This window comes from Oncorhynchus clarkii, chromosome 29 (assembly GCF_045791955.1).
Source record: "Oncorhynchus clarkii lewisi isolate Uvic-CL-2024 chromosome 29, UVic_Ocla_1.0, whole genome shotgun sequence".
NCBI classification, from domain to species: Eukaryota; Metazoa; Chordata; class Actinopteri; order Salmoniformes; family Salmonidae; genus Oncorhynchus; species Oncorhynchus clarkii.
The window spans coordinates 28,137,257-28,209,345 of record NC_092175.1 but is presented as its reverse complement, the minus strand read 5'-3'; the positions used below and the strand labels follow the sequence as shown (position 1 = coordinate 28,209,345).

Here is a 72,089-nt window from a genome sequence, read left to right as displayed (position 1 = left end):
CATCATGACTGGCTGTGATCATGGCAAATTAAAAGGTCATTCAAAAAAATACTATAATGCGCATTATTTTTGGGTGCAAGCGCAAAATTGAGACCCCCTGAATGTCACGTTATAATTCACACTCTGACAAAGATGTTTGTGGATATATACTGTACGATGTTGATTGTAATTCTTGTTAACCTCTGTGACCTCTTGATGGCTGCCCTGAGGGAAGACCCTGCGTAGCACAACAGATGTCTGATCAGGGGATGCATGCTGGTCTTGGTTGCATGTATGACGATGCAATTTCCCTCTCCTACACGATCATAACCTGAAGGCACAGGGAGGTTTTCTACTGTAGCACCGTCAACCATCAAATTAACAACGTGAACGATGTTCATTCTACGGAGAACCGATCTTACCCCCACCTTCCCCTACCGACCATCACCTAATTGTCCCATAAAGGTTTCCATACATAAAACACACTCATACATCATCATGACAGTACGAGCCGCTGTATGGTCTTTACAACCTACAGACTAATAGGAGGAGCCTTGGGTCCCCTTGTTTCTCTGGACCTTATGATAATGGCTAGTGGTTATCACATCATACACTCTTAGAAACAAAGGGGCTATCTAGATTCTTAAAGGGTTCTTCCCCTAGGACCCTTTACACAGAGGGTTCTACATGGAACCAAAAAAGGTGTTCCTATGGGGACAGCCGAAGAACCCTTTTGGAACCCTTTTCTCTAATAGTGTGGCCTACTGTACCTGCCAAACAATGTCACAGAGCATCTCTCTCATTTGATGCAATGCTCTGTTTACAGCACCTCCACGATAAGCCACAATAGCAACCTAATCTTGTAACACAGGGCAGCAATGAGCGATCTCATCAATTAGAAATTCCCACATGAGGATGGGATCCCAAAAGGAACTCTAGCGAATGATTAACCCATTGTGACCTGCCTGCAGCTCTGTAATTACGCCTTCCTAGAGTTCTCTCCTAATGTGTGTCGGAGGCAGATGCTGAAATCCATCCCTTCCTAATTAACCTTGGCTGACACGGCTCAGAAACAGATGTAAAGGACGCGCTGGCCTGGGCTCAAGTCATGAATCGACTGATCCGCAGTGAAATTGTGACATTTCTTTGCTGTTTGCAATCAATATTTGATACTTTCTTTCTAAAGAAAGAGAGATGAACAATATTTATGATAGCGACATATTTTGTGTAATTTATCTGTGTGCTTGCGTGGATGCATGTCTGTGTTCATGTACACCATGTATTCTCACCTCCTCATCTTGACATAGCAGGCTTTATTGACACAAAGAATCAGGTGGAAGGTTAGGAATGTGGTGGAATGTTAGGAATGTGGTGGAATGTGGTGGAATGTTAGGAATGTGGTGGAATGTTAGGAATGTGGTGGAATGTGGTGGAATGTTAGGAATGTGGTTGAATGTTAGCAAACTGGAGGAAGGCTAGGAATGTGGTGGAATTTTTAATTTTTTAATTTGATTTCTCCTTTATTTAACCAGGTAGGCCAGTTGAGAACAAGTTCTCATTTACAACTGCGACCTGGCCAAGATAAAGCAAAGCAGTGTGACAAAAACAACAACACAAAGTTACACATGGAATAAACAAACGTACAGTCAATAACACAATAGAAAAATCTATGTACAGTGTGTGCAAATGTAGAAGAGTTGGGAGGTAAGGCAATAAATAGGCCATAGAGGTGAAATAATTACAATTTAGCATTAACACTGGAGTGATATATGTGCAGATGATGATGTGCAAGTAGAGATACTAGGGTGCAAAAGAGCAAGAGGATAAGTAACAATATGGGGATGAGGTTGTTGGGTGTGCTATTTACAGATTGGCTGTGTACAGGTACCACAGTGATTGGTAAGCTGCCCTGACAGCTGATGCTTGAAGTTAGTGAGGGAGATATGAGTCTCCAGCTTTTTGCAATTTGTTCCAGTCATTGGCAGCAGAGAACTGGAAGGAAAGGCAGCCAAAGGAAGTGTTGGCTTTGGGGATGACCATTGAAATATACCTGCTGGACCGCGTGCTATGGTGACCAGTGAGCTGAGATAAGGTGGGTCCTTTACCTACCAAAGACTTATAGATGACCTGGAGCCAGTGGGTTTGGCAATGACTATGTAGTGAGGGCCAGCCAACGAGAGCATACAGGTCGAGTGGTGGGTAGTATATGGATATTTGGTGACAAAACAGATGGCACTGTGATAGACTACATCCAGTTTGCTGAGTAGAGTGTTGGAGGCTATTTTGTAAATTACATCGCCAAAGTCAAGGATCGGTAGGATAGTCAGTTTGGCAGCTTGAGTGAAGAAGGCTTTGTTGCGAAATAGGAAGCTGATTCTATATTTAATATTGGATTGGACACCTAGGTATTTGGACCAGACACCTAGGTATTTGTAGTTGTCCACATATTATAAGTCAGAACCGTCCAGAGTAGTTATGCTAGTTGGGCGGGAGGGTGCGGGCAGCAATCGACTGAAGAGCATGCATTTAGTTTTACTAGCATTTAAAAGCAGTTGGAGGCCACAGAAGGAGTGTTGTATGGCATTGAAGCTTGTTTGTAGGTTTGTTAGCACAGTGTCCAAAGAAGGGCCAGATGTATACAGAATGGTGTCATCTGCGTAGAGGTGGATCAGAGAATCACCAGCAGCAAGAGCGACATCATTGATACATACAGCGAAAAGAGTTGGCCCAAGAATTGAACCCTGTGGCACCCCCATAGAGACTGCCAGAGGTCCGGACAACAGGCCATACGATTTATCACACTAAACTCTATGTGAGAAGTAGTTGGTGAAACAGGCGAGGCAGTCATTTGAGAAGCTAAGGCTATTAAGTCTGCCGATAAGAATGCGGTGATTGACAGAGTCGAAAGCCTTGGCCAGGTCAATGAAGACGGCTGCACAGTGCTGTCTTTTATCAATGGCGGTTATGATATCCTTTAGTACCTTGAGCGTGGCTGAGGTGCACCCATGACCAGCTCGGAAACCAGATTGTGTAGTGGAGAAGGTACAGTGGGATTCGAAATGGTCGGTGATCTGTTTGCTAACTTGGCTTTCGAAGATTTTAGAAAGGCAGGGCAGAATGGATATACAGTGGGGCAAAAAAGTATTTAGTCAGCCACCAATTGTGCGAGTTCTCCCACTTAAAAATATGAGAGAGGCCTGTAATTTTCATCATAGGTACACTTCAACTATGACAGACAAGATGAGAAAAACATTTCAGAAAATCACATTGTAGGATTTTTAATGAATTTATTTGCAAATTATGGTGGAAAATAAGTATTTGGTCACCTACAAACAAGCAAGATTTCTGGCTCTCACAGATTTGTAACTTATTCTTTAAGAGGCTCCTCTGTCCTCCACTCGTTACCTGTATTAATGGCACCTGTTTGAACTTGTTATCAGTATAAAAGACACCTGTCCACAACCTCAAACAGTCACACTCCAAACTCCACTATGGCCAAGACCAAAGAGCTGTCAAAGGACACCAGAAACAAAATTGAGTGAATCTGCAATAGGTAAGCAGATTGGTTTGAAGAAATCAACTGTGGGAGCAATTATTAGGAAATGGAAGACATACAAGACCACTGATAATCTCCCTCGATCTGGGGCGCCACCCATGATCTCACCCTGTGGGGTCAAAATGATCACAAGAATGGTGAGCAAAAATCCCAGAACCACACGGGGGGACCTAGTGAATGACCTGCAGAGAGCTGGGACCAAAGTAACAAAGCCTACCATCAGTAACACACTACGCCGCCAGGGACTCAAATCCTGCAGAGCCAGACGTGTCCCCCTGCTTAAGCCAGTACATGTCCAGGCCCGTCTGAAGTTTGCTAGAGAGCATTTGGATGATCCAGAAGAAGATTGGGAGAATGTCATATGGTCAGATGAAACCAAAATATAACTTTTTGGTAAAAACTCAACTTGTCGTGTTTGGAGGACAAAGAATGAGGTTAACCTAAGCATTGAGTGACGATGAGAGAGGTTTTGTCTCTAGAGGCACCATTTAAGCCAGGTGAGGTCACTGAGTGTGTGGGGGTGGAACAAAAGGGCTAGCTAAGAAATATTGAGCATGGCTGGAGGCTCTACAGTGATATAAGACAATAATCCCCACCCAATTAGCAATAGACAAGGCACATTGACATTAGGGAGAGGCATGTGTAACCGAGTGATCATAGAGTCCAGTGAGTAGCTAGGCGAGCTGGAGACACGGCTATTCAGACAGCTAGCGGGCCGGGGCTAGCAGGCTAGCAGATGGGCTTCCGGGGACATCGCAACGGAAGAGCCTGTTGAAACCACCTCGTACGGCTATGTCAGCAGACCAGTCGTGATGGATCGGCGGGGCTCCGTGTCGGCAGTAAAGGGTCCAGGCCAATTGGCAAAAGAGGTATTGTAGCCCAAGAATTGGCTGATGGACCTCTTCGGCTAGCCAGGAGATGGGCCTAGCTCCGGGACAGAGACGTTAACCAGGAGCAGCCACTCAGATAGCAGCTAGTTAGCTGCGATGATCCGGTGTAATGGTCCAGAGCTTGCGGTAGGAATCCGGAGACGTGGTAGAGAAAAAGCAGTCTGATATGCTCTGGGTTGATATGGGGCGGCAGGGTAGCCTAGTGGTTAGAGCGTTGGACTAGTAACCGGAAGGTTGCAAGTTCAAACCCCCAAGCTGACAAGGTACAAATCTGTCGTTCTGCCCTTGAACAGGCAGTTAACCCACTGTTCCTAGGCCGTCATTGAAAATAAGAATTTGTTCTTAACTGACTTGCCTGGTTAAATAAAGGTTAAAAAAAAAAATAAAAAAAAAAAAATAAAAAAAAATAAATCACGCTGTGCAGACTGGCAGGAATTGACCAGGCTGAGGCTGGCTGATGTCCGAGTTAATGGTGATGACCGCTAGCAGTAGCTAACTGACTACTAGCTAGTAGCTAGTTAGCTGGCTAGCTTCTGATGGGGGTTCCGGTTCTAAACTATAAAAAATAGCAGATCCCTACCACATTGGTTGAGGCGGGTTGCAGGAGAGTATGTTCAGTCCGTAGATGGAAATTGAGATTAAAATATAAAAAGTATATACGAAATATATACAAAGAAAACGATATATACACGGGACGGGACAAGACAAAACTGCTACGCCACAGTTAGGAATGTGGTGGAAGGTCAGGAAAGTGGAGGAAGGTTAGGAATGTGGAGGAAGGTTAGGAATGTGGTGGAATGTTAGGAATGTTAGCAAAGGGGAGGAAGGTTAGGAATGTGGTGGAATGTCAGGAAAGTGGAGGAATGTCAGGAATGTGGTGGAATGTTTGGAAAGTGGAGGAATGTTAGGAATGTGGTGGAATGTTAGGAAAGTGGTGGAATGTTAGGAATGTGGTGGAATGTTAGGAAAGTGGAGGAATGTTAGGAATGTGGTGGAATGTTAGGAAAGTGGGGGAATGTTAGGAATGTGGTGGAATGTTAGGAAAGTTGAGGAAGGTTAGGAATGTGGTAGAAGGTTAGGAAAGTGGGGGAATGTTAGGAATGTGGAGGAAGGTTAGGAATGTGGTGGAATGTTAGGAATGTTAGCAAAGGGGAGGAAGGTTAGGAATGTGGTGGAATGTTAGGAAAGTGGAGGAATGTCAGGAATGTGGTGGAATGTTTGGAAAGTGGAGGAATGTTAGGAATGTGGTGGAATGTTAGGAAAGTGGTGGAATGTTAGGAATGTGGTGGAATGTTAGGAAAGTGGAGGAATGTTAGGAATGTGGTGGAATGTTAGGAAAGTGGGGGAATGTGGTGGAATGTTAGGAAAGTTGAGGAAGGTTAGGAATGTGGTGGAAGGTTAGGAAAGTGGGGGAATGTTAGGAATGTGGAGGAATGTCAGGAATGTGGTGGAATGTTAGGAAAGTTGAGGAAGGTTAGGAATGTGGTGGAAGGTTAGGCATGTGGTGGAAGGTTAGGAAAGTTGAGGAAGGTTAGGAATGTGGTGGAAGGTTAGGCATGTGGTGTAATGTTAGGAAAGTGGGGGAATGTCAGGAATGTGGTGGAATGTTAGGAAAGTGGAGGAATGTTAGGAATATGGTGGAATGTTATGAACGTGGTTAGGCCACAGAGGGAATTCCGTGGGTCAGGGTTAGAATAGGGGATAGCAAGGTGCGGACCCTACCCCAACCCCTTCAGTCCTCACTTATGGACAGAAAGCCCTGTCTCATGGAGTTCTGCAATTCACCAGAGGGATGGGTTTTTACACAGAACACACTGTGCTCTGTCCCCTCACCCACAAACCCATGCTTTGCCAGACAGTACCAGTCCCTATGGACCTAAAAAAGCTTTTAAATTAATTTCAAAATATTCATGAATCCAAATACATTTATATTGCTGTAAGTACTATACCAACGTTGAATGCTGTAAAAACTTTAGGGCCAGATTTGCAGATTGAAGCATAAAAGTCCATTTGGGAAGCACTAGATATGATTAACATGCCTTTGGCATGTACCAGGTTAGATGGTTATGTGCAGGTCTGATTCCTGTCTCTCATCTCCATTGTACAGTCCTCATGTTTCTTTGTATTTACTTGATGTGATCTATGGCACAGGAAACTCACATTCAAGACTTTCAAAATCCACTCAGGACTGTCAACTCTGGACTCTTTTTATTCAGATGATATTTATGTAGCCACTATTGTTTATTTATAATGGAACCCTTAGGAGTATCCATCAAAGTAAAGAATAACAAAAAAATGTGTCTGTGTGTGTGTGTGTGTGTGTGTGTGTGTGTGTGTGTGTGTGTGTGTGTGTGTGTGTGTGTGTGTGTGCATGCATGCATGTGTGTGTGTGTGCCCGTGCGTGTGTGCATGCATGAGTGTGAAAGAGAAGGAGGGAGAGAGGGGGGGGTGAACGTCATCACAGCCCTCCATCTCTCCGCCCCTCTTCACTCACTCTGACCGCCAGGCACATTCCCTAACGTCTCCCTCATAGCCCATGAATTCATTTATCTATCAAGTATTCTGTTATTATTGGCCATGTGTATGAACGCTGTAATTCCACAGCCTATAGTATGCCCACAGAATATAGAAGAAAGCATTATGTCCCACCTACTTCTCCACTGCCTGGACCTCGTATTGTGAATGCACTTTGGGTATCTCCATGGTTATCCCCACATACAGCTCCAGTTGCAGTCGCACACCTCTGAATCTGAAAGAGACAGAAATGGAGAGGGGGGAGGAGGGGGGAGGTAGTCACTCATGTGGCTGATGCTTCTTTCTTCTTCTGAAATGCAGTTATGTCTGCTGGAAAGCCTATGCTCACTGAATTTTAAAATACCTCCAGCACCATTGTTTTTTTCCTCCTGTGTGTACCGAATACAAGCTGCAAGCAGTCAGCAGCTGTTTCCATGGCAATATCTATCTGTGAGAGGAATTCATTAACCCTTTCTTGCAAGAATACAGTTAGGCAAACAATAGGCAGGGAAGGTTCTATTTACAGAAGCCTTCTGACGTTTTATATATTCTAGGACATTTGATACATTCTAGTACATTTGATACATTCTAGTACATTTGATACATTCTAGTACATTTGATACATGCTTAATTTTTGGACATGACACATTGCTGACTTCCTTTGATTTCATCAATTTACATTATATTAGCATATAAACACCTTGATGAATTTGTTCAAAATCAAGCTTGAGCTGGAATGAGAGTATGATAACTATCTTTAGTCTAAATGTGATTGAAAATAAATCCATTAGAATTGTCTTTATTTAACATGGCTGATCCATCCCTTGTGAAATGTGTATCAAGACCAACAGTGTGTTAAACATGCCAGCTGTGAACAGAGGGTTAAGAGGATGTCCAGATGTAGCTCATTGCCCCTTTAAGTCAGGTTCACATCACAGTTAGAGCTCAGCATGTATACTAAACAAAGGGCTGGCTGAAATTCAGCTTGTCAACGAGAGCGAGAGGAGAGAGACTGAGAGAGAGAGAGGAGAAAGATTGAGAGAGAGAGGAAAGAGACAGAGAGAGAACTGAGAGAGAGGAGAGGGAGAGAGACTGAGAGAGAGAGAGAGAGAGAGAGGAGAGAGACTGAAAGATAGAGGGAGAAAGAGAGAGGAGAGAGACTGAGAGATAGAGGAAGATAGAGAGAGAGACTTAGCAAGAGAGAGGGAGAGAGACTGAGAGAGAGGGGAGAGAGACTGAGAGTAAAGCCCTTAAATTGAATTGAATTGAGAAAAGAGAGAAACAGAGAGAGAGGGGAGTGAGACAGAGAGAGAGGGGAGAGAGACTGAGAGAGAGAGGATAGAGACAGAGAAAGAGAGGAGAGAGAGGGAGAGAGACTGAGAGGGAGAGAGACTGGGAGAAAGACTGAGAGAGAGAGGAGAGGGACTGAGAGGAGAGAGACCGAGAGAGAGGAGAGAGACTGAGAGGAGCGAGAGAGAAAGAGGAGAGACTGAGAGAGAGAGGGATAGACTGAGAGAGAAGAGAGAAAGGGAGAGAGACAGAGAGAGAGACAGAGAGAGAGGGAGAGAGGAGAGAGACAGAGAGAGTAAAGCCCTTAAACTGAAGTGAATTGAGAGAAGAGAGAAGCAGAGAGAGAGAGAGAGAGAGAGAGAGAGAGAGAGAGAGAGGGAGAGAAAAATGTTTCCACATAAATCACAGGCACCCACACAGATAGGTATGTACCCCCACACACACACACACACCTGTCACTTCACTGATGATTGTGCAGCAGTCCCCTGCCTGTTCATCTGGGTCAATAGCCAGTCAGGTGTGTGTTTGTGGGTACACATGAGATTTGGCGTTTGAGCCTGTTTGCATGTGTGTGAAGTAACTTAACATTACTTGAGTTTGTACTTATACCATTGTGCAAAAAATGTGCTCTATCGACACCACGTTGGATTCTCTGAACATGGTTAAATAATGATGGACCATTGCAAAGATTTTCCTTCTGTTTGCCCTTTACAAACACTTAATTATTTATGTATTTTGAGTTAATAGGTGGCAGGTCTGTATAATGAAAGGTTAATAAATTGATAGGGAACGAGTTGAGTAAAGGGAAGACCCCACAGACATACCATTCTGCACGTTTGCATTGTCTTACTCATTCTCTGTCACTAACAAGAATCAAGTGTTAGGCTGTCCCAGCTCATTTCTGGAGTAGGTCACATGTCACGTGATGCTGTGAGATGTGCAGTGTCCTGGCACAGAGGACAGCTGAGTGTTTGAGGCCAGGTAGTGAGATGATTGAAGGGAGCTGGGCCTGTGGTCAGGCAGGTATGGGGAAGTACAGGTGGACTAAATGGTGTCTGGAGGGAGCTGGGCCTGTGGTCAGGCAGGTATGGGGAAGTACAGGTGGACTAAATGGTGTCTGGAGGGAGCTGGGCCTGTGGTCAGGCAGGTATGGGGAAGTACAGGTGGACTAAATGGTGTCTGGAGGGAGCTGGGCCTGTGGTCAGGCAGGTATGGGGAAGTACAGGTGGACTAAATGGTGTCTGGAGGGAGCTGGGCCTGTGGTCAGGCAGGTATGGGGAAGTACAGGTGGACTAAATGGTGTCTGGAGGGAGCTGGGCCTGTGGTCTGGCAGGTATGGGGAAGTACAGGTGGACTAAATGGTGTCTGGAGGGAGCTGGGCCTGTGGTCTGGCAGGTATGGGGAAGTACAGGTGGACTAAATGGTGTCTGGAGGGAGCTGGGCCTGTGGTCTGGCAGGTATGGGGAAGTACAGGTGGACTAAATGGTGTCTGGAGGGAGCTGGGCCTGTGGTCTGGCAGGTATGGGGAAGTACAGGTGGACTAAATGGTGTCTGGAGGGAGCTGGGCCTGTGGTCAGGCAGGTATGGGGAAGTACAGGTGGACTAAATGGTGTCTGGAGGGAGCTGGGCCTGTGGTCAGGCAGGTATGGGGAAGTACAGGTGGACTAAATGGTGTCTGGAGGGAGCTGGGCCTGTGGTCAGGCAGGTATGGGGAAGTACAGGTGGACTAAATGGTGTCTGGAGGGAGCTGGGCATGTGGGTCAGGCAGATATGGTACAGGTAGACTAAATGGTGTCTGGAGGGAGCTGGGCATGTATGGGAGTTATTGATCACATCACAATAATAACATTCAGGGTTGCTGAGTATGGCTGGGATGGACGCACAGAGAGATTTTGGCGTTTAACTGCCATTTCCTGCAATTTTGAGAACAAAATTGCCTTATATGATAACAAGTAAACTAAAAAAATTGGTGTAGAGTGAGTAGTGCCAACACCAGCATCAGCACATACTATAGGTATTCTGTGTGCCTGACATATACTGTATGTTTCTTCAGTGACAACGTTGCAATGTATTGGCCTCATTGCTGTTCCAGTATTTGTAAGGACGAAATGTTACACAATCAAAAAATATATAAAAATATCATTTTTAATGACTGCATGTTTTTTGTGCTCCCATTTGAAAATAGTTAGATGGCATGGTAGTTGAATAAATTATTAGATAGCATGGTAGTTGAATAAATTATTAGATAGCATGGTAGTTGAATAAATTATTAGATAGCATGGTAGTTGAATAAATTATTAGATAGCATGGTAGTTGAATAAATTAATTAGATAGCATGGTAGTTGAATAAATTATTAGATAGCATGGTAGTTGAATAAATTATTAGATAGCATGGTAGTTGAATAAATTATTAGATAGCATGGTAGTTGAATACATTTTTAGATAGCATGGTAGTTGAATAAATTATTAGATAGCATGGTAGTTGAATAAATTAATTAGATAGCATGGTAGTTTAATAAATTAATTAGATAGCATGGTAGTTGAATAAACGAAGGAGTGAGATAGCATGGTAGTTGAATAAACTAAGGAGTGAGATAGCATGGTAGTTGAACAAATTCATTAGATAGCATGGTAGTTGAATAAATTAATTAGATAGCATGGTAGTTGAATAAATTAATTAGATAGAATAGTAGTTGAATAGACTAATGAGTGAGATAGCATGGTAGTTGAATAAAGTAATTAGATATCATGGTAGTTGAATACATTAATTAGATAGCATGGTAGTTGAATAAACGAAGGAGTGAGATAGCATGGTAGTTGAATAAACTAAGGAGTGAGATTGCATGGTAGTTGAACAAATTCATTAGATAGCATGGTAGTTGAATAAATTAATTAGATAGCATGGTAGTTGAATAAATTAATTAGATAACATGGTAGTTGAATAAATTAATTAGATAGCATGGTAGTTGAATAAACTAATGAGTGCGATAGCATTTTTTTAACCTTTATTTAACCAGGCAAGTCAGTTAAGAACAAATTCTTATTTTCAATGACGGCCTAGGAACAGTGGGTTAACTGCCTGTTCAGGGGCAGAACGACAGATTTGTACCTTGTCAGCTCGGGGGTTTGAGCTTGCAACCTTCCGGTTACTAGTCCAACACTCTAACCAGGAACAAACGAATGAGTTAGTTACCATGGTAGTTGCACAAACAAATGTGGTGAGATCTGAAGGCCTCATAACGCAAGATTGGCTGCACCGAGCGTTTTTATTTGTTGTTCTCCCTGGCAATTTCGTTCATTACCCTTTCTGCTCACTTTTTGAAAACTTGCTCATCCATTTGGTTCCGATTTACTGTATTTTACTTTCATCTGCCTCTTAACACACTCACACTCACTCTCTCTCTCTCTCTCTCTCTCTCTCTCTCTCTCTCTTCTCTCTCTCTAACATTAGCCTAACATAGTGACAGTAACAGCGTACCGACTATAACTATATGTGGCCTAAATGTTTGTCAACGCAGCTTTTAATGGCAGTGGATCTACGTGGATGGGAACCCCCAATCGAGTGACATTGTTTGGCTCACTAAGACTATTCACAGTACTGTACATGACACTTGATGTCCAAGTAGCATCTCATAGCATGTATTAAATAACACTGTTCAAATACACTGTGGAAATGTGTCACTGTGGTCATTTATTTTGAATTGTAATGTTATTATTCAGACTCAGTCCTCAAAAGGTTTTTCATTTTGCAGCAGTCAAAGTGCATACAGACAAGATCAAGTCGAAAGTCATTTCTCTCTATCATTTTGCTTCAGTTCCTCTTTATTCACACTAAACATTTTGCCGTACCGTTGCATTTATAGCACTCAAACTAATGACCTGATTCTAAACCTCTTCAAAGCAGATTTTAAGGTCACAGCTACAATGAAGTCCCCTTTAGAGCAGACCCCTATGGGGGGATTCAGCTGGCTGTGGCTGTCACAGGGTTGGCCTACAGTACACCACATTGTTTATTATTGGCCTTTACGATGTCTGTTCTGTCTAAATAAAGTGAACTGAACCTCTCATGTCCCATCAGGCCTTGCAACAGGGACCAGGGAGAGACTAGCGGGGTCAGTGAGTGCATGTGGAAACTCATCAGTGAGATAATACCCTGAGCAGAAAGCCCAGAGCATACATCAATTATACAACCATTGATTTTCACATTACTCTCTTTCTTCCGCCCAGGCGCTAGTTGTCAGGTGTGACTTGAGAAAAATCTGTGTTTTTCAATCCCTGTTTCAATCCCTGTTGCTCCATAGAGGTCTACTGGAACTCTTTGTTCCTTATGGAGGAGAGAAAACTGTAAGACAAATGACAGTCTAACCCTGGAGAGATGGACTAGAGCCCTTTTACACAACAATGTGACCTTGCCTATTCCTCTATCGCGCCAATGTAACCCTGCCTATTCCTCTATCGGGCCAATGTCACCCTGACTATCACTCTATCAGGTCAATGTAACCCTACCTATTCCTCTATTGGGCCAATGTCACCCTGCCTATCCAACTATCAGGCCAATGTCACCCTGACTATCACTCTACCAGGTCAATGTCACCCTGCCTATCACTCTATGTATCTCTCTATCAGGTCAATGTCACCCTGCCTATCACTCTATGTATCCCTCTATTGGGCCAATGTCACCCTGCCTATTCCACTATCGGGCCAATGTCACCCTGCCTATCGCTCTATCAGGTCGATGTCACCCTGACTATCACTCTATGTATCCCTCTATTGGGCCAATGTCACCCTGCCTATTCCGCTATCGGATTGGGCCAATGTCACCCTGCCTATTCCGCTATCGGGCCAATGTCACCCTGCCTATCGCTCTATCAGGTCGATGTCACCCTGACTATCACTCTATCAGGTCAATGTCACCCTGCCTATCCCTCTATGTATCCCTCTATCAGGTCAATGTCACCCTGCCTATCACTCTATCAGGTCAATGTCACCCTGACTATCACTCTATCAGGTCAATGTCACCCTGACTATCCCTCTATCAGGCCAATGTGACCCTGCCAAAACAGATGTATCACAGGAATCATTGAGTAGCTTGAAAGAGAAGATGAACACAAGTTAATCTGTGCTGTTTGTTGGAAAGAGAAGAAAATGATAGCGTTTTAGCTAATCAAAGTCTGTAGAAATGTCCCCTATTTTTTATCAAGCATGATCAAGGGACCTCTGTAAGGAATGAGATGTAGTAGCATGTAGATGTTGCCTAGTTTGAAGGCACAGTGCAGTCTAAATTTGGTTTTGCCTGTGTTATATATCATACTGTACAGTGTTATTTCCTCATAGTTGCTGGTTAAAAATACAATTTAGTTTACACAGGATCTTCTAATCAGCAGGTTTTGTATGGGTGGTGTTTTGGCTTGCCAGGTTTTGGCTTGCCAGGTTTTGGCTTGCCAGGTTTTGGCTTGCCAGGTTTTGGCTTGCCAGGTGACATACCACCAGGCGGTATAAGTTAATAGACCAATAACAAAGAGATAACGTCTCGTTTTTAGGTTACTATCCCTCCTGTTATTCCCCTCCAATTAGATTTCTCACTCAGACCACACCCAGACAGAGTCCTAGCAAAATTCTTAATGAGAAATTGTTTTTACTAGAAAGTTATTTTTCTTGCAATTTGACCATTTTAATGTAAAACTATTAGAAACTATTTGATATTAACATGAAAATGGCTGCATTGGGCCTTTAAAAAATGATGGAGGAATTGTATTCCCTATTCTTTACAATTCAAAAGCTTAACGTTGGAAAGCAATTGGGATGACACAGGCTAGAAAACAGATCAAAGTTCATGGGAAGCCTTCCCCTTCGTTCTTCTTGCTTCTTCCTTCCTGATTAGGCGTTCCTATATATACAGTGGGGCAAAAAAGTATTTAGTCAGCCACGAATTGTGCAAGTTCTCCCACTTAAAAAGATGAGAGAGGCCTGCAATTTTCATCATTTTCATCATTCATCATCACTTCAACAGAAAATCACATTGTAGGATTTTTAATGAATTTATTTGCAAATTATGGTGGAAAATAAGTATTTGGTCAATAACAAAAGTTGATCTCAATACTTTGTTATATACCCTTTGTTGTCAATGACAGAGGTCAAACGTTTTCTGTAAGTCTTCACAAGGTTTTCACACACTGTTGGTGGTATTTTGGCCCATTCCTCCATGCAGATCTCCTCTAGAGCAGTGATGTTTTGAGGCTGTTGCTGGGCAACACGGACTTTCAACTCCCTCCAAAGATTTTCTATGGGGTTGAGATCTGGAGACTGGCTAGGCCACTCCAGGACCTTGAAATGCTTCTTACGAAGCCACTCCTTTGTTGCCCGGGCGGTGTGTTTGGGATCATTGTCATGCTGAAAGACCCAGCCACGTTACATCTTCAATGCCCTTGCTGATGGAAGGAGGTTTTCACTCAAAATCTCACAATACATGGCCCCATTCATTCTTTCCTTTACACGGATCAGTCGTCCTGGTCCCTTTGCAGAAAAACAGCCCCAAAGCATGATGTTTCCACCCCCATGCTTCACAGTAGGTATGGTGTTCTTTGGATGCAACTCAGCATTCTTTGTCCTCCAAACACGGCGAGTTGAGTTTTTACCAAAAAGTTATATTTTGGTTTCATCTGACCATATAACATTCTCCCAATCTTCTTCTGGATCATCCAAATGCTCTCTAGCAAACTTCAGACGGGCCTGGACATGTACTGGCTTAAGCAGGGGGACACATGAGATCTTGCGTGGAGCCCCAGATCGAGGGAGATTATCAGTGGTCTTGTATGTCTTCCATTTCCTAATAATTGCTCCCACAGTTGATTTCTTCAAACCAAGCTGCTTACCTATTGCAGATTCAGTCTTCCCAGCCTGGTGCAGGTCTACAATTTTGTTTCTGGTGTCCTTTGACAGCTCTTTGGTCTTGGCCATAGTGGAGTTTGGAGTGTGACTGAAATCTTGCTTATTTGTAGGTGACCAAATACTTATTTTCCACCATAATTTGCAAATAAATTCATTAAAAGTCCTACAATGTGATTTTCTGGATTTTTTTTCTTCTCATTTCGTCTGTCATAGTTAAAGTGTACCTATGATGAAAGTTACAGGCCTCTCTCATCTTTTTAAGTGGGAGAACTTGCACAATTGGTGGCTGACTAAATACTTTTTTGCCCCACTGTATTTCCAGGGATTCTTGGCTGGGCTTAGACGTCGCTGTCCATTATCTTTTGGTGCTGAACTTCGGGAGTCCCATTGTGGCGCTGTCCATGGTGCTGAATCTCTGATCGCCGCCATAAATTGTTTGTTCCCTTCAGCACCATCAGACCTTTTTTCTCTTGTGACAAAGTCACCACCGCTAACCCCACAGAAACATTGCAATTTAACAGTTTATAGATGAACACACCATAGTAAAGGAGATGTTGAGAGAGAAGTGCAACATGGTTTTATGTATGTCATTATGCCTAGGCTACATTTAAAGTGCAATTAGCAAAACACAGAGAGAGGAATATTACGTTCATTCCTCTCTCCACAGGTAGTAAAGCAGAAAACCACACATAATCTACCTACAGTAGTTAGGTGATTCCACAGCTTCAATATTTCATTAAGATGCTGTTTGTGTTGTTTTGGTGTGATTTGAATGTTTGGAACAGATGAATAACAAGAGAAAAAGAGAGAGCAAGTACCTGGAAGGCCGCAATGCATTAAGAATGTGATACTATTTATATCGGAGGACTGGGGTGACCCAGTAACTCACATGCCTTATGCAACATGTGAGAGAAGGAGAAAACGAGCAGAGAGCATACATATCTCGAGGCTTGAATGGCCCTACCAGGTGCTGTGGTCAGGTGACCCCGGAGCCCAGGGTTCCAGCCTGCATGGATGTGCTTGCGGGAAAAGACAAGTGGACAGAAGCGTTGATTTTGTGTCCCCCAAAGACGTTGCCCAGGGGGATCCGTCTGCCACATTGTGTGAGATGCTCTCTCGCTCTTTCCACATACTAGCGCTCCAGCGATGCTGACCCTCAACCTTCCTCTGCCACAGCACACAACCCAGCCTGCTGAAGACCTGTTAAGGGTTGTCTGAAAGGACGTAAAAGGAAAATCAATTTAAATAGTTATTTTCCACCTTTTCATTTTTTGTGTTGGTTCAGGAACAATATCATTTTCAATGAACTAATCATCGCCTTGCAAGATATCATGGAATAGTGTGTAACGAAGTGACAAGAACCATATACCAGCACATACAGTAGTAAGAAACTCATAGGCCTAAATGTAATAAAACACTTAATGTTTGAGATTCAACAACCAAAATGTGTGATGTTTACAAAGTGAAAGTGTGTTGCCAACAATGCATTTCAGTGATGCATTTCTAAACAGCAGGCCTGGCTTTGTTCATTGGGTCAGGAAAAATAAGTACCTTGCCTTCTTTCGCTCTCTCTCTCTCTTTTTTCTTCAAGAGTGCCTCTTAAGTTGATATTTTTACAATCATATAGGAAAATTAATTAGTTAAATGGAATTATAAACAATATACATATTCAACATCTTGGTCTCTTCAAGACTGTATAGCTGAATTAAATTGTTCATGCAACAAATATAATTAACTTTTAAAATGTAAATGTAGAGGCTGAAATGAAAAGTTACTGAAATGTTTCCAGATGTATTGCCATGGATTAAGGCGGCCTACGTGTATAAAGGCTTGCTGTTAATTAAGATCTGCGTCAGCTATTGACACATCTGACAATACGCAGTTCACCACAGGAGGCTGCTGAGGGGAGGACGGCTCATAATAATGTCCGGAACGGAAGGAATGGAATGGCATCAAACCACGTGTTTGATGTATTTGATACCCTTCCACCCATTCTGCTCCAGTCATTAGCACGAGCTCGTTCTCCCCAATGAAGGTGCCACCAGCCTCCTGTGCTGTCCACTAATATTATTTAGTTGTTTTAACATTTGTACTTGATCATCACCAATCAAGTTGATGATGCCGAGAAAGCCCAATAGTTGCTGGTTTGACCTCAACATCCATCCATCACCACTGACAGAGTGTCTCGCTAGCACAGATCTTCAATACGAACTCTTGTCCTACTTGGTGTGCACATAAGTTTGTTCTATTATTTTTGTTCTATTTCAAAGCTCCCCCCATGTATTACACCATGTTACTGTCATGATGATGAGGTGAGATGGGGAGTTACAAACTGTTTGGTAGCCATAACAGGGGAGGCCAACTAGTTTCATTATTGTGCAATCAAATAACACGTTTGTCTCTGTTAAAACACTGACAAAACACAAAAGTGTGGTGAGGTTTGAAAACAAGCTGAGACAGAAAGGTGACTGAAACTGTAGCCATCGCAGCGACTTTAGTCATCTCTGAAATGCAGGGGAGGCCAAATAGGTGAATTACTGAGCAGAGGGAAAACAAGTTTGTCTCTGTTAAAACACTGACAAAGAGAACAAGATGTAATTAAATGAAAATATCATTCACAAGGTATTCCTGACCCATCACATCACTGCACCCTAATTGTTAGTTCAGAAATATGTTAACATTTGGAAGTATGGTTCACACAGGGGCCTATACATCAGTCAAAGTCACCCTCTCTGTCCCAGAGACCACACGGTAGTGGCAGAGGTCCTTTAAATGAGCCTTTGCACATAGCCTTCAAAACACCACAACTGCATCAGTGGTTGCTGGGTTGCTTAGCAACTGGACAGCACATACGATCCCTGCAGAAAGCCTACTCTTCTGTATAAAATACACATTGTCTGATTGTAGCATGTGATGTGCATACGAGTAATGATATGATTATCATTCAAATAAATACTTTATACAATTGTTTCATGCTATTAAAAGTATTGATGCTCAAGGGGCTGCACGAGTGTGTATGTGTGTGTGTTTCCTTCAGTGAGTAGCCTATGAGTGTTGCTGTGTGTTCAAATATGTGGTAAAGTGGTATAAATGCATGAAAACGCATCGGACACACTCGCAGCATTCTAATGGGTTGCAGGGGGAATATAATCATATGGGCATCATATCTCTTCATTCATTGGCGATTCAGTGGGTAGGCTGCTGCTGAAATTTCTCCTTCGATTTCAGATTTGTTTTATTTCATTAAACATGAGGATTTTATACAATGCACTAGGAAGAACTTATTTCCCACGAAATAGTGTAGGCTACAAGGGAATTTCAACACTTGTTTTCACCAACAATGCTCTTGTGGGTGTTTCTCGATCTGTGTCATTATTTGCTCAGCGCTTCGAGGAGAAGATGAGCGAAACATGTTAAGGTATTCAATCGAGAGATAAGGTTGGAGAACGGAGATGACTGGGCTTTTCAATAGGTTATCCTATTTGACATTAAATCCGATGTTGTGATACATGCATTGGCCGATATATATGACGGGTCATCCATATTTCTCTGGATCTAATTTTTTTCACCAGAGGGGTGATATAGCCTGCTCTGACGTCTGCATTAGATATTGCCCAGTGCATTTGTTTCTTCTTCAGTGACTTTGAGTTGAGAGAAGCAACTCTACATCATCATCAACAAAAAGGGAATGAAGATTTCATTTGTCATTTTTTTACCCTCCGCTGCCCCTCACCCCCCAACGTTTACAGCTAAAACAAATCCTTAAACACATCATAGCCTACATTGTGGAACAATCTATAGAGCCGGAGCAACGCTGGGACCATGTTTATTCCGCTGGTTTGGACTGGGAAATTGCAACTGCCAATTTAATCAACAAGGCGCTGCTGTAATTTATAAATCGTCTCTCATTTTTGCCGGACTTTTTACTTTTTAAGGAAGACGATTTGTTATCACTTTTTGAAAGTCTTCTGTAGGCAGTTTTGAGCAAGATGTCGGATCTTCTGGTGTTGGTTGAGGGGGTCTGTGACCTGCACGGATTTCCATAGCTTGGGAAAACAGCTGGGACCAATTACGAGGTTTAAACACACGCATGTTTTTTTATAAAGCCATTACATGACCAAATGTATCATATATATTTTTTCAGCAATTTATTTGAATTGCTTTTTTAAAACTTTATTTTCACAATTTTCTTTGGACCACAGGCGGTTGGATTATTGAAACTATATAAGGATTTGTGGAAATGTTGGGTCCTCAAGAAGATAAATTATGTGGAATTTTCTCTGCTTTGGCGGCTCTGTCCTTCGTTTGCTTTGCTCAAAGGTAAGAGAGCATTCTAAGATGTATTTCCATAAGAGCAAAGCCTTATCATAAAGCTGTTTTAGGCACCGACATTAAGGCGACATTACTCATATTGCACTTATACGAAATCCTTTTCTGCGGCGCACGCGCTTGTGTGTGGGAGCAAGAGGTGCGCGTGCATGCTGTCTATTGTAAAATGCACTCCTTGATCCAAATTGTAAATAGCGGCTAATTGGCTGGGGCGAGTATCAATCCTATTAAATAGATAGTCATACTGAACATACCCGATAATTAGGCAGTATTACGGCTGGATCTATTAAATTAGCCATATCATTGATCAATCAGCATGACTAGCTGTGGATGTTGCCAGAGGAATGTAAGCCACGTCCTTACCTTCATTTAAGACATGAATATTAACTATAGACTGTATAGGCCTACTACCGATTCATAATTGATCAGCAGGAGAAAATCAAACCAAAACGCCTGTCACTCTTTTAAAGTAGGTCATCATTACTCCAACACATAAGGTGTTTTTAAATGAGATGAAACCTTTTAAATTCAATATTCACACTACTCTTCAGTCCTATTGCGTATTTTGAGCACCTGTAACCGCCCTATGGGAGATGGTGAAGTAGGCTTAGCTATAGATGGACGATTTCTTGACCAATATAGGCTTTGTCATGTTCAGTGTAAATGGATACATACATGTAGGCCGATAAAAATAAGGTCTATATTCACCACGTTACCATGGTATATTCCCAGCTGGGCTACAATGCATTATTTTTTTAAAGAGACTGATAACATTCTCCCGCTAATCAAGTAGAGTGGGCCCCAAACTGGGTCTTCCATTTTGCCATTTCGATTTCATAGAGGCCTTTCATGACAGGAAATATACGGGAAGTTCGCATTAATTACACTTCACACGCGCATACAAGCATCGACAAATCTGCTCTTTGATTTCATACTTGTTATTGCCTCATGAATCATGTGGTTAATTACATTGTTATTCAGTGCTAACAACTAACATATCAGGCCTTTCGTTTAATTAGAGCTATTATCTCAAAATACTTCTGTTTTCTCATGGTCCTACTGACACTGACATGCATTTAGATAGGATAGAGGTGAATAAGAGTGGAATCTTTAGCATGCTAGGTGTCACCTAATTCAGATCCCTTCAAGACAACAGGCTTACCAATTAGAAATGTTGAAATCATCTTTTAGGTTTGGTATTGAATATTGAGCACGTTGAAGGCTGCAAGTGTATTTTGAAACTGGCTAACTGAGCTTCAAGTTGAATTTCCACTCAAGGCTCCTGACAGGGTCTTAAAACTGTGATGTCTTTCCTCAGCACCTCCACTGGACAAACTGGAATATCTGTGGCCAAGGCCACAGTGGACAAGTTGCTGAAGGGGTATGACATCCGTCTAAGGCCTGATTTTGGAGGTATGTGCGATATACTGTACCTGCGCTGTGCTTGAAACTGAAACCCCACTCCCCCATCATCAACAATGTAGGCTATTGGTCATTATTTTCCTGAATCCAGTTGAAATGTTAGCCTTTGGAACAGCAAAGGCAGATGCTTTGAGGTGACTGCAACCATCTCATTGCTATGCATCTATTCATCACCACATGTGGAAGATGGATACTTCTCTAGAAGTGGGGCACACGCATAGAGAACCAGTCTAACACTATGTTTCTTGGCATGGAGCTATATTGAAGGATTGTGAACCAAGGGTTGCCCATGTACACAAAGTCTTTGGAATAGAAAATGACAACAAACTTCAGAAAGAGGCTTTGATGCAGCTTGTGCCAAGAGCAATTAATAGTAGGGTCTAGTATACTGTTATAACCATAGAGAACAACATAATGGGTTGAAACACTAGTCTCTCTCTCTCTCTCTCTCTCTCTCTCTCTCTCTCTCTCTCTCTCTCTCTCTCTCTCTCTCACACACTCTCACTCTCTCGCTCCCTCTCTTACTCGCTCGCTCCCACTGTCTCTCTCTCTCTCATTCTCTTTCACTCTCTCTCTCTCTCTCTCTCTCTCTCTCTCTCTCTCTCTCTCTCTCTCTCTCTCTCTCTCTCTCTCTCTCTCTCTCTCTCATTTACCCTGCTGGTCATTAGTGGGAGCAGAACCTTTGAATGATGCTTTGCTTAATGGTCTACACTTGAGATCACCATAAAAACAGTGCAGGAAGCTTTTTTCTCATCCAGCTCTGTCCCTGCTTTGCAGCCCTAGTCAGTTCCTATTGCTCCTCCACACTGCAGCACACTAAGTTGTTAGTCTGAGTGTCCCGGGCAGGCAGTGGCAGCGCCTCTTCCTCCAGCCACGGCTGCCTCAGGCCAGGGAGCTGTAGTCCATCACATCCTGATAACTCCATCATCAGTCAGCCACTTCTCTCCTGACACAACTGCTGATCAACTTCAGCTCCGGAGAGCCAAAATAACTTGGCCTGCCTTTTAACTGGTGCCCCATGCTGGAGTCTGACAGTGTGGCTATTGTGCTGTAAGTCTGAACCAGAATAGAGAACTCCCAATCCGAACCAGAACAGAGAACTCCCAGTCCGAACCAGAACAGAGAACTCCCAGCCCAAACCAGAATAGAGAACTCCCAGTCCGAACCAGAATAGAGAACTCCCAGTCCGAACCAGAACAGAGAACTCCCAGCCCAAACCAGAATAGAGGAAATTGGTTTAGAACACTATCCTTGTTGAAGATAGAGCCTGTAGTTTAAACGGTTGCCCAGGGTGCTGCCGTGGGAACCAGTTGATGTGTGGTGGCCTTAACTCTGGTAGCTCCGCATGAAAAGCCCAGGCGGCACTCACTCCACACAGCCCCCTGTCCTCTCTCCTCTTCATTGATCTCTGAGCCAAACTGGAATTCAACTGACAGAGCCCTAAAATGGTCAACACAACCCAACGCCAGGCTTTCACACACTATCCCCCCACCACCACCCCACAACCACCTCCCTCCACTACTCAGGGGGATCATATCAATGGGATTTCATTCTCTGTGCTTTTGTTTAAGGACAAACTAGTAAACCTTTACGTTGTAGCTTGAATGACAACTGAAGGGGTGAAGGGCTACTGTGACTTTTCTCTACCCGTATCTGGGTCCAATTTTGCAGTTTATTTACATACTGGCCAGAGTACGATTAGCAAGGTAAGCAAAATGGTGAGACCACAGTATGCTAAGATAGTATTATGACACAGCCTAGAAGGTCGTCATTGTAAATAAGAATTTGTTCTTAACCGACTTGCCTAGTTTAATAAATAAAACAATTGTACTCCTTTAATTTTTTGTGTAGATGATTGGCTTTGGCTCTTACTTCTCAACAAATAGCCCATGGATGTCGTGTACTGTCTGACTGAGAAAGAGCCTTTGCTAAGCAGAATGCAAACCACTCTGGTGCTCTATTGAATCTGATTATGCATTGAGGTAAGACAGACTAACAGCACAGGAAAATAATACATCAAAGTGCTTGATGATGATGATGATGATGATGATGATGGCCATGGTGATAAGGTCAGTGGTTGGTTTATAGATGGCATTCAATTCATTGTATTGCTATATTTCTATAAGTTTTTCTTGATTTGGCTTTGACTAATATTGCTTGACAATAGGAATAAATATTTAGAGAAGGAAATGAAATAAAGTGACAGAGAGAGAGTTTATGATGGTAATAATCTCTTGTCTCTGTCCCTTCTTAGAGTAGAAAGTGAAGTGCATTTTAGAAATGTTGTTCATTTGTGTTGTTTCAAGCCTCTTCATTGCCTTTTTAAAATGCTACCAAGTCCATGGGCTATTTGTTTTCACTCAACCGTAAATGCTGTTGTGTAGTCAATATGCAAATGTAGGCCATTGTCAACTGCTGTTTTACATTTAGACTAGAATCTCTTAAATCATAAAGTACACTGCCATCTCTAATTGAACACATGTTTTTATTCACTTATGGACAGATATTGTATGGATTTATATAAAATTCCCACCATAAAAATGAAATGGAATCAGCTATTGTCTCAGCGATGCTGCCACTAAAGTGATTACCTTCTATAAAGGCTTGATTTACAACCTCTATTATCATGTCAGCTTTCAACAACCTTGATTTTTATGAGATTGTGGTTTCTCATTTGGAGCCAGGCCTTTCAACAAAGACAGCCCCATGTGACCCCACACACGGGCGGACTCATGATGACAGAGACCATTTAAGGTCATCTCATACAAAACATATCCCAAAGTTTAATTAGTAAAACTGAAAAGGGAAGCAGTTGCCTGGATACCCAACATGTCACACCCAAGGCCAGGATATACGAAGTGGGATTTTCACCCCTTTAGTTTTGTGGTTTGAAAATAGGGTCTGTGAGAAAGGTGTGTGGTTTCCACAGTGACTAATGTGTTGCACTTTAAAATGTTTTAATTTCAACGATGTGAGGACACGTCACCATCCCTCTGTCACTGTAGGGAAGTCACAGCGCTGGGAGCATGTGGACAGTACTAAAGCCCCTCCCACATAAATGCAGGCACGCTCTCTCTCTCTCTCTCTCTCTCTCTCTCTCTTTCTCTCTCCCCTCTCTCTCTCTCTTTTCTCTCTTTTTCTCTCTCTCTCTCCCCTTTTCTCTCTCTCTCCCTCTCTCTCTCTCCCTTTTTTTTCTCTCTCTCTCCCTATCTCTCTCTCTCTCCCTTTTTTTTTCTCTCTCTCTCTCTCTCTCTCTCTCTCTCTCTTCTCTCTCTCTCTCTCTCTTTCTCTCAATCTCTATCCCTTTTTCTCTCTCACTTTCCCTCTCTCTCTCTCTCTCTTTTTCTCTCTTTCTCCCTTTCTCTCTCTCTCTCTCTCTCTCTCTCTCTCTCTCTCTCTCTCTCTCTCTCTCTCTCTCTCTCTCTCACACACACACACACAGAACTAACAGTCTAATTCTAACCCTTTTCATCCCCATCTTAGTCACCATACCATCTCGTTCCCTCTCTCACATAAATACATGCATGCATACACACTCCCTCATACACAATCCTGACCACTCTCTCCGTCACACACACGTCACTCATGCAGGGAAGCACACACATGCATACACATATGCACACATGCACACAGACACATACAGACACACGCATATACACACACGCACACACGCACACTCACGTACACACACACAAGCAAGCTCTGACTGAATGAGAGGCTGCCTATCACTTTGCATCAGAGGATAATTTTGTACGGGGATCTCCTTCCTAGTCGGCTACCACCAAGATTAGAATCTAAAGTGTACATCCCAGATGGCTATATCTCACTTTTCAGTCCACCTTAATCAGGGGGATAGAATGCTACTGTAGCTGCTGAAGTACAGTACATGTTGTCTTTTGGTGGTTTTAAAATATGTTATGATAAGACACGCAATGCAATGACTTCTGACAAACCATTGGGCCTGTAGTCTTTTTTAAATGTTGTGATCTTCATTGAGGACAGGACAAAAAAATAAAACAATCATTCAAAATCCATCCAAATTCGAAGCTTGACATTGTCTCATAGTCAATAATAACATGATGACCACTTATTAGTTCATTACAATCATTTTGTCTTAAAAAAATTCCAAACAAGGTTGTCCAGTCTGCCAAACCATCATGTGATCACAGTGGTCAGGTGGTGATATCAGGAAATAAGTGCTGAATAATTAAGGCGATGGTTAAATAGGGAGAGCCCATAGAAATGACACCATGAACTGAAAACCGCTAATTACATTATCTTTGAGCTGCTCACCATTGGGAGTTTTAAGTGGCCTCAACGGACTGTGTGAAATCTAATAAAAACCAGTGGTCTGTAAATGTACCAGTAAGTGTTTTTCTCTCTGTTAGCTACATCCTCTACCATTTGAGCGCCATTGGCAGTTACTTTTAAAAGCTTTGTCGAGTCATTTATAGGCATTTTTGTATCTCACTCTGTTTACATGTCCATCTTCAATATCATTATATGTAGACAGCCTTCTGTGTAACTGTGTATAGGAATGGATATGGTATTTCTCTACCGTAGCATGTTTTGTCAACTTGATTCTGCTGCAGGGTTTAGCTGGAGGTTGTTGAACAGCTTAGTCTGTTGTAGTAATATGTGTGTTTATAGAAATGTGTTGTCGTACTATACTTCATGCTTCCATATACTGTAGATAACTGTGTACTATTATCTCAAGGTTGAATGAAGAACTTAAACAAGGTGGGCCATACGCATTTGATTTATGTGTCCATTTCCATTGCAGGACCTATATATAAGTGGAATGGACCTGCGTGTCTCAGACAAATGGCAGCCTGAGGGGAGCGGAACTCATTAGAGATGTGACTTAACAGCCCTAGCCACAGACAGGGGCGGCCAGGCCACAGAACAACACTGACCCAGGGCTTCTGGGTCCTCCTGGTCCCTTCCCACCATGCATCTGTAACACATATGAGACACCTTTATAAAGCATGAGTCATTTATTAGGCATTATAAAGCACATGGATGTATTCGTATTTTATTCATATGTATTGTGCATTATACATGCCAAATGCAACCTATATAGCATTTATATTATAACATTTAACAAAATGGAGGGTATTGTGTAATGCTGTCATAGTCAGGGAGATGACTGCTACAATGAGACCTGTTTTGTAGTATGAGGGCATCACACATTGTTCTCTATCCTCTGGTGATTGTTGTTTCATGGGTTGACTAAACCACAATACCTGTTCTCCCAATACTGTACTTCCAAGAAGTCATTTTCTTTATCACTTTGCTAAATGCTAGTTGACCTCTCAGTGAATACTTGATTTTGTTAAAGACCATGCTGCTATGCTGCCACACATGGCATTTATGGGTTGCTTTGAGATAAATTCTCTCTCTCATGTTGTGTTATCTCTTTCTGTTGCGAATCTCTGTTTAGACTGCTAGTTTGTTCTCTACAGCTGTGTAATGATGCTGTTGGATGTCCTGGCTGCTGCTCTCTCCTGTCTGTGGGCCGTGTTGGTGCTTGGCTGTGGATGGGGGACGGGGAGACCGGAGCATGGCTTTGCCTCTGCCTGTGTCTCTCTTGTCTCTCTTACCGTCATTGATTTTGGTAGGTGTGCAGTGTTCTGGATCTTACAGATGGGAATTCAGTGTAATGATCTCTCACAAGAGTTGCAAAACAAAAAGCGAAGCCCCGGCCGAGTCAGTGCCAAGCGGCGAGAGTGCCCAGCTTAGCAGTCCCCTTCGTCCCACACCCCTCCCCCAAGAGAACGTACTTTAAATCTAGCTGTCATCACCGCTCGTCTAGGCTTCCACCGCTAACAAAGCTTGAAATGGAGGTGACATATCACTGGTGCTGTGAACATGCCCCTCTCACCCCTGGGCCCAGAGCTAGGCATCCCTGTGTGTGTGTGTGTGTTTGTGTGTGTGTGTGTGTGTGTGTGTGTGTGTGTGTGTGTGTGTGTGTGTGTGTGTGTGTGTGTGTGTGTGTGTGTGTGTGTGTGTGTGTGTGTGTGTGTGTGTGTGTGTGTGTGTGTGTGTGTGTGTTTGTGTGTGTGTGTGTGTGCCTTCATATATGAGAGCAGACATTGGAATGAAAGTTATATAAAATGGAGTAGCAAAATAATGACAATATGGCATGAAAGACTCTGATATTTAGTGGAAGTTCAGTACAGGCCCAAGGGGGTTACTATGTCGTATTTGTCAGCATGCCCATCCTTAGTTTCCGTCCCTACAACTGAAAGGTTGTGGGGATAACACGCTCTCTTCCTGTGTAGGTGCCTCTGTTGCCCGGCTGGCCTTCCTGTGGAGCCAGATTCACAAGCTGCCATGTAACAAACCTTCTTTGATGACTCCCCTAAGCATGTACTGGGGCTTGATCTCAGTCTACTGTAAAGCTCCTGTCCTGGGGGTGGTCTCAGTCTACTGTAAAGCTCCTGTACTGGGGGTTGGTCTAAGTCTACTGTAAGCTTCTGTCCTGGGGGGTGGTCGCAGTCTACTGTAAAGCTTCTGTCCTGGGGGTTGGTCCCAGTCTACTGTAAAGCTCCTGTCCTGGGGGTTGGTCTCAGTCTACTGTAAAGCTCCTGGACATTAGTGTTATTGGTTCCAGTCCAAGGACCAGTTCCAGGATCCTGTACAGTGTGGAGCGCAGTGAGGGCCTCCAGCCATGTGGAGTAGGAGTCTGAGACGCATCATTCAGCCATAACTATAAGCACCTGTGCTCCCACTATGGGTGACCCAGGCACACACTCCAACACTCTAACACTCTCAGTGCCAGTTCACCCCTCGGCCATGGCATCAGAGACGGCCACCAGTCAGTCCCCCTCCTCCACACGCAACCCTCTTTTTACTGATCTCATTCCCCATTGAGCCCAAATGAGTCCCAGCTGCAGCCTGATCTCATTCCCCATTGAGCCCAAATGAGTCCCAGCTGCAGCCTGATCTCATTTGTAATGGCAGATCAGTAAATGTAGTAATGAAACAGCACAGTCATTGCAGTGACATTGATGCTCAGTACAGTACAGTATTTATGTACATCTCACTGACCTAATGCAAAAGTTGTTGATGAGATTCAATCGTGTCTTCCATCTGAGAAGGTGAGGCCTAGCTATCATAATAGCTGCTGTTCATCTTCTTTGCTATATTATCTGTAATAGTATCCAATAAAACACTCCCCCTCAAGTCTGTTTATGAAAGCAGAATGGCTCACACAGAACATTTACTCTTTACATATAGTGTGTACAGAGAGTGATTCCCATGCTTTGCAGTGTGTCCATTATAAACATGACTCGTATTTAATGCATATGAGCCCATCCGTACAAACTTCATATATCGGCAACAGCCCTTAAATGTTTTATACAGATGTTCCCATGATGCTCCAATCTAAATTGGGTGTGAGGGATGGCATGCAGGCAATGAGAGTTGCTTCATCTTCAAATTCAGCAACTTTGAACTGGAGAGAGAAAAAAAGCGCTGATGGAAATTACACCCAAATGCATCCCAGCGGACTGCGAAGTACAGAAACCAAAAGTCGCACACTGTCAAGGCATCTTGCACGCAGGGCATTTTTCCCCTTTTCGACTCCCCTCCTCATGCCCCCAGTGATTGATGGGAGATGTGTACTTGAGCGGGCCGGGAGGGACCGGCCAAGGGTGGGATGCAGCTATCCAATTGTTTAGATAGATAAACAAGGAAAGAAATGTCATTTACGGCACCCAGAGATTGATGCCACCAGCCCCAATGCCAGGAAGCATGTTTAAAAGCCCATCTCATTACTGAAACTCAGCTTTCTGGAGTCATTGGATAGTTTTGTTGGATGGGGTCGGTGTCCTTCTGCATGCTCTGTCTCTCTTTCTCTCTCTCTCTCTCTCTCTCTTTCTCATGTACTCTGTCTTCACTGTGCCCTCTATGTCTGATGTCACTATATAACTAGTGGAATGATCTCCCTTCATCCATCCACAATCATGTCAACTCAGAAGGCTATTTCATTAGCATTAGTTATGTTAATTGTATGTCTGATCCCTGTGGCTCTGATGAGACAATGTAATATTTTGGTTTACTAATACAGTCATTGTTCTGCTTTCCCAGACCCAGATTAAAGTACAGATGCAGGATCTTAATTTGGCCTGTTTCACACAGCAGGAAAATAATCCTGCAGCAACAGGAAATGTGAATTATTGTGTGGATTATTATTGATGTACATTTTTGTACAGGTTGATACATTTCTGGTTTTTAGGCAAATCATGTCTGAAATGTGTAAGCTTTTGGAAACCTCGAAAGCACTACAAGTTTGCATTTCCTGCCATGCAGAACATTTCCTGAAACAACAGGGTAATCTAATTAAGATCCTACACCTGTAGCTTGCAGATCAGGGGCTTCTCAACGACAGGTGTAATGGTGTGTTGGTGATGGAGGTTCTGTTACCATAAGTGGTAGAGGAAAGCAATGAACATTGTATGAGGGAGAGTCATTTGAAGACATGTATTCCAGCGTGTAAATATGAATACATTGAGAACTCCACTTATGTAGCACAAGTGTCAATACCAATATACCTCTGCTTTCACTACTGCATCGACTGTCACTACTGCTACCACTAATAATATTAACCAATGTATCCTGATAATAACCACAATCAAAAAAGATGATGTGGACTAATTATATACCTTTCCGTTGTTCGTCTCCACAGGGCTGTTTCTGTTGACTATTAAAGCGTAAGGAGCCAACCCTTAATTATGACTCATAGCTTCCAGCTACACATGTTGGAAATGAAATCTATTGATGATGACAAATATCAGGTATGATGGATATTCAATCCCTTGGCCTATGTCTCGGGAAGAGTATGCATCAGTGGAGGCTGCTGAGGGGAGGACGGCTGATAATAATGGCTGGAATGGAGTGAATAGAATGGCATCAAACTCATCAAACACGTGGTTTCCATGTGGTTGATACCTTTCCATTGACTCCATTCCAGCCATTATTATGAGCCATTCCTCCCCTCAGCAGCCTCCACTGGTAAGCATGTTGGCACACAACTATAAAGTCATACATTTGATGCATAAAAAGCATTGCATGGCAACACAGCATGCAGGTTTATTGGTTTATTGTCTCAAGAAGGAGCTTTTATGACAGCAGTGGCCATTGAACACAAAAGTGAGTTCAAATTCAACACAATGTATGTAAAGCACCGTGCTTCCCTTGTAATGTTATAGTGAGAATGCTTCGCAGTTGCCATGGAACCCTCTGTTGCTAAGCAATGAGTCAATTATTCGTTTTTATATCAGAGGCAGAGTGGTATTTTTTGTGCAATGGCGTTATCCAGCAAATGTGTTTTCAGTGTTCAATTGACTGCATTCATGGAATAACATGATCGACACAAACCTCACAAGTAATGCAATTACACCAGAGTAACATGAAATGGGCACAAAGCCAAAGTGCAACAACATCAACATCCTGATCATCTAGAAAGACTACTACTGCAGACACCACCTGACAAATAGCAGTGAGATGACGCCTTTCAAAGTGATCCCCTATGTAAAGTGGTATTCCTTGTAAGGCATTATACAACACAGTCCTTTTCTGGTGATCAACAGCAAAACAGATGGTAGAAAGGTAGAATCCAGTAGAAGGCACTTCATGGTGTGTACTGTATGTGTACTGTATGTGTACTGTATGTGTATGTACCCATGGGCTCTCTGAAAGTGGAGGTGGCCAAAAAAATTGGCACCCCCACTAATTATTTATATATTTTTAACAATTTCTTTCAATTCTACACTGTTTCTTCACACGGCATTTATATTTATGGTTTTGCCACAATCATTATTGCACACAAGGCCAGAAATTCATTTGCACATTTATCTATATGCCAACAGTGCGCAACAATGCCTAATTTATCATAACCATTACAGATAACAAATCCTAATTGCTAAATTGCCCCATATACAGTATATTCACTCAATAAAAAATTTGTGTAATTTAAGATTGATTCATTGAAACTGTAATATTAATTGGTGATATTATGGAACACAGTCTTCAAACAGGCAGTGGATCTTGCTATGTCTGTGCAATGGCATAGCCTTGTATTGTTCATTTTGCAGACAAGACGCTCTTATTTCCTGAGCCCCTATCGCAGTCAAGACACTCCTATTTTTTTATTAAAAAACGTGATGTAATATAACAGAATAAAATATAACAGAATATTTCAACGTTGCTAGTGGCGAGTGATGTGCACCTCACGAGTCTGTAACAGTTATTCCCAAAGAGTGATCATTTGAAACCTGGCTCAATTTGTCGAGTTGAAAGACCATTTTTCCAATGTTATTTTCCATATACAGACGTTTCATTTAGTTTATTCTGCCTATTCCATTTAGACAATTCCACATTGGACACTGCATGATGATGAGTTATGGCCACCACATCTGTTTGGTGACTAGGCCTAGGCTTCATGATTCTGATGAAAATAAGCTCTTTGTCTTTATCAAACTAATGTTTTTTTATATATTCAGTGAACTTTGCGAACTGCTAGTGACTATGTTTAGGAGGGTTATAGCCTAGCCCTAGGCTAACCAATTCTAAATGGCACTAGCAGTTCGCAAAGTAGCTTTAGCGGAAAATAGACGGGATCCAATAATTCCTTCAATAATAATTACTTCAATCAAATCAAATCAAATCAAATTTATTTATATAGCCCTTCGTACATCAGCTGATATCTCAAAGTGCTGTACAGAAACCCAGCCTAAAACCCCAGACAGCAAGCAATGCAGGTGTAGAAGCACGGTGGCTAGGAAAAACTCCCTAGAAAGGCCAAAACCTAGGAAGAAACATAGAGAGGAACCAGGCTATGTGGGGTGGCCAGTCCTCTTCTGGCTGTGCCGGGTGGAGATTATAACAGAACATGGCCAAGATGTTCAAATGTTCATAAATGACCAGCATGGTCCAATAATAATAATCAACAAGTCCATTTTGCATTTGTCATGAACTGTCTTCATTTGGCAAGGAATGTAGTTGTCTATCCCATCAGTCAGATATGTTTGTATAAGCATTTATTTCTGTAGGCCTAATGGGAGCTTGTGTATCCCATCAGTCAGATATGTTTGTATAAGCATTTATTTCTGTAGGCCTAATGGGAGCTTGTGTATCCCATCAGTCAGATATGTTTGTATAAGCATTTATTTCTGTAGGCCTAATGGGAGCTTGTGTATCCCATCGGTCAGATATGTTTGTATAAGCATTTATTTCTGTAGGCCTAATGGGAGCTTGTGTATCCCATCGGTCAGATATGTTTGTATAAGCATTTATTTCTGTAGGCCTAATGGGAGCTTGTGTGCGCACTCGTTGTAGAGGGAGCGGTCAGAATGCAATTGAGTGAGTGAGACACAGAGGAGAAAGGGAATTTAGGGAGCAGTACTGCTTGACGCTTGGCTTGGTTTCTTTTTTGTTGTGCCCCGCAAATATGCACATATCGACCTACAAATGGAGTCAAAGCAAATGAACGTTGTGAGTGTATTCAGGGCGTAGTGGGAGTTGTGGGCTTTGTACTGACGCCTTTAGATCCTGACGTTCTAATTTCTTATCACCAACATGCATTCCAGCTTCACCACTGGCCCCAGCCCTACTTAGATAATTAGGATCATAAATCTTACCTGAGCTACTGCAAAATCATCACTTTTTCTCGCATGCAGATATACTGTACCTATTGAAAGGGATTCCTTCTCCGTCCCCATCCTCCTACTGTTATGCAATTTGAGATCATTATTATCGTCTTTACCTGACAGAAAACACTGCCACATCAGGGATAAAAACATACTGAGAAGGGATTGTTGGCCCTGAAGAGGGAGCCAGTCTAAACGGCCCCATCCACCTGAGGTATTCCAGGGACGGAGCCCTCTGTTTAACCTTTTACACTCCTACCCATATGCAGGTTGAAAATGTTAGATTTGGGCACTGATAATATCCTAAATTGGAACGTCGTGGCTGTACAGTATCATCCTATACATGATGTCAGAGCTCTGGCTCTGCGCTTCACAGCTCTGAATGGGTTTTGACTGACAGCTGTTCTGAACTTGAGCACCGCGCACGACAAGAAGTTGCCCCCATCCCTCCCGTGAGTCCAAATGTGCACTTCACATTTCCAAATCATGAAACTCATGTCATATACAGTGTCAAATATTATTGATCACTATTGTTGATGTACAGTTTAGTTACAAGATGACATGGCGTCATAGTCTAGGTTGTTCTGAACAGAATGAGACTGAAGCAAATTTTCCGTTGTACACGGACCTGAATGCATTCATATCTATGGGCACCAAAACTATGATCTGTTGCTCTGAATTGCCTTGTGAAAGACTAACACTGTAAGATCATATTTTATAACTTCAAATCAAATGTTGTTAGTCACATGCGCCGAACACAACCTTACAGTGAAATGCTTACTTACGAGCCTCTAACCAACAATGCAGTTTTTTTTAAAGAAGGAAAAAATAGGATCCCCAATCAGAGACAACAATAAACAGCTGTCTCTGATTGGGAACCAATTCAGGCCACCATAGACCTACATTTACCTAGACAATACCAAAACCCCATAGATATGGAAAAAACCCTAGACAAACATAAAAAAAAATACCACCCTCATCACACCCTGACCTAACCAAAATAATAAAGAAAACAAAGATAACTAAGGTCAGGGCGTGACAGTAGGTAGAGTTATTAAAGTGATTTAGCTCGTCATGTTGGCAATAGAACAAGCTTTCAAATCATGCCCACCTGACCCAGATTGCGATTTATAATGGACCGTTTTTGGATTGCGTAAACAACAACAGTAATTATGTGATGGCGGGGATGCAGGGTTGTGTTCCAAATTAAACAACTATAAGTGTGCTTGCTCTAGTTTCTCAACAGCACAGTTAGGAAAGCTCAAAAAAACACTTTATAGTTGAAAACTCTTCTTTTAGTCATAAAAGTGCATTGCAATTACTTAGAAACTGTGTGGCCACAATCCATTTTATTTGTCTTATGTGGCACCTACCCCATATTTTCCAGGAATAGTCTCATCAAGTTACCGAATGTATCCAGTCTTTTGATATTTTGTTATCGACAAATGTGGCAAAATGCATCCCACATGTAAAATGCAAATAAAATCAACAGTGTAATGTTTGGATTGAGTCTTGTGTCAGGTGAACTGTTGTGTCCTCACCTTTAGTCTAATACTTTTCCCATTATCTCTAAACTCTTTCCTTTCAATTGCTACCGTGGTTATGCATATGTTTTGCACATTTCTTCCATAAGAAACATTTCAATTTAGCCCTATCCATATAGGTCAATTCCCACGAGAGTAAAGGGTTAATAAAGCCCAGGCACTCCATGATGCCACCTGCTTCACCTTTGGCATTTAAATATGGACACAGATGATGGGGCCATCAGGCTGCTGAGTGTAAAAATTGAGGAAAATAACAGGTTTTGAGGAAGCAGTGGATCTGCTCAGAGAAGCCCAAGAGCACAACATAAGTAGAGAGAGTAGAGGCAAAATGTCAAACAGAGAAAGGCAGAGAGGTGTGAAGAATCTGTGTGCTATGGCTTGGAGGGGTCTACAAAGCAGCAGCTCCATTGACAAACAAACAGGTTTTTCTCATTCACTGGTGCTGTCCATAGATGATTCCTGTTCGGTGGCAGACACAGGAATTTAGTGCTAATATTTTCTTCCTGTTTTATTATTGTATGTTAGGGAACTGCAGATGTGTTATAGAAATATGCTTTTTTTCAATGTTGCTGACAGGATTGGTAAATATTTTAATGTTGTTGTCTGTGTCTGCCTTCGCATCGATACTAACCTCAGGGGTGACAAATGTAAACTGAGTTACAGGCTGTGCACTTACTATGCTTCTTGCCATAGGGATATCCATTCTTCTTCTGTTCAAGATTTAAATGAAGACTTTGGCCAAGTGGTAGAATTAGTTTGGTTCCTCAGAAGGCTGTGCCCTTCTTGGCAGGGGGAATGTGCTGAGTTCAGAGGGGAGAGAGGAGACTGGCAGACAATCAAAGATCAGGAGATAAAGTGCCTGGATGCTGGACGCGGAGTTGGATTCAAGCCTGACTTTTTTTAAAGGCTCTTTTCTATACCCCACATTCCTTTAATGTGCAACGACAATACCCGGCAAGTTATGAGACTCAGCTGGAAGTAGTCCCTACTCTGGGAGATCAGGTCAGAGTTTGATGTCGGCGAGCAGCATCAGGTCACAGCAGTCAGTGGCTTAGATGCAGCTTATTGGGAAAGCAGTGGAAAGTGCTGACACACTCTGATGGGATAATTGCTAATAGTAGTTTGGGTTTGGCTCTGGACATTGCTATATCCCCATCTCACTCACACACACACGTTAGCACACACAGACACACAAGCATGCACAAATGGATGCGCACACCCACACACTAACACATAATTATCTGATTTAATATCTTGCTTGTTCTATTTTCAGATACCACATTTTCTGAAATGTGTTCCAATGAGAACACGTGAATTGATAAAAGCAGACATATCTGAGCCTCTCAGGCTGCTGTTGCTGAAGCGATATTTCCTTACAGCTCGCAAAAGTGCATCTGCAGGTAAGTGCTTTTCTTTTGAGAAAGCCACGGTGGCAAAGTGGATCCCTCTGTTTCATTGAAGCAGGGTACAACATATGCAGTAAGAGAGAGAGAGATCCGGGTGCTTTCTGTTTACAACCAGCGAACGAATGTACTTTGACATCTCTGGGGGAAATTGTTACTGGTTGCCTTCACAAAGCGCAATGGAAAATGGCCCCACATTTTCAGATTTTTTTTTCTCAGAAAGAGATGGGTCAGGGAATATGACAAAGCTGCAGGGCATTGAAGAGAGATGTGGACTGCCTTGTCATGGCAGCTGGAGTTGGAGGAGAGGGGGAAAGAAAATAGGATTACAAAAAAAGAGGAGAGATGTGCACTCCAAGTCAAGTGCTATGCTGGTTAATATTTCAGTGCCAGTATTTTGAGAAACATGGTAATTGTCAGATCGTTCGTGAGTAGGCTGGACTGGGAGTCATCTGCAGATTATTTGAAGGAAGGAAAGAGAGTACACATAAACAACAATAAGGGATTTTTTAACAGACTCTGAAAATCACTGTTTTCAAGATTCATTTCACTCCCTTGAAAAATGTAGCACAAATTGAAAGGCAATGAATTGAATGGCATTCTGAGATGCAGTTACAGTAGCAATATTCTTAGGCACATCTTTCCCACAGTCCTCTCTGTTTCTTTGTCTGTGTGTTGTTTCTCTGGAGGGAAGATGGAACACCTTTTGCTGGATGGGTCTCCTTTGCCTGGCGTAGTTTGAGAGATTATTTTGTTCAATGCCCAACATTGCAGCACTTGTCCTGTTGTGTGTAAACCCCCTCTGAAATATTAATGCAACTAAAAAAACATTGTTGTTGGTGGCAAGCCAGCCATTTCAAAAGCCCGCAGGGAGCTTGTTTCTCATAAGCAAATCTGTGACTCTGTGAGCAAAACACACCTGATGAAGTAGACAAGGCCCAGGTAACTGTTCAAGCAACTCTCCCAAGCACTGGTCTGTGGGAAAAAATCATTAGTGCAGATTATTTTATCAAAGAATGAATTTACTGGACCATATTGGCTACTTTGGAAGCTCTAACGATAACAAAGATCATTGAATGGTTCTTCCCTGGCCACTACTAGAAAAAAGGGGAAGATTTGGAGAAGTCCCGCAACAAAAGGTTGGATGTTACTCCCTTTTTTTTTACAGTTTTTTCTGTGTGCATCCGGTCATTATTTTTGTGCTTACACTTCATTTCTCCTTCACCTGATCATCATGATTCAGTGGTCTGCTAATTGGGAAATGGCTAATTAATTCATTTTGAGGGTGACACATTTCCCTTGTGCAGAGATTTTGGATTTTTTACAGATCAAGGAGGGAACATTTGGGGTGAGGGGGGTGTCCTTGCTTTGAGCTCCAAAGTTGAATTATCGGCAGTTGTCATGAACGTGAAAACCTACAGTATGAAATAGCCCAACTTCTAGAACATTTAAAATGTTTTTTTTTTATTTACATTTTTTACACGTGTAGGCCTATCCATTTTAATGTCAGGTTACAGATTTAGCTACATTCTAACACCTACTTACACCTACTGTATGCAGATAAACTGTATCCTCATGTATGTTCATTGATTAAGCAGATGCTCCTATCCAGAGATAGTCACAAGTTAAGTGACATTCAGAATATATTTTTAGTGTCAGTATGTTTCTGCAGTTTTCCAGAACAGTTGCCTGCACATGCCCTCATCTTCTAGACAGAGAGCTCCTAAAGTACAATTTAGTCATTTAGCAGACTCACTTATCCAGAGAAATTAAGTGCCTTGCTTAAGCATACATTGACAGACTTTTCACCTAGTCAGCTCTGGGATTCGAACCAGCAACCTTTTGGCCAAAAGCTCTTAACCGCTAGGCTATCTGCCACCTGTGGCACATTGACCATGCCACTATTTCAGCATCACTCTTTGACACAACCCATGAACCTTTTAGATGGTGCATAAACAGTATATGGACAGGTGAATTTATGTTAAATATGCACACATTTTCAAATCAATTATTAATTGAACACAAGATTATACACAAGATGCACACTCTTCTTGCGCCCTGCAGTCACATGTTCAGCACAGCACTTCTTAAAACCAAAGATTCAACATTCGCTTTGACGAATACACAATGACAACTGCTATTTCTTATGGGAGCAAAGGTCTCTCAACCTGTTTCTTCTAATATCCTTGATTTTAACGAAGGTTAAAGCACTCCCCGGGGCAAGGCTCTGTACAGGGCTGACTAACTCCTCACTATTAAGACAAAGGCCAAATTGAATAAATGAGTCTTACACAGTAGTTGAGTATACAGTATATGTGGATAATTGTAAGCCTTGTTTTTTGACCTCCCATTTACTATGACTAAGCCCACAGGTGCACGCACATACTGCCGTTTTAAGTTATTTTAACAGACTCAACACAGATCTACAGTCCGTTATAGAATCCAGGCCACTTTATACTGAAGGCCAGTTATATCTGAATGTAACTAAAACTGAAGGAACATTTCCTTTAATTATTCTCTTTGACATTGCTGAATATCAACACACTTTGACATCCCTTTCACTTTAATGTTTCAGTTTCTTGCAAGGAGAAAGCAGTAGGATGAGATAATACGATTACATGATTTGAGGGGGGCGAGAATATTGAGCGTGAAATTAGCATGGTGTACCTGAATGTCATATAGATTCAAATTTTATGAAGATTAAAGAAAGATTTAGTCCGATTTTATATGGCTGTTTAAACACAGTGACCCAAAGAGACACTCTTTCCGCCCCAAAATTGGATGTTACAATTAATTTGCCTCTTCTGCATTTTAGTCTTTTTGTGCCACTTTATTCTGCCGCCCTTTTGGTCACTTTGCACATACTGTATGAGAAAGGTAAATGGGTTCAAGGTTTAAGTAATGCTGGTCTGTTTCCTTCATGCTTTCCTCTTGTGTCTCCTCTTGTCTATCTCGCTACAATCAATGGCCTACTCCTGCTCATATGAGGCTTGTTCCCACAGTTTTCAGAGAATGTTTGATTCAGTGATACTCTCTCCCACATCAGAAATGTCCAGTTCTAGTTTCATGCATAATGCATCCCCCCAAAAAAGAGTTATATCATGGTTCATGCAGTAATGTCGTGATAATTCAATGAGATAACCCACCATGTGAAGAGAATTTGTTTTCCTACGTTATTTTTAAAACAGAGGCCAAAAGTGTATTTCTGTCTCAGTGTAAATAGTCTGTGTGGGTTTGTGTGTGACTGCACGGCCTCCTGTGTTCCCTCAGGTGCCCCAGTCATCGTAGGAATGAGCATCAACATCGCTAGCATTGACTCCATCTCAGAGGTGAACATGGTGAGTTACAAAACCCCTTCTCTTACAGTAGCAAAGTCTATACAGTACATCGATTCAATGTGTCAATTCTTATTTATAAGGGTACTGTAATGAATACTCGGGGAGAAAGAGGTATAGATTCACACGCAGAGCGTGGCAGATGTTTATTAGGCCTTCGCAGAAGGCAGGAATCGTGGTCACAGGCAGGCAATGGTCAAACACAGGTAGGCAGTCAAAAACAAACAATACCTTTACAACCGTATAAACAGAAAGAACTGAACTAAATAGGGAGCTGATGAGACCAGGTGAGAAGTGAACGCAGGTGAAATCAATGAACAAAAATGAAAGAGAGGGCTATGTTCTAGAACACAAAGAAACAGGGCTAGGTTCTAGAACACAAAGAAACAGGGCTACGTTCTAGAACACAAAGAAACAGGGCTATGTTCTAGAACACAAAGAAACAGGGCTATGTTCTAGAACACAAAGAAACAGGACACAAGGTTGACTAAGAAAAGAAAAGCTGAACCTTACAGGTACTTTGTTGCAAACACTCAAATTGAACTAATTAAATGAACCTTGGACCCTTTCTTGATTTCTTGATTGTTCATAAAATAATATAATAATATAATCTGACCACATAAAGATGATCTAACAATGTGCAAGAGACTCTACTCGAGTTACAGTAATATCAAGAAAGGGTTCAAGGGTCTTTGAGTGTTTGCAACGCAATACCATTTCAATCAGTCATATTTGCCCTTGCCAACATTAGATAACCATAGACATGTTGTGCATCTGTTTTGCTTGATTATATTACACGTTAACTTGTGTTCATTAGAGAGCGGTGAGAAATCAGGCACAGTCTTGTGCATCCTTAAAGAAGACAATATGGCTGGTGTCTCAGCAATGACATCATTCTGTCGCTCTCCTCTCCGTTGTATTTAAAAAAATATATAATTGTATTTAGTGTGGCACAGTCACACTCAGAGTTCACTCCACCCACAAGCCAGAAGGGCTTTGCTGTTGGGTTTTGGGTTTGTTATCCCTACAACATTGTTATTTGGGGTCACTAGAGGATTTTCATCCAGTTTCGACAGCAGATATCATCTTTAATTTGTTAGAGATAGTCACTAATGTATCTTTATTTTTAAGCACATGCAAGTGAGGCCCTTTGATTTATTCATCTTGAAGTTATTGTAGAGATTCATGTTGTACTCCTGTGTTTTGAAAGACACAGCGAGTTTTAGCTTATGCTGTATGTTATGTTGGTTTCCCTGGACATTTGAGAAGGCAGCATCAAGTGCAAAGCTGAAAAGGTTGAACAAACTTCTGGTGAACAAAGACAGATCAAAAACATTTGCCAACTTGAAAACTCTTGATAATCTCAACATGTGTGTTATGTCTAACACCATAACTTGTCTATTTTAGCTGTTCATTTTTGTATTTTGTCAGCAAGCCAACATAGTCATAGCAAAAGAATAACAAATTCCACCCCAAAAAATTGCAATCAGACAAAAGCCATGTAAAAACAAATAATTCATGAAAAACAACATTTAATTTAATTATATTTTTTCAGGACGCTGCAAATATATATATTTTTATGGAAAATATGGACTAGCCTTTTCATAGGGTAAGACTGAGAGAATGTAGGTCATGTCCAGCTGAATAACCACTCAGATTAGCTCTCAGTCCGCTTATAATACATTATGACGTACATTATGGTTCACTTGTATTTTAAGACAATTATATTGAGATTTCGGGACACCGAGGTTCCCAGAATAATTGGCAGCATTTATCATGCAGAATTCAGAAGGACTGTACTGTCATCGGAGGACGTATTAATCTTAACGTGGCCTTTAAATCACTTCCCTGTAAGTCTTTCCTTTCATTATGCTTCCATTGTATCCTAGAAAATCACTGATAGTGCTTTCTGATATTCTGTGCACATAATGATTATGATAATACATGTAATGGTACTATGTGTATGGTGTCGGATAGGGCAAGTACAGTAGAGGTAACTTGTACTTCCCATAGTTGGAGCTTGGAGTTGGATAGGGCAAGTACAGTAGAGGTAACTTGTACTTCCCATAGTTGGAGCTTGGAGTTGGATAGGGCAAGTACAGTAGAGGTAACTTGTACTTCCCATAGTTGGAGCTTGGAGTTGGATAGGGCAAGTACAGTAGAGGTAACTTGTACTTCCCATAGTTGGAGCTTGGAGTTGGATAGGGCAAGTACAGTAGAGGTAACTTGTACTTCCCATAGTTGGAGCTTGGAGTTGGATAGGGCAAGTACAGTAGAGGTAACTTGTACTTCCCATAGTTGGAGCTTGGAGTTGGATAGGGCAAGTACAGTAGAGGTAACTTGTACTTCCCATAGTTGGAGCTTGGAGTTGGATAGGGCAAGTACAGTAGAGGTAACTTGTACTTCCCATAGTTGGAGCTTGGAGTTGGATAGGGCAAGTACAGTAGAGGTAACTTGTACTTCCCATAGTTGGAGCTTGGAGTTGGATAGGGCAAGTACAGTAGAGGTAACTTGTACTTCCCATAGTTGGAGCTTGGAGTTGGATAGGGCAAGTACAGTAGAGGTAACTTGTACTTCCCATAGTTGGAGCTTGGAGTTGGATAGGGCAAGTACAGTAGAGGTAACTTGTACTTCCCATAGTTGGAGCTTGGAGTTGGATAGGGCAAGTACAGTAGAGGTAACTTGTACTTCCCATAGTTGGAGCTTGGAGTTGGATAGGGCAAGTACAGTAGAGGTAACTTGTACTTCCCATAGTTGGAGCTTGGAGTTGGATAGGGCAAGTACAGTTGAGGTAACTTGTACTTTGCATAGTTGGAGCTTTTGTTCATGCATAACAACTAGTTCTTCTCAATCTGACACTGCTGTCTCCCCTTTTTCACAGGATTATACCATCACAATGTATTTCCAGCAAAGTTGGCGAGACAAGCGTTTGGCATACGCTGAGCTGCCCCTCAACCTGACTCTGGATAACCGCGTGGCGGACCAGCTGTGGCTCCCAGACACCTACTTCCTTAACGACAAGAAGTCCTTTCTGCATGGTGTGACAGTAAAGAACCGTATGATTCGACTGCATCCTGATGGCACTGTGTTATATGGACTCAGGTAAAGCTAACTTTCATTGGAATTCTACTGTACCTAAAGTGGTTAAAGCCTGGCCTGTAAGACAGGACTGGAAGAGACCTTGGGAACAGTGAGGCATGGGAGGAAATAGATCTCTGTTTAAATAGTACCACGACCCTCCTGCCTTTTAACGTTCCTTCCTTCCTTCCGAGAAATAAACAGTCTAGAGAATCACTGATGAAAACACAACTAACTTGAATTATTTTTGTTGAATTGCTGAAGCCAGAATTCAATTGTAAGTAGTTATAGCCTGCCTTGACAATGACATGACATGCTGATACCTGACATACTGTATACAGTCTGGTCCATAAAGATGAGCAAAAAATACTGTGTAAAATAAATTGTATAAATACTGAGCTATATTGCATGCTCAAAGAATTGGGATATGAAATTATTTTATACTAATACAATTGCTCAGAGAAAGGGATTTTGTTTAACAAGTAATACAACAAAATGTAATAAAAGATAAGGGGGAAAATGATTGCTACCCGTTTTCAGTACTCTAGCGTTCTTCCCTTGCGAGGATAACGACACTGAGCCTTTTTCTAAAATGTTTTAGGAGATTGGAGAACACGTTGGGAGGGATCTTAGACCATTCTGCCGTACAGAATCTTTCCAGATCCTTAATATCCTTTGTCTGCTCTCTTGCTGTAGGTATGAGGTACTTTTTTGCATGTGCTTCTGTTTTTCATGTCATCTGACCATAGCACTGCCTGGAGTTTAGTAAATGCCATTGGCACTTGGATTGGAACCGGTGCAATGGTCAGATGAAATGTAAATGTAGCTCTTTGGCCACACACACCAGCGGTGGGTTAGGTGTTGAAAACAGAAGCATACGCAGAAAGTACATCATACCTGCGGTAAAATATGGTGGTGGATCTTTGATGGGTTTTTTTTCTACTGGTGCTGGATCCCTTGTTAAGGTCAATGGCATCATTAACTTTGCCAAATACCAGGGCATTTTAGCCCAAAACCTGGTTGACTCTGCAAGGAGCCTGACACTTGGCTGCAAGCGGATCTTCCAGCAAGACAATAACACCAAGCTGTAATCAAAAGGGTTAATTGAACACAAAATCAACATTTTTCAATGGCCATATTATTCTCCGGACATGAACCCCATTGAAAACCTGTGGTTAGAATTGAAGAGGGCAGTCCATGAGCGCAGACGGAGGATATTAAGGATTCTGTACGGCAGAATGGTCTAAGATCCCTCCCAACGTGTTCTCCAATCTCCTAACACATTTTAGAAAAAGGCTCAGTGTCGTTATCCTCGCAAGGGAAGAACGCTAGAGTACTGAAAACGGGTAGCAATCATTTTCCCCTTTATTAGATTTTTTTGTATTACTTGTTAAACAAAATCCCTTTCTCTGAGCAATTGTATTAGTATAAATAATATAATATCCCCCTTTTTGAGCATACAATATAGCTCAGTATTGTATACTTAATTTTTTTACAGTATTTTTTGCACATCTTTATCAAGGGTGTCAATAATTATGGACCTGACTGTACATATGGTGCACATGTTTGGGTTTTTAAATCAATGAATTTCCATTAACTCTATTTCTGGTGCATCATTTGTCTCTGGTGAATGGAGGCCTTGGAGGACAAGACAGAGAGTCCGTGCTCTTTGGGTTATGTAATGCTGATGTTTGTTGATTTGTTCCACAGGGCAGTCCCATTTTGAAATGTTTCAAAGCTAAAAATCTAATTCAGCTGCAAATGTTAATTATAGGAAGCTTACAGCTAAATGCGCAGATGCTGCTGAAATGGCAACATGACTATGTTTTGCCACTGCTATTACACCATTCCACTCCACAATCAGTGGAGATGGCTTTTAGCTTTTGTCATGTGCTTTCCTTATTGTCTAGAATATGAAATATATCTTAGATAAGCCTCTGGAAAAGGATTTAGTTATTTTCAAGAATGGGGGACTTTGCACATGCCCATTGATATGAAATATAATGATAGCATTATCAGTGTCTGTAAGATATGGCAGTCGTCCCCATTCCCACATGAACAAATAGTATAGCATACAATGGTATACATACTCTAGTATTCACTTTTTGTTTTTGCAGACTTTACTGAAGTCAGCAAAAACACTGTAGTGGATGCTGTAGTATTTACTGTAGTATAGTGTGGTATTTACAGTTAACTATTGTATAAATACGGTAGTAAAATAATTGTAGTATATATTGTAGTAATTAATGTAGTGTTTATGCGGAATGTACTATACTATAGTATTTACTGTAGTGTTTCTGCGGACTGGGGTATAATATTGGATTTAATGTAGTCTTTTGGCAGACATCACTATAGTGTTTTAGTTACATTATCTTTGACATAGAAGTGGAGGCTTTCTCCTTGAGGAAACTTACTGAAGAAATACTAAAAGAGCAAATTTTCCATAACCTGTAGGAAGGAAGGAAGGAAGGAAGGAAGGAAGGAAGGCAGGCAGGCGGGCGGGCGGGCGGGCGGGCGTGCGGGCGTGCGGGCGGGCGGACGGACGGACGGACGGACGGACTGGTGTCTGAACGGATAGTTCAGAGCTTCTGCTCTTTTCTATAACCTGTAACAAACACAATCTATACTTGGCATGTAGGATTCTTACTTATGTGTGGCACAAATTGGTATATTGGGGAGTGGGAAGGGCGGGCTATATGCAAATTAAATACTGTACTATATACAGTGTCTTCAGAAAGTATTCACACCCCTTGATTTATTCCCCAAAAAATTGTGTTACAAGGTGGGATGAAAATGTATTTAATAGTACTTCTCTGTCACTGATCTACACAAAATAATCTGTACTGCCAAAGTGGAAGAAGAATTCTAACATAAAATTTAAATAAAAACACTAATATATCTTGATTACATAAGTATTCACCCCCTGAGTTAATGCATGTTCGAATCAGCTTTGGCAGCGATTACAGCTGTGAGTATTTCTGGGTAAGTCTCTAAGAGCTTTACGCCCCTGGATTGTACAATATTTGCACATTGTTCTTTTAAAAATTCTTCATGCTCTGTCAAGTTGGTTGTTGATCATTGCTAGACAGCCATTTTCATGTCTGCCATAGATTTTCAAGCCGATTTAACTCAAACTGCAACTAGGCCACTCAGGAACATTCAATGACATTTTGGTAAGCAACTCCAGTGTATATTTAGCCTTGTGTTTTAGGTTATTGTCCTGCTAAAAGTTGAATTTGTCTGTAGGAAAGCAGAGTGAACCAGGCATTTCCTCTAGGATTGTGCCTGTGCTTACCTCTATTCTGTTTCTTTTTAGCCCCCCAGAAACTCCCTAGTCCTTGCCGATGACAAGCATACCCATAACATGATGCAGCCATCACCATTCTTAAAAATATGACGAGTGGTGCTCAGCGATGTATTGTGTTGGATTTGCCCCAAACATAATGTTTTGTAATCAGAACATCAACTTTTCAGTACATAAAGTTAATTTCTTTGCCATATCTTTTTGCAGTTTTACTTTAGTGCCTTATTGCAAGCAGGATGCATGTTTTGGAATATTTCCTTATTTTCAATATGTCATTCAGGCTAGTATTGTGGAGTAACTACAGTGTTGTTGATCCATCATCAGTTATCTCCGATCACCGCCATTAAAGTCTGTACCTGATTTAAAGTCACCATTGGCTTCATTCATGGAGAAATCCCTGAGTAGTTTCATTCCTCTCCGGGAAGTTAGGAAGGACGCCTGTATCTTTGTAGTGACTGGGTGTATTGATTGTATGAATACACCATCCAAAGTTGAATTAATGACTTCGCCATATTCAATGTCTGCTTTTTTTTACCCATCCACCAAAAGGTTCTTTGCAAGGCATTGGAAAACCTCTCTGGTCTTTGTGGTTGAATCTGTGTTTGAAATTCAGTGCTCGACTGAGTGACCTTGCAGATAATTATATCTGTGGCGTACAGAGATGAGGTAGTCATTCAGAAATCATGTTAAACACTGTTGCTGCACACTGAGTGAGACCATGCAACTTATTATTGACTCGTTAAGCACATTTTTACTCCTGAACTTATTTAGGCTTGCCATAACAGAGGTTGAATACTTATTGACTCAAGACATTTCCGCTTATCATTTTTTATGAATTTGTGTAAAAAATATATATATATTCCACTTTGACATTATTGGGTATTGTGTGTAGCCCAGTGACAATTTAAATCTAAATTGAATTAATTTTAAATTCAGACTGTAGCACAACAAAATGTGGAAAAAGTCAAGAGGTCTGAAGGCACTGTACTATAGTAATTACTGTCGTGACATTTCTGTAGTATTTACTGTCGTGTTTTTGTGGAGTATAGTGTTTTTGCAGACATTTCTGTAGTATTTACTGTACTGTTTTTGTGGTCTGTAGTGTTTACTATAGTATTCTACAGTTTACTACATAATTCTATAGTAAGTACTGTTTGTATTCTATATAAATATAATATGTAGTATTTTTTAATGTGGGGACTTTCGTATTAATGAGAGAGTTTGATGATGTTTGGAAGTGAGAGGGGGAACTAATGGGCTGGTAAATGCTTACTTAATATGTCTCTTGGTGGAATCAGCTGTGGGTGCAGGGGAGCGAGGGATGGAGGGGTGGAAGTGGTAGCAGCTTCTCCTGCTGCCCAGAGGGAGTTGGTGAAAAGGTGGAGGAATGAATTGAGGAAAGAATCATAAAGTGAGGACAGAATCCTGTGTAGAGTACAGAGGGACTATAGGGCAGTGCTGTTCAAACCTGGGGTCATGGGGATTGCCACATTTTAAATTCAAATCAACAAAATAAATGAGGTGGGGTGGGGAGGTATTAAGAGTACAGATTATTTTATAGGACAATATATAAACTTTTTGAGAAAGATCATTTGAAAAATAAAATGTTATTGAGGAAATGTATTGATTGGTTCTCTTAATTATGATAAGCGAGATGAACATGTAATGAATTAGATTTGGGGTGAGGTGAGCCTCTATGATTTATCGTAAAGACCATGACCCCTTTACCTTTCACAGGAAGACGTAAAAAAAGCATACTTTCTTGTTAATTTGATAGATTGACATGTGAGCTTCTTTTACAGAATAAGCCTGGACTGTTTTCAGCAGGCATGACACAGGGACACAACAATGTTTTTATTGTGCAACAGAACGAATGTAGTAGTCACTATTGTACTGCACGAGACAAACAAATATAGCACACCACTTATTCCTGGCTATTTTGTTTTGCTGGGATGTGAGGAGGAGGAGGAGGTGGCGCACTTCCCATCCAGAATTCTGTGCCCCAGAAAAAGGCAACAAAAAACCTTATAATCCCTCATCCCCACAATGTCCCAGTTTCATCAATGAACCAGCCCAGACAGTGAGTCTGCAGTGAGGTTCTCACAGGGACCCACCCAGATGACTGGGGGGCTGCTGGGGGGAGAGGAGCATCTTGGGGCCCTTTCAAAGCAACACAGCAGCCGGAGCCCCAGGGGTCACAGGCTTTGTTTCTTTGCTTTACAGGAGTCATGTACAGTAAAGCTGTGAGATAGAAAACAATATGCAGTGCAGAGTGAAATGCCCTTCGTCTATGATATAGCCGGAGGGGAGTGATGATGAGGTTATGGTGTGTTGGGCCTTGGGGAGAGTCAGAATACCTTTGCTACGGCATCATGCCTTAACACAACAAAGTGAAGATAGTCAAAAAGTATGTCATCACAAAAGGTGACTTACTGTATGTAACTGTGTTCTGTTTTCATCATGGTTGTATAGCCCCTGCAGAACACACTCCACAGTGTTTTTATTTTGCACTCTATACACTTGTGTTTGACAGTAGTTGTAGTGGCTTGTATTAGCCTGCACACTACAAACCTCTTGCTAAATGCTGAATTGTCCAGCAACCTAGAAGACGGCATGGATTTAGGCATCTTAAATTATGGATCCCAAATGTAAAATAGGCTGTTGTAAAGGGTGAACTTCCCCACCACTCTCCTTCGCCTCCTAAAACACACAAACTGTGTACCTATCAAACTCTCTCTGTGAATGGGCAGTCCATCTAACACACAGAGGTGATGAGTTGTAACTCAGTTACTTTTTCCATTCAGGCAAAACAGTGAGCTCCGTATTTCATTTAAACCAGAAGCCTGAAAACAGGCGAAAGCTCGTATGATTTAACAGAGCAGATGTAATTATTAAAATGTGCTGCACTGGTATATATATCACACACAAATCATCTGTAACCCGTGGGATTTTCCTAGGCTTCTGGATTTATTGGAATTGAATTTAATGAATATATTTATATATAGCAGTCAATCACAATTTAGTGTGAGATTAAAGCACATACTCAATGCACAGGTGCTAACATTTTACAAAAATGTTCAGCTGATTCAATGTATCCCATAGGAATAAAACAAGCTTGCTATATTTGACTTTCTGCATTTGGTTGTTGGCTTTGGGGCTTGAATGAATTAGATGTTTACATGAAACACTTAGGATGTACCTATGGTTTTGTTTGAAGTTAGTGGTTTAACAGTTTGAATTCATTCATTGTGTTTCTTCTATGGGTGGAAGTGTAAATATGAAGCTAATATCTCCAGTGCATGAGGTTGCTGTCACAACATAGATTAGGGCTGTCATAAGACCTATGTGAGCACAAAAATGCTGCTCACTGAGACACATTCGTTTTGTATTACAACTTCTCTCTATTTGGAATACACTTGCCTCAGTCAGAACACATTCCCAACAACCTCACCTTCTGCTATTTCATTCATTTAAAATTCATAAAGAGCTGACCACGGCTATTATGGAAGGTCTCAAACAGTTGGCCAGATTATGAGAAACGAACCCACATGTATCTTTCTCTCCTTCCCCCTTCTTTTCTCATCCCTCGCTCCTAAGAAATAGACCTTGGACAGGTCTGTATGCAACACTAGACTGCCAATGATTGCATTTCCTTTTTTCAATACGAGACAACTGCCTAACATTACTCATTTAAAGATTCACATCGTGCAGTCAAGGCTAAGCTACAATTTCTTAAAGGTTACCAAGGTAACAGCGGTTCTCTCTACCCCCCTTTTCTCTCACACTCTATGTCTCTGCTCTCCTTTTTTTTTCCAGAATAACCACCACAGCAGCTTGCATGATGGACTTGAGGAGGTACCCGCTCGACGAACAGAACTGCACCCTGGAAATCGAAAGCTGTAGGTGGACTTAATACAAACGTCTTCACCCCCATTCCTCCCCACTCTGGCTAAGTAACACCCCCTCCCCCCCTCCCCCTCTCACAACTGTCTGCCTGGGCTTCTCAGGGATCTCAGCAGGAATGTCACCCTGCCACTTTCACTGGATAACACAGCTAGGGACAGCCCATGATCCCAGACAGTTAGTGTTTCATTTTTTTTATCTCAAGTCTCTCTATACATTTAAAATAAAAGCCAACCTTTAGACCTGTCATAAGGTACTGTATGTCTCTAGTAGCCTATTGAATTTCATGTTGTTTACTTCATGTTGTTTCTGTCAATATTTACAAAACATATTTGCAATTTAACCTTTTGCAGTATAGGTTGCAGATGTGTAATTCACATATTTTCTGAAACGAGAAGTCTTACAATGCATTTTAACTGCGTTATAATGTGTTATGCCTGCAGGCTTGAGGTGTTATTGAGAGATGAAACCCAAGTAATTCGACCAGAATTCTCCATACAGTCTAACGTCACCCTCTAGCTTAGACTCCCTGGTGATTCTGATGTAGCTTAGACTCCCTGGTGATTCTGATGTAACTTAGACTCCCTGGTGATCCTGATGTAGCTTAGACTCCCTGGTGATCCTGATGTAGCTTAGACTCCCGGGTGATTCTGATGTAGCTTAGACTCCCGGGTGATTCTGATGTAGCTTTTCTTGTGCAGTTTTCATTCAATAGGGTTTTCAGTACAATTATCTTAAGCCATCCCTTTAAATACTTGGGCCACTCAAGGACCTTTTAATTAGAATTTTGTCAACAAACTCACTAGAATACACCTAATATGATCTACTAATGCTAGCGACCCTCAGGAACAACGACACAGACATGCCAGAGGAAAGAAAGGGAAACGGAATGGAATGATACAAAATGTTGGCAACAAATTGAAGGAAACTAACACTAAAGTGACAGTTATAAATGTATGTGGGTATTACTTACGGTGACTCCCGATAGTGGCTGATATTAAACATGATACAAATTGTACAGAAGCCTGTAGCTTGGGTCTCCAAATTTCATCCACGCAAATTATGAGGGCATACAATTAAAATTCAGGATAACGGTACAGCTGTTTATAGCTTACTACACTGTGGTAAACGGTCCACAATAATTGCCATGTTGATATGATTTTGAGTATGCTTCTAAATATGTGGTACATTCAATTGATTGGACATGATTTGGAAAGGCACACACCTGTTTATATAAAGTACCACATTTGACAGTGCATGTCAGAGCAAAAACCAAGCCACAAGGTTGAAGGAACTGTCCGTCGAGCTCAGAGACAGGATTGTGTCGAGGCACAGATCCGGGGAATGGTACCAAACAATGTCTGCAGCATTGAAGGTCCCCAAGAACACAGTGGCCTCCAAGGCTCTTCCTAGAGCTGGCCGCCCGAGCAATCGGGGGAGAATGGCCTTGGTCAGGGAGGTGACCAAAAATCCGATGGTCACTCTGACAGAGCTTTAGAGTTCCTCTGTGAAGATGGGAGAAACTTCCAGAAGGACAACCATCTCTGCAGCTCTCCAACAATCAGACCATTATTGTAGAGTGGCCAGACAGAAGCCACTCCTCAGTAAAATGACAGCCCACTTGGAGTTTGTCAAAAGGCACCTAAAGACTCTCAGACCATGAGAAACAAGATTCTCTGAAGCATCACGTCTGGAGGAAACCTGGCGCCATCCCTATGGTGAAGCATCATGCTGTGGGGATGTTTTTCAGTGGCAGGGACTGGTAGACTAGTCAGGATAGAGGCAAAGATGAAAGGAGAAAAGTACAGATATATCCTTGATGAAAACCTGCTCCAGAGTGCCCAGGACCTCATACTGGGGCGAAGGTTCAACGACCCTAAGCACACAGCCAAGACAACGCAGGAGTGGCTTCAGGACAAGTCTCTGAATGTCCTTGAGTGGCCCAACTTGAACCTGATCAAACATCTCTGGAGAGACCTGAGAATAGCTGTGCAGCAACGCTCCCCATCCAACCTGACAGAGCTTGACACGATGTGCGGAGAAGAATGGGAGAAACTCCCCAAATACAGGTGTGCAAAGCTTGTAGCGTCATACCCAAGTAGACTCGATGCTGTAATTGCTGCCTAAGGTGCTTGAGCAAAGTACTGAGTAAATGGTCTGAATTCTTATTTAAATGTGGTATTTCCGTTTTTTATTGGTAATAAATGTGCAAACATTTCTAAAAACCTTTTTTTGCTTTTCCATTATGGAGTATTGTGTGTAGATTGATGAGGGGAAAAAACGATTTAATCCATTTTAGAATAACATAACAAAATGTGGAAAAAGTCAAGGGGTCTGAATACTTCCGAATGCACTGTAAATCTATCTCATACTTCTCACTTTGATTCCACTGGCATTGTGATGGAGCCCTGGAGACACTGGTGGACTCACCATAGGCAGTAGAGCCAATTGCCTCAAGCCACACATCATCAAGGGGCCTAATGTGTATATTGATGATACTGTGTGTGTGTGTGTGTGTGTGTGTGTGTGTGTGTGTGTGTGTGTGTGTGTGTGTGTGTATATGTATATATATATATATATATATATATATATATATATTGCTCAAAAAATAAAGGGAACACTAAAATAACACATCCTAGATCTGAATGAATGAAATATTCTTATTAAATACTTTTTTCTTTACATAGTTGAATGTGCTGACAACAAAATCACACAAATTATCAATGGAAATCAAATGTATCAACCCATGGAGGTCTGGATTTGGAGTCACACTCAAAATTAAAGTGGAAAACCACACTACAGGCTGATCCAACTTTGATGGAATGTCCTTAAAACAAGTCAAAATGAGGCTCAGTAGTGTGTGTGGCCTCCACGTGCCTGTATGACCTCCTTACAATGCCTGGGCATGCTCCTGATGAGGTGGCGGATGGTCTCCTGAGGGATCTCCTCCCAGACCTGGACTAAAGCATCCAACTCCTGAACAGTCTGTGGTGCAACGTGGCGTTGGTGGATGGAGCGAGACATGATGTCCCAGATGTGCTCAATTGGATTCAGGTCTGGGGAACGGGCGGTCCATAGCATCAATGCCTTCCTCTTGCAGGAACTGCTGACACACTCCAGCCACATGAGGTCTAGCATTGTCTTGCATTAGGAGGAACCCAGGGCCAACCGCACCAGCATATGGTGTCACAAGGGGTCTGAGGATCTCATCTCGGTATCTAATGGCAGTCAGGCTAGCTCTGGCGAGCACTTGGAGGGCTGTGCGGCTCCCCAAAGAAATGCCACCCCACACCATGACTGACCCACCGCCAAACCGGTCATGCTGGAGGATGTTGCAGGCAGCAGAACGTTCTCCACGGCGTTTCCAGACTCTGTCACGTCTGTCACGTGCTCAGTGTGAACCTGCTTTCATCTGTGAAGAGCACAGGGCGCCAGTGGCTAATTTGCCAATCTTGGTGTTCTCTGGCAAATGCCAAATGTCCTGTACGGTGTTGAGCTGTAAGCACAACCCCCACCTGTGGATGTCGGGCCCTCATACCACCCTCATGGAGTCTGTTTCTGACCGTTTGAGCAGACACATGCACATTTATGGCCTGCTGGAGGTCATTTTGCAGGGCTCTGGCAGTGCTCCTCCTGCTCCTCCTTGCACAAAGGCGGAGGAAGCGGTCCTGCTGCTGGGTTGTTGCCCTCCTACGGCCTCCTCCACGTCTCCTGATGTACTGGCCTGTCTCCTGGTAGCGCCTCCATGCTCTGGACACTACGTTGACAGACACAGCAAACCTTCTTGCCACAGCTCGCATTGATGTGCCATCCTGGATGAGCTGCACTACCTGAGCCACTTGTGTGGGTTGTAGACTCCGTCTCATACTACCACTAGAGTGAAAGCACCGCCAGCATTCAAAAGTGACCAAAACATCAGCCAGGAAGCATAGGAACTGAGAAGTGGTCTGTGGTCACCACCTGCAGAACCACTCCTTTATTGGGGGTGTCTTGCTAATTGCCTATAATTTCCACCTGTTGTCTATTCCATTTGCACAACAGCATGTGAAATTTATTGTCAATCAGTGTTGCTTCCTAAGTTGACAGTTTGATTTCACAGAAGTGTGATTGACTTGGAGTTACATTGTGTTGTTTAAGTGTTCCCTTTGTTTTTTGAGCAGTGTATATATAAAATGTTAAAAGTACTTCTCCACCTCAGGCCCCCTCATGCTCCGTTCGAGGCATAATAATTCAAATAAATCCACGTCAAAGTCTGTCTCTTTAAGCTAGAGATATCTGTTTTGCATGGGCTGCGTCTCAATCCACCACATCCATAAATGTCGGCCTTCCAAATCTCTGGTGGAAGGTGGCAGAGCTACAACGGTGATTGTCATACCAGGAGACATCTCAAAAATCAGTCTTCTCATGGTAACATATGTAGCGTCCAAACGGTCTTGAAATTGATATGACCACTCTTCGGAAAGATGGGACTCTCACGGACACGATGGAGGTAATCCGTTACTGGGCCAAAAAATGAATGGAAGTGAATAGGGTATTTCCACGTCAAAATTCAACTGGTAATTCCACAGTAAAAAAAAGAACATTAAAATCTGAGCTTTTTTGTATCTCTCAGATATAGGACACACAGATCAAAACATACTTCCTTTTGATTAAATGTTTTACTGTCGGGTTTTCCCTGCATTCATCTGTTATTCAGTGTGTTTCTATGGGCTAATCTGACCATAACTCTATCCCCCTGATTCCTGCTTACAATGAAAAACTCAAACAGGAAGTACCAGTGACTTACTCAATACAGAAGTGGACCGATGAAGCAAATGCCTAGCTACAGAATTGTTTTGCTTGCACAAACTGGAATATATTCTGTGATTCATCCGATGGTATTGAGGAGTTTACCACATGAATATGTGCTTCGACGACGTCGTCCCCATAGTGACCGTACATACATATCCCAACCAGAAGCCATGGATTACAGGCAACATCCGCACTGTGCTAAAGAGCTGACGCTTTCAAGGAGTGGGACACTAATCCGGACGATTATAAGAAATCCCGCTACGGCCTCCAACAAACAGGAAAAGCGTCAATACATGACTAAGATCGAATCCTACTACGCCAGCTCTGACGCTCATTGGATGTGGCAGGGTTTGCAAACTATCACGGATTAGGGAAACCCGGATTAAGCTGCCCAGTGATGAGGCTACCAGACAAGCTAAATGCCTTCCATGCTCGCTTCGAGGCTAGCAACTCTGAACTATGCATGAGAGCACCAGCTGTTCCAGATGACTGTGTGATCACGCTCTCAGTAGCCAATGTGAGTTAGACCTTTAGGTTTAGCATTCACAAGGCTGCAGTGCCAGACAAATTACCAGGACGCATACTCTGAGCATGCGCTGACCAGCTGGCAAGTGTCTTCACTGGCATTTTCAACCTCTCCCTGACCCAATCTCTAATACCTACATGATTCAAGCAGACCATCATAGTACCTGTGCCCAAGAATGCCAAGGTAACCTGTCTAAATGACTATTGCCCCTAGGCACTCACATCTGTAGCCATAAAATGCTTTGACAGGCAAGTGGTGAGGGTGGGCAACAACACATGTGCCACGCTAACCCTCAACACGCAGGCCCATCAGGGGTACGTGCTTAGTCCCCTCCTGTACACCCTGTTTACCCAAGACTGTGTGGCCGCAAACGAATACATCACCATTGTTAAGTTTGCCGACAACACAACGGTGTGTAGGCCTGATCACCAACAACAATGAGACCGCCTACAGGGAGGACGTCAGAGACCTGGGAGTGTGGTGCCAGGACAACAACCTCTTCCTCAACGTCAGCAAGATGAAAGAGCTGATCGTGAAATATAGGAAACGGAGACTGCTGAACAGTTAATCAAATGGCTACCCTGACTATTTGCATTGACCCCCTTTTTATTTGCACTGACTCTCTTGCACCAGCTCTATGCACAATCACAGGACTACCCACACACTCACAACATATTACACTAACACTCCAACACACACACACACACTACATACGCTCACACAAAACACACACACACATGCACATTGACGCCACACACACACTCACACATAGACACACTTTTTATTATCTATCCTGATTACCTAGTCACTTTTACCTCTATCTACATGTACATATTATCTCAATTACCTCAACTACCTTGTAACCCTGCACATTGACTCGGTACCGGTGCTCCTTGTATGTAGCCCTGTGTTTATGTTATTGTGTTACTATTTCATTTTTTATTTTTAGCAAATGATTCTTGCTTTTCATCTCTGCATTGTTGGGAACGGGCTCATAAGTAAAGCCTTTCAAAGTAAAGTCTACACCTGTTCTATTTGGCACATGTGACAAATATATTTTGATTTGTTGTCATACAGTTTAGCTAAGTGGGTGACCATGTTACCAAGGGACTGAAGGCTTATTCTCCTCTGCTTTGGTCCATTCTGCTTCCCTAATGTCAAAGGTGAGATATTCTACCAGTACTGAACCTGTTCATTCTCCTCAAATCCCCTCCACCCATTCTCTGTAACCTGAGACAGATGGGTACACCACAGACGACATTGTTTTCTACTGGCACGGAGGTGACACTGCGGTGACGGGGGTGGATAAGCTGGAGCTTCCTCAGTTCTCCATCGTAGCACTTCGCCTGGTGTCCAGGGAGGTCAGGTTTACCACAGGTAAGGCCTCCACACCTCATATCTGTGCTGAAGGAGTTGTAATGCCATAACAATACATTCTAAGAAATATGCAGAAATCCATTTTAATGGTCCTGTATGTACATGTTAGTTATTTTTCAACTTAACAATGATAGAATGTAGGCTTGCTTGTAGGATTAGTTAAACTGTCAGTCCAGTTCCACTCACTGTTTTGTGTTATCAATGTTATTCCAATGGGTAGCACTTCCAACTACCTGCTTAACACTTCAGAGAACGTTTCCTGCAGAATATTTAAAGTCATCTCCATGTGACAGTTAACTTGAGTTAATTTAGTAGTCTAGTCTTTAAGTAGTCTTGCCCTTGTGTGTGCACTTGTTTATTTATATTCACGAGGTATAGCAGAAAGGAATAAAATATGTATGCCCGGATATTGATTCATTAAAAGATTTACCAGACCAGGGAAACGAAAGGGTCATTTTTCATTGTGTGTAGCACACAGTCGATTGCCTTTCAAATTAAAACCATCATGACAATCTTAGGCCCTTTCTCTCATGTTGATAAAGTGGTCATACAAACTCCCTTGAGGGAATTAGTTATGCATTCATGGCGGTAAACATTTCTCTCTCGCTGAAGTAGGGGAAAGTCAAAGCCACAGGGGAATCTATCTTTCTCATTAACAACTTGTTGTTGAGCTTGTTTGAATAATCAATAGATTCGATGCAACCAATTAATGTCTCATCATAACGAGCTGACATTTTTATCTGCAACATGCATTAATGTTAAGCGCCATAGGTTCACCCCACTAGCTACATCACAGTCTCATGTGGGTTCCTCCTCCTCACTTAAGTAGTGAGAAGACATGCTCTCCAATTACGGGCCTTTTTAAATCCCCTTTTGGTGATATTTAGAGGACAGAGAAAGTGCTAAACAGAGAAAAACACAGCAGCTCTCCATGACAATTCTCAGAGGGATGCTGGAGCTGCCTGCTGAGATGGGGGGCTTGCAGAAAAATCTGCTGTGCTTGCGACTTTCTGCCATGTTTAATTGGAATCGAACTTGTCCCTGGAAAGGAATCCATTGCTTTGGGGAAATGAAGTGCTCAGTCTGAATGAATGGAGAAATGACTACCCCGCGCATTGTCAAAGTGCAGACTTTGGAACTCATAAATTGTGCCAGCGGTTCATCCTTTTCTGCACTGATGTGTTTCCTCTGCCCCTCTCAATCACTCCATCACTCCATCCTCTCTCCTTCTCTCCTGTTCTCTGGGAAAGGTTCCTATCCCAGGCTGTCGTTAAGTTTCAGGATTAAAAGGAACATAGGCTACTTCATCCTGCAGACATACATGCCCTCCATCCTGATCACCATCCTCTCCTGGGTCTCCTTCTGGATCAACTACGATGCCTCTGCAGCTCGGGTGGCCCTGGGTAAGACTCCATCTCCACTGCAGTGTTTCAGCAACACAATGTATTCTCAGTGAACACAGTGGGCAAGGTTGTCTTCAACGTTTCTCAGAAGTTTGCTCTAACATGTTGCAGTACAAAATGCTACGCAAAGCACAATTTTGAATCGCCATAAACAGATTAGTGACCATCTCCCACTTACAAAAAGTAGCCATTACTACCACTCATAATTTGCACTTTCCATTGAAAACAGAAAGCTATAAATCTACCCAGCAGGAGCAACTTGTCAAACAATGTTTAGAGGCGCACAAACTTCCCACTCAAAATCATTACCTTGCACTTTGGACCAAATATTTTACTTTAATGGTGAGGACTACTGATTTTATATCTAATAATAATGTATTTATGTTTGTGTTTGCAATTTCCAGGTGTTACAACGGTGCTCACCATGACAACCATTAACACCCACCTTAGGGAGACCCTCCCAAAGATCCCGTACGTGAAAGCCATCGACGTCTACCTCATGGGCTGTTTTGTGTTTGTGTTCCTGGCCCTGCTCGAATATGCCTTCGTAAACTACGTGTTCTTTGGCCGGGGCCCCCAGCAACAGAAGAAAATCCACGAGCGGCTGAACAAAACCAACAACGAGCGCCCGCGATACGAAGAGAAGCGCCTGAGGGAACAGGTTTGCATCTTCAGCTTCCTTCTTTCTCTCTGTATCAGAATCAGAATCCTAGTGTAAAACAATCATTGTTTGTTTTTTGGAGAATCCCTAGCACAGACATCACAAGACTGCAAAATATGCATTCCTTTATGTTGATTTGACGTAAGACAGTACTTTCACAAACCTGAAGATGCCACCTCCACCAGATACATATACAACAGCCATCCTCCATTGCTTTTTCTCCAGCACTGACTCTTTGATTTTAATGAACATTGTTTTTTGGCATTGAGATATACTGTAGCTGTTCATTTAACTACATTCCCATTCTCCTCCCAGGTTGTTGTCTTTGTTTTGGCTGTGGACTTGATTCAGTCTGTGCTGTCCTGGGAGTTGCATTTTTACCAACATTCCTTACATTACCAACATTCACCCACTTTTGACAAATTTTAATGGGTATGCAGGCAGAAACATTAGTATTCAGGGGAAAATGCTAAAACAGTCCGACTGAATGAAGCCCCTTGTCTCTGTGTCTGAAATATGACATGCCATGCTTATGCAAAGTTGTTCTTGTTAACCTTATGTTTATGCATCCTGTATTTTTAAGATGTGCTTAATTGTCAGTGTTTTATAGGCGTTTAATGTTGAATAAATGTTTTTTTCATTGCAAGGACTCCATTGCCACGCCGTTTCAAACCAACACCCTCAGGTCATATACACAGAGAAGAAATCTGTACCTCGAGGAGCAAAGAAAAGTTGGGGTACATGCATTTAGAAATCATATGAGCTGTGGGACTGCAGCCTAATAGAGGTCTGATAAAATGGTTGATAGAATGATGGAAATTAATTTGTGTCAATTTACTCTCAGTGAAAAAGCACCGTAAGGCATCAGCTATAAGGGAGAAAATGGGAAAAGTGCATGAATTCTTTAAAGAGGCATGAAAAGATTACATTTCCTTCCACATCATCATTACATTTGCTTTAGCTTGAAAATTGGAAATGAAAATGAAATGGGTGGGTGCGTGTAGATTATTATTAGGGCAGTTGGGGGTAATGTCACCGTGTTCTGCTTCTCCTTGACATTCTCCCTCTCCCCTCCTCTGTCCTCCAAGGTGGATGCTTATGGGAACATCCTGCTCACCACATTGGAGATGAATAATGAGGTGATGCCGTCAGATGTGGGAAGTAGTGTCAGTGACTCCCGGAATTCAGTGATGTCATTCGACAGCTCCGGGGTCCAGTTCAGGAAGCCCATGGCTCCCCGCGACGGCTTCAGCCACCACTCACTGGACCGCAGCGCCATGCGCAGCAGGGCCAACTGTCGGCTACGACGGCGCTCCTCCAAACTCAAGCTGAAAATCCCTAATCTGGCAGATGTCAGCACCATTGACAAATGGTCCCGGGTCCTTTTCCCCATCATGTTTGGATTTTTCAACCTAATCTACTGGTTGTACTATGTGAATTGATGTGCATCCCACTAGGAATCATGGGCCATATTTTGAGAGCACATTAAATTGGCTTTGATACAGTTGAAAATATGTATACACATGTACAAGTTGATACATATGTATATGCATATTTCTATATATTATATTTCTATATACACGTGTGTGTGTGTGTAAATCTGAAGGACTTTTCTCCTGTATAAAGCATTATTACAATGACTTGAATGTTTAAGAATAATTGCAAGAGAAACATTTCAAGCCTTTGAAATTTCTCCTGAAGCAAACAAACAAACAAACAAACTAACTAACTAACAACCATCAAATCCCTTTGGGGGATTTTGGAACTAAAGACTGCATGATATTTTTGCTAAAAAGAAAGCAAAAGCTCTTGAGAGAAGAGATGTCTCAGAGTCTCATTGGCTTTTTATTGATACTCTGTAATCAGCGTCCTCTACTGCAGCTCATCAAATCAGAGGTGGATTGTGTGTTCAGGCATCGGCAGAGTCCCTTATATCCAGCTTTACCCCCCCCCAATCTCCCAGGAATTCTCCACTTCTACTCTGTACAGCAACCTTGTTTGGATTATGTGTCGTTCCTTGGATTCTTTCGAGTGACATTGTTCTCTTTATGGGACATCAGCTCTGGTACAATGCTGGTCTACATTGGGGCCCATCAGGATGGGATGTTAGATCACTGTGTTCCTGTCCAGAGTCAGTGCAAACTGATCTTAATTTCTCTTCTCATGTTTGTTTTTCGAGCAGTTCTTTGGGGTGTTTTCATTATGGTTACAAATATGATGATTATTGTATTTCTTTTTTTACTTGAAAATATTGTGTTTTTGGGAGAGTGTCACTTGTTCTAGAGTTAGCGCATTATTATAAAAAGACTCACAGGTATGAATTACTCATTTTGTTTGAGAAATAGACATATACAGTACATTTTGTCATCCAGTATCCTCAAGGACATAGTTGGAAAATATAATTGTACTCTTTCTTTAACTTCCTGTGCTTGATTCATCTGTAGATACAGTATTCATTGCCTCATATCCAGATTTGTGTTCTGTAAGGAAGGAAAGACAACTATAGTGAATTATTTAAAGTTATTCCACTATAAAGATGTGAGAAAAAAATACTGTGCATTAAAAAGAGATATCGCCATTGTTTATTTGTTTGATATTGAAATCAACATTTCATCGCATTGTGTGACCTGTTGTTGAACTACTCTCACTGTAAAAAAAAAAAAAAAAAAATCACCCTTAGAATGTTGGGTACTGATATTATAGTTCCTATGAAACATGCCTGTCTTAAATTCAGATTGACTCTATTTATTTAAGGGTTGTAGCAGGGGGGCGGGATTAGCAAAAAACTCAAGCTCTCACACTCGGTACCTCTGAAAACACTGCAGACCCACCCACCCTTCAAATGTCACGGATGATCAAACCCAGAAGATCAGAAACATCATTAGAATCTGAAGAAAGGGTTTTAAGTTTCTAGAGGCAAGACAAGATGTGTGATAAATAGCCATGAACTAAAGAGACAACCAAAAAGGCCTATAATCCCCATTCAATTTTTTGATTTTGCTCTTAAAGTCACTCATTTCCATCGGCTCAGATCCACTAACCAATGATATGTCCACTGCAGGGTTGATGCCATGTTGATCCAAACTGTAACTTTACAGGATAAAAACAATAACTTTTTTTTCATTATTTGGTTCTGTCTAGAGTGAAGAGGAGAGCAAATGCATTCATACATTAAAACAGGCATTTACAGACTATCTCCATGTTCAAACTAGTATCGCCTTGATTCAACAATGCAATGAAGTGCAGTGCATTTGATATTCATGCTAGGGAATGACAAATTCCTTTAAGATTCCTCCAAGATTTAAATGAAGAGAGCAGAAGACACATTTCCGTTGTTGGCTGTAACTATGGACATTAAAGTTGTATTGTAAATGTGGTTATGACTGAAACATCTAGAGCATTGTTGAATCAGAACCTACTGGGTTTGCATGATAGTCACATGGCACTGGATGACCGAGGTCACAGATCACAGATCAGATACAGAGGTAGCCAAAAAAAGAGATGGGGGGTCCTTTGGACATTCCAGAGGATTGGAGAGGAGAAAATGTTGAGAGCATCACAGTTAGTGCCTTGCACATTGCAGTGACTAATCTCCTCAGAGCTCACTGATGGGCTCCCCTAAGTTCCAAGAGCTTCTCTCTCCAACGTCTCCATCCCCTTGCCAGGCTGGCACCAGACAGACAGGATACGGACCTCTAATTGGGAGCGCCAAGCCCCATGGAAGGCTAGCACAGGACAGGATGCACCACGGGGCCGAGAGAGAGTGAGAGATGCAGAAAATACCGAAAGAGAGCGTACAGATGTAGGATCTTCATTTGAGTCTGTTTGCTACAGCAGGAAACAAATCCTGCAGCAATAGGAAATGTGAATTATTATGTGGATTATAATTAATGGACATTTTTGTAGGGGTTGATACATTTTTCAGAAGGGAAAATCAAGTCTGAAATTTCTAAATTGAAATGACAAACTTCAGGAGTCTTTTTAAACCTCAAATACACTACACACACTGCAGGAAAGTTCTCATGCAACAAAGTGATCAAATTAAGATCCTACATCTGCAGTATGGAGCAGAGACGAGATCTTGGATCTTGACACTTTTCACCCCAGTAAATTGGATGCATAGAATTAGGAATTATAAAAAATGTAATAGGATCTATATGGTTGGATGCCACTCCAATATTCTACCAGTCACAGTGGTAGTTGTGCCACCGATGACGATTAGCCTCTGCAACACATTTGAGAGAAAGTAACCAGAGTTTGCACTAAATCTAACCTGCAGTGCCAGGTTATACTACAGCAGAAAATGAAGCAGTACAGGGACTAAAGGTTAAAAAGGGGCGTTTCTGTTTAATCTAAAGCAGAATCAGTGGATGATACTAATCTGTAGGAGGCCGAAGTATGACGTCACTCGCCGTTACTCAGGAACCTGGCGTCAGATTTGAAGGAGCTTCTGCACCCTATTGATCTATGTCAGATTAGTCTACATAATACTTCATAAACATGACATAACTCTTGTTGTAACCATACATCTCCTTTTGGCAAACGACCCCTGTGGTGTCACATATAAGGATGTAGGTTTGATAGTGTCGTTAGGATTCCCATGAATGGTTTTAACATGGATTGTGTCATGGTTAAGATGGCATTGTATAGGCTTTAGCCTTCAGAATTCAGAATGAACCCAGTGCCATGTTGCATTTACTGTAAGATATTGTTCACTTTGTCCTTAATTTCTCATTGGAGACATCGAAAGATCTGATCATATCGTCAGAGTAGCCTCAGATGTCCAAACAGATCTTAGACAGAAAGCATCTAGATCTGGCACCATCTTGCAGTTTTTGTTATTTTGTTATTGTCCACAGCCTGTAGATAAAATGTTGAGCTCTATTGATTTTCATCTCTCAGTGGTCAATACGAGCACTACACATTTTTCCCACCTATTGTGTGTTAAGGGCTGGATGGATGGAGCCCACTGGATATCAAACGTCATGCTATACTGAACACAAATATAGACCCAACATGCAACAATTTCTAAGATTTTACTGAGTTACATTCATATAAGGATATCAGTCAATTGAAATAAATGCATTAAGCCCTATTCTATCTACTGGAAATACAGATATACATCTGTTGGACACAGATACCTTAAAAAAAGGATCTCGTCACGATATCTCTGTGCATTCAAATTGCCATCTGTAAAATGCAATTGTGTTCATTGTCCATAGCTTATGCCTGCCCATACTATAACCCCACCGCCACTATGGGGCACTCTGTTCACACTGTTAACATCAGCAAACCACTCGCCCAAACAACGCCATACACGTGGTCTGCATTTGTGAGGCCAGTTGGACCTACTGCCAAATTCTCTAAAACAACGTTGGAGGCGGCTTATGGTAGAGAAATGAACATTAAATTCTCTGGCAACAGCTCTGGTGGACATTCCTGCAGGCAGCATGCCAATTGCATGCTCCCTCAAAACTTGAGACATCTGTGGCATTGTGTTGTGTAACAAAACTGCACATTTTAGAGTGGCCTTTTATTGTCCCCAGCACAAGGTGCACCTGTGTAATGATCATGCTGTTAAATCAGCTTCTTGATATGCTACACCTGTCAGGTTGATGGATTATCTTGGCAAAAAAATAAATGCTCACTAAAAGGGATGTAAACAAATTTGTGCACAACATTTGAGGGAAATACGTTTTTTTGTGCGTATGGAACATTTCTGGCATCTTTTATTTCAGTTCATGAAATGTGTTATTTCAGCTCATGAAACATGGGACAAACACTTTACATGTTACGTTTATATTTTTGTTCAGTGTAGATAAACCTCCCCACCCCCAATTGGCCAAGTAAGTCATTTTGTGAAAATGTTCAATGGCAATACAATGAATTCAATTGTTTAAAGTGCCAAACAAGTCTTACAAAAGCATACTATACAAAGCTTTGAAAAAGAAGAAGAAAATACGTAAAGCTTTCCAACTCAACAAACAAGAAGGAGGAAGATGTACTAGCTTAGCATTTGCATTTAAACGGCATAGTGAACATATCAAGTAAAGGTAGAAGATTTTGCCCTTTTGATTGGAAATAATCCAAATAATCCATTTGATCTGAATTTCACTTAAATTCACTAGATAGCTCATGCATTTCTTTTTTTTCTTCACACATAACGACGGGTATTCTTTCCTGTAACATACAGTAAAACACGTTTGAATTTGACAGAAAAGAACTAATGATTGGTCCGTATGGAAACCCTTGCATGCTTGCCGTAAATATCCTCATTACATTGAACTCACGCCTACTACCTGTAAACCACGTGCATGTTTTTTGAAAGCTTGGAGGAAACACATTTTTCATGTGATGATTTATTTTGCTTATGCCACATCTATTTTGTTGACACATTAATGTACAAGGAGTAGTGGAGGTAAAAAGACACTGTTGAACTCATTCCAATGGGAATTTTCTTGCCTCTTGTGTATATGTGTAATTACATGTGAGTTGTACTGTAAATATGTTGTCTTTCGCTTAATATTTCTTAATGCATGAACAAAAAAACAGGGACGTTCATAAAAGCAGCTAGCTTCACTGCTAATGGCATGGACAGCTTCTATAGCATTGGCATATTTCTGCAAACAAAACCTAAAAAAAAGTACATTTTAAGAAGAGAATATAAAGGTTTTGTTTTGCATGACCTAAGTTTGGAAAGGTTTATTTTCATATTTTTCTATTCCACACTGTTCATCAGTTTCATTCTCACAGCCAGGAAAGGAAGGACCCAGTGTTTACATGCTCTAGTTGCACTTGTTTCACAGCCAGGAAAGGAAGGACCCAGTGTTTACATGCTCTAGTTGCACTTGTTTCACAGCCAGGAAAGGAAGGACCCAGTGTTTACATGCTCTAGTTGCACTTGTTTCACAGCCAGGAAAGGAAGGACCCTAGTGTTTACATGCTCTAGTTGCACTTGTTTCACAGCCAGGAAAGGAAGGACCCAGTGTTTACATGCTCTAGTTGCACTTGTTTCACAGCCAGGAAAGGAAGGACCCAGTGTTTACATGCTCTAGTTGCACTTGTTTCACAGCCAGGAAAGGAAGGACCCAGTGTTAACATGCTCTAGTTGCACTTGTTTCACAGCCAGGAAAGGAAGGACCCAGTGTTTACATGCTCTAGTTGCACTTGTTTCACAGCCAGGAAAGGAAGGACCCAGTGTTAACATGCTCTAGTTGCACTTGTTTCACAGCCAGGAAAGGAAGGACCCAGTGTTTACATGCTCTAGTTGCACTTGTTTCACAGCCAGCTTGACAAAACACTGTAAAGCAAACTATACATTAAATAAACCTGGAGAAAAACTAAAAAATAGAATGTACATTATATGATTCATGGTCAACATGAATAATATGTACCTATCTATCATTTTTACTTAATGTGTAGCACATACAATTTGGAATCGATACACCAAGTACAAACTGTAGTTTTATCAAGTTTAGCTTTAGCACTAACATCAATCACCCTCCAGCTACAAAGGATGTAAAGCAAGCTCACCAGTAGCATCTGAATTTAAGCCATGGGATTGCATGCTGAGTGGGTATTCCCAGCCGTTTCTCTTAAATGAGTTGCCTCTGGACTGGGGGGTTCTGGTCTGCTGCTGATTATGATGATACTTGCAGGAGGTTGTGCTGAGTCCCAATTATACATCAGTATACCTCCCTCTTTCAAGGAGATTTTACCAGGGAAAACATACTTGCAAAACAGATAGCTAGGGGGAAAATTCTGTAAAAAAATTGGCTAAACAAATTTAAAGGCCAACGACCCTTATCTATTTTAAAGATTTTAATCAGTATTATTATTGTTATTTTTTAATATATATTTTTTTGTAATTGGCTGTATTTTGTTGCATTTTGGATTGTTATTATTACTGTAGTTGTGGTTTTCTCATAAAAAGGAAATGTATTTCTACTTGCAACCTGCCCTGGAAGTAAAATGCATTCAGTTTTTGTACTGTAATTGTTTTGTTCTCATTGAGCTCTTTATTTTGGTCAGTTATCTAATGAGGTGTTTTATTTCATTTGGGGTATTTTTCTAACATTTCTAAAATATGAAGTCGTATTTCCTTTTTTGTCTATGCCAATTAATGTTACAGTGTCAATCAGCTTTTTTAGGTGTTTGAGCAAAATACAAGGTGTTAAAAGTATGTGGTATAAAAATGGTTATCATTCAAAAAAACGGACTTTTGACTAATAAAGGCTTATACAGTAAATAATGACAATGTCTTTTCGTTTGCCCTTTGAGGACTAATATTTATTGTTTAATTTACATTTTGATGAATTTATTTTATTGTGTTAGTCCCCAAAAGGTAAATAAAATACTCAGTTGCAAAAAAATAGATTGAAAAATGTCATAAGTTGCATTTCCAAGCTGTCGTGGGAGGTTTCACCTGTTTGTTGGTGTGTTGCTTTCTCATAAGGGCTGTTGGGATATGAAGACAGACTTGAGGACAAGTAAAAGAAAAGACAAGAGAGATTTTAATTAGATTACAACCATGACACATTAATGAGAGGATACCTCCATTCATGGCCTATTTCCTGAATAAAGACACAAAGTGACTCCTACTGAGAAGTGTGATGTTTGCCCCTTGTTCAACTCAAGCCATAGCACTGCTTAACCCTCGTACCCAATGTTGGCCAAACCTCAAACTCTGTGTGAAGAGAGGTGGAGACTTTAAGGTAGACACCTAGCACTAACTGTTGTCTCTGATCCTTAAGATAATTTTGTGTTCTCTGGTTCATTTTCCAAATCAAGTTTTATTAGTCACATGCGCTGAAGACAACAGTGAAATGCTTACTTACAAAGGCCTTAACCAACAATGCTTTAAGAAGTTAAGAAGGAAAATATAAAAAATATGTAATATAAAATAAAAGTTACAAGTAATTAAACAGCAGCAAAGTCCTGTTCCCTGTGTTGGTGTATCTGGAGTGGTGAAGGTATTTGAGAGATTGTTGAGGACAAAGAGCATGTGGCCAGTGTCTTGTGAAGCTAGCACATTGATACTTACATGAGACAAAGATTCTCATTCACAAACACACAGAGCCTCTAAACTTTGAAAATGGCCCCAGTAGAGGAGAAGCACTCAGAGGATTGGAGTGCATTGCTCTGTTAAGAATATGGATGCAGAGCCATTGAACTAGATCGGCAAAATGTGCCCTCCATTTCCATGTTCTATTGTCAGCACTCCATATAAAAACATCAAATATTGAAAGGGTGCATTAACATGGGCCAGAAATTGATGACTGCTCCACTGAGGGAAACAACGCAGAAAAGGGTCAGAAAGCAGAGGATGCTTTAGCTTCATGGCTTACACTTTCTACTGCAGTGATGTATTTTGATCTATTGTGTCATAACCAAAGCTAACCATAACCCTGCACGGTCTGGGGTTGAGTGGTAATATCCAATTTTTACAAAATTATATGCAAAAAACTATTGTTCTACCATTGGTGGACACACGTACACAGAGCATACAAAACATTAAGAACACCAGTTATTTCCATGACACAGACTGACCAGGTGAATCCAGGTGAAAGCTATGATCCCTTGTTGATGTCACTTGTTAAATCCACTTCAATCAATGTAGATGAATGGGAGGAGACGGGTTAAAGACAGATTTTTAAGCCTGAGACAATTGTGACATGGATTGTGTATGTGTGCCATTCGGAGGGTGAATGGGCAAGACAAAAAATGTAAGTGCATTTGAATGGGGTATGGTAGTAGGTGCCAGGCGCACCGGTTTGTGTCAAGAAGTGCAACGCTGCTGGGTTTTTCACGCTCAACAGTTTCTCATGTGTATAAAGAATGGTCCACCACCCAAAGGACATCCAGCCAACTTGACACTACTGTTGGTAGCATTGGAATTGACATGGGCCAGCATCCCTGTGGAATGCTTTCAACACCTTATCGAGTCCATGCCCTGACGAATGCAACTCAATATTAGGAAGGTGTTCCTAATGTTTGGTATACTCAGTGTATAGTTGTATACATGATGACAATATCATGACAATGGATTAGAAACTGTGCTCATCATTGGCCTGACACTATCATGCGATCATATGTGATGAATGGAGCTGTTTGCTTAAAATGTAAAGCTCGGGCAGACTGGCCATCTGGCATTTCGGACAAATGCCAAATGGGCTGGTCTGTTTTTAGCCCAGTGGGCCTGTCAAACGTCATTTTCTTCCCCGCAAAATTATAATTATCTGGCTGATGATGTGGGCTTTGAGGAGTGTTGAGGTGTCGAGGCCTCAACAAAAAAATGGTCCGGTGTGTTAGAAATGCCAGGGCCGAGTTTTGATCCCAGTCTACCCCTGATGTAAAGCACACCTGCATTGTTGCAAAGCACAAAGCACAATTTGCTTGAAAAAGCCACCGATTATCATCTATTCAAATATCTCATGGAGACAGATCTTTGCTGTCCTTTGACTTATAAATAGACTTGGAAAACTGCTCCAGGGAATGACATATCTTGTTAGAGGCCAGAAATATTTAAGACTTCCAAAGGACTCATCATGCTTCTCTGGAATGTGCTATAGTAGTGGGAGAGAAAATTCCGACTTCATATCTACAGTCGTATCCCCAACTCCCAATTATTGATAACACACGTTGCTAACTATGGTCTTTCAAATAACCTTCGTATCAAATTAGATATCAAAATGTTCTCAGTAAAAAACTATTTTCTAACTTGTGACTTTCTGAATACATGTCCTTGTTGCTTTTTCCTTTGTAGAATCAATGTTCTGATTTTGGCCGTGGTGTATCTTGTCTCTCAGAGGGAGAGGTCACTTCACTCAGGGATGTCCATCCATTTTGAAATGTTTTGCCTTTGGAGTTCCTGTTTTGGGGTTGAGCAGAGAGAGTGGAGAAATGGGGGGGTGTGGAGACGGAATGTGTCAAATAAAATATGAAGACACAGCTCTTTTATCCAATACAATGTGACCATCGCTGCACTGTTGGATCTATGTGTTTCTCTTCCCATTTCCCTAGCTCTCTCTCTCTCGCTTCCTCTCTCTCTATTTCTCTATATCTCTCTCCTTTTCTCATACTCTCTTCCTTATTTATTTAGCATATATAAAGAGACCTCTACAAATACACTTGGAATAGCAGAGATGGGAAAAAGACTAGAAAGGCTGACTCTGTCTCTGTTTATGTTCCTCTTATTTTATCTTGCTTCAAACTAAATAACTACAACAATCCCAGTAGAACAGTATTGCACCCTGCAGTTGACAGCAATGCAGGATGATATTTCAGTGGCATTGCATTTGGCTTTCAGTGGAGGGGGGTCCTGAAGGTTTATTTTTAACAATCTAGTGAGAGTTTGTACATGGTTGTGTGTAGTTGTGTGTTGTCACAAATGTGAATTTGCAATGTGTCCTGTCTCTATTTTGTGTAGATGGTATTTTCAGAGGCTGTGGGGACAGTGTGAAGTCATGCTAAATGTCTGGCCTGTTTTCCCCAGGCTGCTGGGAAGATGGGAGGAGGGGCAAGGAGTGAGCCATGTTGAGGACAGAGAGGCACTCTTGTCTCTGTTGTCATCGGTCGCTTCAAGCTCCCCGCACCTCCATCTCCCAAATGGCCTTTCCTCTCACTCATCATTCAGCAGCTAACACTGCTCTCTGCTGGTAGATTATCTAACTACACCGCCGCTAAATCAAATCTCTTACCAGCCGCTCTGGATGAACAACAACAGCAGCCAAAATCAACGTCTTTGTTACCTAATCAAATCTAATATGAGATGATTATAAGTAATTACGGGCAGACCTGCACACTGTGTCCTCCAGGCTACTATTCTCATTAAAGCACAGTAAGAGTCAGGCACTTCTGCTCTCTGCGTTTCAGGGAGCCAGCATAGTTTATCATATCACTAAACATTGACACTTAGTTGATTGGGATCATTTTAAGAGACCATAAAAATCAATGAGTGCAAGAGAGCAGTTTCAAATATGAACAAGGGCCACGTTGGAATTTAAGACAAAGTCACAACTCCTGAAAGAGTTAAGGGCCTCTTTTTATGGCGTGATTAATGGACAAGAGAGAGAGAGGAGAGGTCACAAGCAGAGTTTTAATAGATAGCTTTATTAAACTAGCCAAACAGGGCCTCTCCCAGCGTTTCTTGGGGTGTAGGACCAGCGTGCAGGGGTCTTCCTCTGGATCCACATTGGCTGGTACCACTGGTAAGGACATCTTCACAGCCAGGCTCGGCATGACCGTAGGACTGCCACTGTAACCACTCAGACTGGTTACCAAGTTGTAAATATTACCACAGTCTTTCTCCGCTTCCATCACTGATTGGGCAAGGCCCCGGGCTCTCTTCAGGATTCAGTGACTGAAAGACATAGCTAGTTTGATCTGCTACACCCTATTTGGTATGAATGCCCATGTCATTTACATTAAGCTCTGTCAGATGTGTGGCTCAACTAAGTATCTGTGAGTAGTTTTCATGTGAGGCTGTTGTCTTTGGAATGTTTCCTCTTCATTATCATACTAACCGTGGCGTCTTTTGATTGATGACCTGTCAATCACCTTATACCCAGGCATGAATGCATAGGAGAGGTTCTTGATTCCCTGGACGGGCTGGGAGGGCCCTGCAGGTAACATGGTAACTGGGCCCAGTAGTCTCTGGCTGGGAGGCCCTGCAACCTCTGTGGGGAAATTGTGAATACCAACTCAGAGTATCTGAATTTCTTGCATTTGAGAATTTGGGATTCTCTCAGATTCCATTGGATTCCTGACCATGGTCTGAAAAGAAAAAGAAAGATGATAAGAATAGAGAAGTCAGACAACAGATGGGGCAAAACATTTTTGAAGGATGCAGCTCTGAGTTCTTTGATTTTATTGTTGACAAACAGTTATTGTAATTATAACAGGGATCCAGTCTTTGTTGGGCATTAAAAAGTTACCTCCAACAAGAACATTAAAAATAACAATAACATTGTCTTCGTCACTCTCTTCATGCCTTTGCAGGTAATCATACTGTATGGCACATTCAGTGCAAAGCACCGTGTATGCATACTCCTGAGTTTCAGTTCAGCATAGACTAGAGGAGGAGCTAGCAGGGCCACACCAGAAAGACCCTTGAGATGTCAATGATTAACCTTTTTGTTTTGTTTTCGTTCAGCGTACCTACTGTGTGTGTTTAGTCATGCCGTTTGATAAGGTTTTATTCACGATGGTCAGAATCCATTTTCATACAACCCAGCAGAACTGTAACATGGTAACATAGCGACATGGTAACTGTAACATAGTAACATGGTAACATGGTAACTGTAGCATGGTAACTGTAACATGGTAACATGGTAACATGGTAACTGTAACATAGTAACATGGTAACATGGTAACTGTAACATAGTAACATGTTAACTGTAACATAGTAACATGGTAACTGTAACACAGTAACATGGTAACTGTAACACAGTAACATGGTAACTGTAACATAGTAACATGGTAACTGTAACATAGTAACATGGTAATATGGTAACTGTAACATAGTAACATGGTAACTGTAACATAGTAACAGGGTAACATGGTAACATGGTAACATAGTAAAATGGTAACTGTAACAGGGTAACATGGTAACTGTAACATAGTAAGATGATAACATGGTAACATGGTAACGGTAACATAGTAACATGGTAACTGTGACATGGTAACTGTAACATAGTAACATGGTAACAAGGCAATTGTAACATAGTAACATGGTAACATAGTAACCTGGTAACTGTAACATAGTAACATGGTAACTTTAACATAGTAACATGGTAACTGTAACATAGTAACATGGTAACTGTAACATAGTAACATGGTAACATGGTAACTGTAACATAGTAACATGGTAACATGGTAACTGTAACATAGTAACATGGTAACTGTAACATAGTAACATAGTAACATGATAACTGTAACATAGTAACATGATAACATGGTAACTGTAACATAGTAACATGGTAACATGGTAACTGTAACACAGTAACATGTTAACATGGTAACTGTAACATAGTAACATGGTAACTGTAACATAGTAACATAGTAACATGATAACTGTAACATAGTAACATGATAACATGGTAACTGTAACATAGTAACATGATAACATGGTAACTGTAACACAGTAACATTGTAACATGGAAACTGAAACATAGTAACATGGTAACTGTAACATGGACACTCTTTGCTCTAACATTTCTGGTGCTGTTTATGATGGTCATTT

At 41.6% G+C, this 72,089-nt stretch overlaps 1 protein-coding gene across 1 annotated transcript; it reads left to right on the top strand.

The window, feature by feature from the left end:
- The first annotated feature begins 19,357 nt into the window (after positions 1-19,357).
- On the top strand, positions 19,358-59,301 carry LOC139387989 (gamma-aminobutyric acid receptor subunit beta-4-like). Its single transcript, XM_071134448.1, has 10 exons — positions 19,358-19,437; positions 20,765-20,859; positions 38,740-38,807; positions 41,686-41,906; positions 49,003-49,085; positions 55,646-55,783; positions 57,034-57,186; positions 57,591-57,847; positions 58,495-58,584; positions 58,936-59,301. Exons 1-10 carry the CDS (start codon positions 19,358-19,360, stop codon positions 59,287-59,289), a joined length of 1,539 nt encoding a protein of 512 aa, XP_070990549.1. The 3' UTR covers positions 59,290-59,301.
- The last annotated feature ends 12,788 nt before the right edge of the window (positions 59,302-72,089 follow it).

What these genes read in the sequence shown, in the direction of transcription:
- LOC139387989 (XM_071134448.1), top strand. Translation starts at nt 19,358, where the DNA reads ATGTTGGGTCCTCAAGAAGATAAATTATGTGGAATTTTCTCTGCTTTG. An exon ending in CACCCTGGAAATCGAAAGCT is followed by an intron (nt 49,086 to 55,645) that starts GTAGGTGGACTT and finishes AACCTGAGACAG; the next exon opens with ATGGGTACACCACAGACGAC. An exon ending in TGCAGCTCGGGTGGCCCTGG is followed by an intron (nt 57,187 to 57,590) that starts GTAAGACTCCAT and finishes TGCAATTTCCAG; the next exon opens with GTGTTACAACGGTGCTCACC.